This window comes from Bombus bifarius, unplaced genomic scaffold (genome assembly GCF_011952205.1).
Source record: "Bombus bifarius isolate JDL3187 unplaced genomic scaffold, Bbif_JDL3187 scf7180000008178, whole genome shotgun sequence".
In the NCBI taxonomy this organism is placed as follows: Eukaryota; Metazoa; Arthropoda; class Insecta; order Hymenoptera; family Apidae; genus Bombus; species Bombus bifarius.
Genome location: NW_022884495.1, coordinates 1 through 71,163, shown reverse-complemented (window position 1 = coordinate 71,163; position 71,163 = coordinate 1). Strand labels below are relative to the sequence as shown.

The 71,163-nt window shown below is 54.3% G+C and overlaps 1 protein-coding gene and 1 long non-coding RNA gene across 11 annotated transcripts; both read right to left on the bottom strand.

The window, feature by feature from the left end:
- Positions 1–38,534: 38,534 nt before the first annotated feature.
- Positions 38,535–63,290, bottom strand: LOC117209540. 9 transcript variants are annotated; one of them, XM_033451682.1, is made up of 3 exons: positions 55,937–56,230; positions 50,690–50,884; positions 38,535–39,054 (listed from the first exon to the last, which is right to left on the bottom strand). In XM_033451682.1, the coding sequence occupies exons 1-3, from the start codon at positions 55,993–55,995 to the stop codon at positions 38,979–38,981; spliced, it is 330 nt and encodes a 109-aa protein (XP_033307573.1). In that variant the 5' UTR covers positions 55,996–56,230; the 3' UTR covers positions 38,535–38,978. The 9 variants fall into 9 exon arrangements, 4 of the variants coding, with proteins under 4 accessions (XP_033307573.1, XP_033307572.1, XP_033307570.1 ...); XR_004487936.1 differs by lacking the exons at positions 38,535–39,054; positions 55,937–56,230 and adding exons at positions 48,678–48,861; positions 63,272–63,290; XR_004487933.1 differs by lacking the exons at positions 38,535–39,054; positions 55,937–56,230 and adding exons at positions 48,678–48,861; positions 63,160–63,265.
- Positions 63,291–67,974: 4,684 nt separating this feature from the next.
- LOC117209542 lies at positions 67,975–71,114 on the bottom strand. 2 transcript variants are annotated; one of them, XR_004487940.1, is made up of 2 exons: positions 68,340–71,114; positions 67,975–68,308 (listed from the first exon to the last, which is right to left on the bottom strand). It is a non-coding gene; the product is annotated as an uncharacterized LOC117209542 (long non-coding RNA). The 2 variants fall into 2 exon arrangements; XR_004487939.1 differs by having other exon boundaries at positions 68,348–68,369.
- Between the last annotated feature and the right edge of the window lie 49 nt (positions 71,115–71,163).

Sequence of the window (71,163 nt, the reverse complement as noted above, 5' to 3'; positions counted from 1 at the left end):
CACAAAAATAATCACTTTACCGTATCCGACGTTTCTCACGAGAACCGAAATGACGGGACTCGGTCGTATACCGTGGTAATTACAGACCCGTTAATCGACGGTAATAGAAGCTTATAGCGAATTCGTATGAATTTACGAGGAACAGCGATGCTCGCGGCACGACGAGCATGGGCGAAAGCGAACAACACGAAGCGGCGAAGAAGAAGACGGTTTATGGTAGAGAGGGTAGGGAGGAAGCCGGGCAGAGGCGCGCGTCGTCACGGATTACCCAGGATGCGCGTGTCTTCCCTTGCCAGCTCTTGTCCATCCCGATGGAAATCGCCCAAGGAAAAAACACGTACCGTCGGTTACATAAAGCTTCGTGCGACCGGTCTGTTGCTTACGCCATGTACCTGGCAATGAGATACCCTGGATTTGTTCCGAGATCGACCGATAGGGAACCGCCGCTTCCTCCGACACGATTAAGAAAACATCTCGTCGAACGTACGAATAGAGTGCGTGAGAACGAGCGGATCGCGCGTTACTCGCCGGTGTCACGCGCCTATCGCCAACAAATTTTGCCAAAGCGTTCGAGAACGCGCGCGCCAGAGAAATCGTCGCAGTGGCGCTAGTCGCGAGGCAGTGTGTCGGCCTTGCGGTCGCGTCGCGTTCGAATTAGCGCGTTAGCGGGTCAAGTGTCTCGGCAAGTAGAAGTTAATTAAGAGCAGCGCATGGAGCAAAGACGAAAGATCGACGACGCGACCTCGGGTCGTGCACGTTGCTCGAACCGCGTTACGACGTAATTGTATCGCCGAGGAAATAACAGCATTTCGTGACGCCGCTGCCACTCCGCGGTATCCGTCGCACGTTACAAATCGCACTGGATACGTGCAAATTGTACGCGCGCGATCGTAAAGCGATCGTTTCGCCAGCGAGCTTGTACCCGCAATTCGCTGTTCGTTCCACTTGGGGGGGGGGGTGGACGGGAATCTGACGGGAAACGGTTAAGTCGACAACGACGCTGAAAAGTATAAAAGGATTTGAAACGCGGCGAGAGAGAAGGGTGGAATTCGTTCTATAGGTCGCGCGATTGGTGGCGAGCGGTTCGAAAGCGCTGACGCGCGCGAAATCCGCCCTTTGACGACCGAAGACGTCGCGGGTCATCGAGTACGATTGAACTTCGAAGCTTTTCGTACTCCCGGCAGAGCGTCTAATAACGCGGAGCACGCAAGTAGCCCGGCGGGAGAACCGAGCGGTAGAGGGTGTTGTGTTCCGATCCCATCGAAACGTCGTAACCGGTTACGCTCGATTTCCTAGGGGATCGAGTCGCGCGTTGCCCGAAATTTGAATGGACGCCCGGTACGATCGCAAGGTCGAGTCCTTTGCCGGTCGAAGGAAAATCTGCCACGCGGGGAAGACTCTATGTACGCTGCGAACCAGTTCTCATTTGTTAAGCCCTCTTATCGAGCGACGAAGCAGCGGGGAACTAACGCGGGGTTTCTTCCCTCCGTAGCCGCTGAACGTATTCGGGAAGAGAGTTAAGGAGAGTAGCGGAGGCGACGAGGGAGTGGAGCGTGAAGAACGCGAACCGAGTAAAGCGCTCGGCTGCAATTTTTCTCGCTACATACGTGACGAGAGTGGAAACGACTGGAGAGAGGAGGAGCGACGGTAGAAGAGCACAGAACCGGAGGGAAAATGGTCGCCAGCGAATTTCCGTGGGCACCGCGACGACGGGATCGCGTTCGGACTAGCGAACTCGCGTGCCAATTCCTTCGGCCGCCGTCGTTGTTTAATCACGCTGTCCCGGCGAGCGAAACGACGCGAAACGTAGCGGAAAAAAAGATTCGCTGGAATCTCGGACGAACGGCGTAATCTTGGCGAGGATGGGAAAGGGCAGGATTGGCGCGCGAGGAGACGTCGGAAGTAAATCAGACGCTATCGGAATTCGCGTTAGATCGGTTAGCTTGATTCGCATTGACACGTATCGTGCCTCTGGGGCAGAAAATATGATTGCTTCGTCTCCGTTGTCTAGATGGGTAAGCATCGGGGAGGACGAGACTGGGATTAATGCCACCCTCGGGGATTCACGTGGCTTTTCCACCTTCGCCGCGTTCGCTCTCGTACCCGCGCGTCTCGTCTTCGCAGTTTTATGCCTCGTAGCTTTAAGACTCGCGCGCACGCCTCTTACGAAGATTAGTCCTCCTTCCTGCGAATTAAATTGCCCTCGGTTCTTACCGTTTCCTCTCTTCGGCTCTTGGACTCGACAGGGGCGAAGGGTGGAGGCGGGGGAGGGGACGTAAGCCGCGACGCGTTTCTCCGCAATCGACGTTTCCGTACGAGCGTATGGTATCGTCGATGCCGGACGATCGATCGATCTTGGGAAAATAACGATAAATCGATAGCAACATGGACTATCCGTAGATCGATGCGAGCACGATTTACACGAGCGTAGCCCCGCGGGGTTTGCTTTCGGCTAATCTGTTGGCAAAACAACGTCGGGACCCCGATGGAAGAAACACGTGCGATTTATATAAAAGTTGGACCGATCGATCGGACGCGTCAGGCCGGAATAAGAGCGACGGAAAGTTATCAGGATCGATAAAAAGTCTGGCAATAAGCTATCGATACGGCGGCAACGTCGTTTTATTGTGTCACGTGCGAAGCCATGCCAAGCAGCCCCTCCGCGTCTATATATCAGTCGCGTCAGAGGGGAGACGTCGATATCCCTCGATCAATCATTAATAAGGCCTGAAACCCCAAATACATAAGGCGGAGCATCCCGTCTCTGTCGCTCTTGGCCACGGTGCCGGCTCGTCGCGCGCTCTCCGGCGCAACCCACGAGAAAAATGTATCGGCAACTGTTTCGTGCTGCCGCGAATTGATGGAATTTTATATCTTTCCAGCGTGATTTCTTATCCCCGTTTCCACGGACCGTCACGTTTTCGGTTTTCCTCGGCACTTGCTTTACCGGAGAGTGACTTTCCGCTCGCGCGATTTATGACGACGAGCATCGCGACACGATTTTGAACTTATCGTCGAACAACGCTATTCCCCGAAGATTCGTCTCTTTTATAAAAATAAGTCGATCGCTTTATTACGTTTCTCCGTTTCTCTTTCCTCCGCCCTCGTTCTCTCTCTCTCTCTCTCACTCTCTCTCTCTCTCTCTCTCTCTCTCTCTCTCTCTCGGAGCAAAGTAGGTTCCAACGACAAAGGTTTTAATCGGAGCAATTTCTCGTACGGGAGCGGCTTTGATTTTGCAAATTTTTGTGTAACCGCGCGCGTTTCGTGCGCTACCCCTGTCGCGACATGTCGTTTCCACCGAAATCCCCGAGGGAAACGCGGGGTTGGTTAGGATCCAGGAACGTGTAGATATAGAGTTGCGGTTTAAAACTCGTCGTTTCTCCCTTCCCTGTCTCTTCTCGATCGGCGACGACCCCATCAGGAACTCGGGATTCAGCAGGCTGATCAGCAGAAACGCGCACAGCCCTTGCCTTCACTTGCACTCACGAGAGCTACCCTCGAGTACGAGTCGATGTCTTTACAGTCGATGACTACCCCTCTTGTTCCGCGAACGGGAAAGGAAGGAAGGAAGGGAGAGAACGATGACAGCGGAAACTAGAATTCGCCTTCTCGCACTGCTACGTATCGCCGTCGTTCTCGACGTATCTCGTCGCGGCTCGACGATGCGGAAGGACGATTATCGTCTCGCAGGGTCAAGGCGAACAAACAACAAAAATATATAGGAAACAAGAAGCAAAAAAGTACGGGCTTCCGGTTTGGGAATTTTTCCAACGAACGGAACGAGTCGCTGGCGGTGAATTATATCGTTCGATTACCTCCGGCGCCTGTTCCTCGGTCAAAGCGATCGATTCGAGGTATCTTCGCAACGCTAAGCTCTTTCAAGGTAAACTTTCTCCTCGCGCCACTTTTGCTCGTTCCGACGATTCGCTGCGTCCTGGCCATTCGTCTTTCGATTAAAAGCAATTACACGGTCGTTCGGAAGGATGGTAAAATATCGGTGGAAGGGATCTCGATCGCGGCGAGCGCGGCGAGAAGAATGATGCGCATCACGGAAGCAAAGTCCCGCCTGATAGGCACGACTATAAACTTCCCAAAGGAAGACAAACGCGCGGCCGATGCTGCGAGGTCGAACGTTGCATCATTGATGCGGTCTATTCCCCAAACGGCGGTGCTACATCCGGCGCTAAGGTTGTGGTTTATCTGGCAATAACCGTGAAATATCTACACCGGCGACGCGCCGTGTCGTGGCTGATTGGCGCGAGTCGTTGCATCGCGGTAAATCTCTTCTTCTCGGCCGACCCTGCTTCGTCGTCTCGGCACGGGTCGATGTCTCGCGTATCTTTGCTCTCGCCAAACCGTTTCAAACGTTTCGGCGCTAGAAAATCGCGTTCGAATCGCGTGGTCTCCACCGCGCGGAGTAAATTGCCAGGGAACCACGAGGTATACGAACGACGAGGGGCATAAATCGAAGCGGCGTCGATCGAAGGATCGCGAGAGACAACGCGATACGACCGTACACCGCGAAGGAACCGTCCTCCTTCTTGTCCGAACTCACGAAGGTAGCCGAAGAAAGAAAGAAGCCGGAGATCGTGGCGGCCCTATAAGGGCCAGACAGCGGCTATAAGGCCCTTGGGCGGTAACAATGCGGCTTGGGCTCGGCTTCGCGGTGTCTCGTAAATATAAATGATGCCGCGACGCGGTTATAGCCGTGCTACCGTGTGCGGCCCTCCGCGCGGATACGCGTACGCGCATAAAACGCACGGTGCGTGGACGAGCTGATCTCTCGCTTTCCGTCTTTCCCGTCTTCCTTTCTCCTCTTTCCACCTTTTCCCGCCTTTCCCGCGCCTCTTCGATTCTCTCTGCCACCGCCACGGATCGCCGCTTGAAAACTTCTCGATCGTTGTCCGACCGCGAAGGGTAATGGACGAGTCGTGCACGTGAACGGCAACTCGTGGGCGACTCACCGTGATGGAAGTCACGAGGTCAGGTCGGAAGACGGGTCGTTATCACTCGAAAGCGGGGAATAAAGGCACGGAGAGAAGGAGAGACCTCGGGCAGCCAGCGAAGTGCGGCCGATCGGTTCTTTGCCGCGCTTCGAGGAAGAAACTCGATGGAAAAGGGCGAACGAGACGAGACGAGACGAGACGAGACGAGACCGGACGAGGGTAGAGGCGAAAGAGCGAGCGAGCGAGGGCGGGAGCGGAGGTGGTCGAGGGGCAGCGGCAGGAGGAGAAGCGCGACGGAGGTGGAAGTTAAAAGTGGCGTTAGAATGCAGTTGTAGGTAAAGAGGAAAAGGGATGGAGGGCCGGCGGGAGGGAGATAAGGTGGAAGGTGCTGGAAGGCGGAGAAGAAAGATCGAGGACGAGGGCGAAGGGAAAAGAGGGCGGGGTCGGTCCATTAGGCGGTATCGGGACCATCGCACGGTAGCACCAACGCTCTCTGCATCTCAATGCTTTCGCCCCTAGCCGAACGCGAGAGACGAGGGCCGAACGTAACCGATTTTTCGGTCCTCGCCTCCGCTCGTCGCGCCTTCCACCGCGAAGCGTCGTTCCGCGCTCGGTGATCGGTGCGCAGTTTACCGCGTCTCTCGCCTCGAAGAATCGACGTCCGAAAGAAAAAGCTGGCCACGTCCTGCGCCCGGCCCTGCAGCTGCCCAACACCGGTAGCCTACGGCGGCGTTCTTCTCTGATCCGGCCCGATGCATCCTCCACCAGCGGCATCCTCCTCTCGCGCCGACCTGCTCCCTCGTCCTGGTGCGATCAACCGCAAAGATCCTCCTTTCTTCTCCTCCCTTCTCCTCTCCCTTCGACTTTCTTGCGATTTCGGTCCGCTCCATTTCGATCCAGCGACTTTGTCGGAGAAACGAAATCCACGCACGCCTGTCTCTCGCTGCCTCGACCGAGGGACAACAAGGGGAGAAACCGCGCGCGTAGCTACCGTAACCGTTCGCGGCCTTTCACGATCCACGACCGCTATCGGACGGTCGCGTACCAGCTACGATATCTCAATCTGAAAAATCCATTAGCGGCGTATCCGCTCGTGCCGAACGAGCTACGATCGCGGCAGAGTCGACGCGTCGATTCCGCTAATAGCCAGCTTAATCGGATTATAAGGAATCAAATTAGGGGAGGGGGTGGCAGCGGCGGCGATCGTACTTGTTTTCGATCCAGTCGGACACGCTCGTCCGTCGTTGAGGGACGAACGATGCAAAGCCCCGCCGCGGTGCTCTCCCTCGCCGTAAAAACCGATACCGTGTAACCCGCTGTATCGTTTCATCGGATTCCGAAACGCCTGCAAACGTTAATTCGCTGGTGCAACGCTTTCTTCGGTCTCGGACCGTGTTCGTAATACGAGCTGTCCTACGCGTTCGTCTATTTACGATCTCCGCTATGGGCTATATACAGCGGTACTCTCTCGTCTTGAGTTTAGCGTCTCTCGAGCGTCGTCGTCTTACGTTTGACCTATCGTTCGCCCACGACGGTTCTTCCACGGTGCTGTTACTCGTCCCGAAACGGTATCTTTCTTCGAACTGATCGCATCGTTGTCGACGTTAACGCGCTGATACCTGTTACATCGGACGCTCTAAATAAAGTACCCTTTATGGCCAGTTTAGCTGCCTCGATCGGGTATCGATTAACGTCGATAAATTCTGCATATTTCTCAACTCGATCCGTTCGCACGCTATTTCCAGACCGAACGTATCACTCATTTTTATCGGGTTACAACGGTTCGCTATCATTCCGTACCTTTTTCTCTGTACGCCGAAGTATTTTCGCTCGATAAATAAATAAATAAATAAATAAATAAATAAACAAGCGATCGAAGTTGTGGAGATTCTTGCCTGAGCGACGCTATTTGCCCGTTCGCTATCGATTCGTCATCGTCATTTTTGATTCGGCAAAATTTCTGTCGTCGTTCGTCGAGAGACGAGCAGAAGTCGGGCCGAGGTAAGCGAAACCGAGTCGACGACGCCGACGAACACGACGACTAGATTTTCCTGTCAATAAATCAAGCCTGCAGCGGTGCGCCAGGCAATCTCGACGTTCCTACCGCTTCGCCACTCTCTTCTTCCTCGTCTCGAACGACTGGCGTACGTCGTTGCACGTCTGGTTCCTACGTCGCTGCTCGGTAACAACCAGAAAAACAGAAACTCCATCGTGGAACGCGTAATCTCGACGCGTGCAACTCCACGGTTACCCCTCCTCGCGCCAACCGACTGAATCTCGAGCAGAGTTTGCTTTCGCCGGGTTATCGAGCGATCGAGACGGATCGTGGCGATCGCAAGAAGCGACGACCCCCTGACGGAAAAAGCGTAACCACCAACGACGGTCCCGATGTTTCTCCTCTTAACCGAGCGAATCGTTGCTCGTGGAAAGTGGGTTTCGACGGTCGGAGCGCGCGTCGGAGTTCCGCGGAATCGTTAACGGGCGAAAGTTCGATCGTTCGCCGGAAAGACGAGGAATTTCTACTTGCGATTTATATTATAGGCGCGCGTTCGAGGAAACCGACAACGATCCCTGTCGAGGAAAGATGAATAAGCGCGTTGCGCGGTTTGGCTGACGTACGAACGGGTTTCCCGCGTGAATTCCAGAACGGATAATCGATGGGCATCCGCGGACGATCGGACGGCCAATCGAGACGAATGTACGGAGAGATAAAGCGGGACAGCGTGGCCGTTTAATTTGAGCTTCTGACGCGTTCCTGGCATTAAGTATGATGTTGCGTTGAGTTCAATTAAAATGGAAATCGGCGATGGCATCCGCTCCTCGTTGCTCTTGCTGTCCCGTCTTCGTTTTTGCCCCTCGACCACCTCGAATCCCACACGTACGAAACAGTCGGTTGTTTTCGCTCGTAGCGTCTCATCCTTGCACAGGCCGCTGCTCCCTCCTGCGCTTTTCGTTGCGGGCATCGTCGTCAGAGACCCTATCGACTCGTTCGTTCTCCTCTTGCTCGTCCTCCTGTTCCGTCTCGGCCGGCCGAGCAGCCGCGGACTCCGAGCTTACCATTCGTGTGTCCCGATCTGAAAATAGTTCGGTGCTCGTCGGGGCCCCTAATGAACCCGAGATTAGAAGTCAGCCCCGGGTTCGAACGGTAGATACTGGGCGCAATTAACACTGAAATATCATCGGTGTGGGTCCGTTAGGGACGGTACACGGTGTGTCTCAGGTGGGGCTTCCAAGGAGAAAGAGGGATCGGAGCTCGAGACAAGGGACCAAAGGACCGGCCAATTTTATGGACTCCTAAATTAGCCGATCCCCGCTCGCCGATTCGCGCCAACTCCCCGTCAAGCTACTCGTTACGCGGGAACTTGCATCCTGCGGGCGAGCACTGCGACGATCGACTCGGATCGCCTCCCCCTCCCTCTTTCTCTCTCTCTCTCTCTCTCTCTCTCTCTCTCATTCTCCCTCCCTCTCGATCTATCTATCTATCTCTCCATCTAACGACGTGTTTTCTCGCGAGTTTCGAATTAATTTCCAACGTGACGATAAAAGACACTGCGTCGATTCGAAATTAATCCCGATAGGAGGCCGAACGAGAACGACAGTCGCGCGTCATCGTCGAACGGCGACGAGTCGATCGTACGACGCGACGAATCGTATAAACGGCGAGCGCGAGTTTATCCGCGAAAATCGCGAGTCGAACGAGAGACGAGGATCGTTAAGCGGGATGATGGAGGGGTGGGGAGGGCGGGGAGGGACGAGTCCAACGGAGGCTCGCTCCGGATCGAGGCGTGCCGCGCCGGTTGCCACCGTGCGTGGTCGAGACTGCTCACGGTGGTAGAGACTTAATAAGACATCGTGACTCGGCGTAACGTCAGGCCCTAAGTGATCGGTTAATTGTACATTAAACCGTACATAATAGAATTATCGACGAAGGGGAACGGAGGCGAGAAAGAGCGTGGCCGAGAGCCCGGGCGAGATTCCGTTACGAGAGTGAAAATCGAATCCGCGAATCCCTCTCTATTTATAGATACCTCCATCAGCGGATTACACGGTTTGCCCCGTTTCTTTTTTCGTCCGTTTCGAACGCGCGAACGGCTTACGCAATCCACCGATTACCTTCCACTTGCTCGATAAAGTTGTTATTGATTTCGCGGCTCCGCTCGTTTACGATCCACCAACTTGTAACTCGAATTCGTTGCCAATTAAGAAATCGTACGGCGAATTTCGATAGGAGCGCGTCGTATCGCTTTCGTGGTTTCCGCGCCACGTCCATCCGATTTCTGCTTTCCGCGAAACGTCCGTCGAAACGATCCCGCCTGGATAATCGTTCGCCGTTGATCGTTCGATGATCGTTCGACGTGGTAATTAGCAGGTACGCGAGGCCGAGGGTAACGAACGTCGTTGCTGACGCGGTCTCGTGAATCGTGAGCAACTAATATTAATCTTATATTCCCGTAGCGCGGGTTCGAGTAGCGAGTACGCTCGATACCCGGTAACCCTAACGCAATCAGTCACGGCACGTTACGATGATTTCATTCGCGTCTGGCGCTATTAATTATCGCTCGAGTAGGCCTCAAGCTTCGTACAAACACGGATCTAGCACGTCGAAATAACTAATACCATAGCTGGCTGGCAAAGAAGCTGAAATAATTAATGAAGCGATTCGCGATACCATTTTAGACGAGCGCGTACGAACGACTGCTCCTTTCGATCGCGCGTACGTACCACGGAGATCGCGGTACGCTGCCGTTTAAACAACCAGAATCACAGAGTCATCCTCCGTCTGTTATTACGTCGATCGTCAACTCGTCGTCGTCGTTGTCCCCCTGCGTTTCGACGATAATCGATCGACGTTTCGCCAAATCTCCAGGTATTTGACGCGCGCTACAAACTGGAAACGGAAACCTGAAGCGAAGAGGCGGTAAAGGAGGAAAGGGGGAAAGGGGGAAAGGAAAGGAAACGTCGGTCGTGGAAGAGCTGGAACCGTGGACACGAAGAATCGTGCGGGCCGAGAGAAGCGGGAACGAAACGGCAGGTCAGAAAATAAGAGAAGAGTAGCAGGGGAGGCAGACAGGTTGCGAGAGATTGCGCGATTGGTACCCGGAGCTAAACGCGTTAACCACGAAGAGCTCGTTCGGGAAATATGCGGGCCTTGGTCGTAACCTATGTAGCGAGCGATCCTGCGAGCACGTGCTTCTTCGGTTCGTTTATCAGTGGTGGGTTAATTCGCCGTTTAGAGGCCGTCGGTCGCTTGCATTATAAAGCAAAATGATTCTAGCGATAGGGCTTCGTTAACCATCGTTAATTAAGACATTATCACGTCATAATGATCTCGAGACCGAGCTTTAACGAATGAATGAAACACGCCTCATAAATAATTAATCCACGGATCAAGCTCTAGCCAGTGGCCGTGCGCGCCGGTCACTAAGGAGGCGAAAACAACGCAGGACCGTGCAGTCGTCGCGAGCCCATCGTTCGCGCGAGTACTCGCAAGTAACCGCGAATCGAACTACTCTGCGCGAGTAGAACGAGCACGCGTTTGTTCACCACCCGGGCCTGTTACGTTATTCTCGTTCGCGAGATTCGGAGATCGCCGAGATGGACGAAGGGGCCGGTAACGAACGAGATGGCGATTTCGGTTCGCGTGGTCGACCCATAAAGCGAGAAAGCACGATCCGCGCTCGCTCGGCTAAGAACGAAAGCGCGGCTGACCCGTAACGCTGCGGCGATACCGGCCAACAGCCGACCAACGAGATTATCGCGTACACGAGCCGAGAACTAGAGATCGATTAATAAACGTTGCTCGGTCTTTTTTTGTCGCTTCCGAGAAATTCATTATTAAACCGCGCTTGTATCTCGATGCGCAATTTGCACGTGACGCGGTCACGTAACGCGGAGCGGCGCGCGAGGAGAACTTTATTTATGGTCTGCTATGGCCGTTCGTTAATCAAACCGATTGCAACCGAATCGTTGCGTGTACCAGCTACCGTATTTTCAATTGATCCCATGCCAACAGTTGCACGGCCATCGCCGCGGTCATCGCTTATCGCCTATCGACGATTTCGTCGGAGATTAATCGACCGCGTCGTTCGCCATCGGTGAAGTTTCAGAGTCACGATGCAACGTGTACCTCTTTCTCTCTCTCTCTCTCTCTCTCTCTCTCTCTCTCTCTCTCTCGGCTTCTCTCAGCTATTAAGAGCGGCCAACGACTCGTTGGCAGCGATTTCGCGCGGAAAAGAGCCGGTCTTGCGCGGGGTCGACGCTGTACAGTGCCCGTTGACACTTGCCCCGGGGGCCGCTACCGCGTGTAAAATCGCGCGAGGACAAGAGCCGCTTAATTCAAAACGCGTATCGCGAAAAGTCACGAGCACGTATGTACGTAGGTACGTACGTACGTACGTACGTACGTACGTAGCTATACCGGCTTCCTGCGTCGTACCTGTTCCCCCATGCCGGTTCGCTCCGCCACGCTTAGTTACGTCTAGATATACCGGAAAATCCGGTATGTGACACGACCTGCCCTTCCCGTTTCGTAAAGTACCTTTTTTTCGTTCTGCTCGTCCTTTCAACCGCGAGAAACGCCAACGTAAGCAAACCAGTTTGTCCGCGTAACGTACCGCCGCGACGGTGACGGCGACGAAAGAATCGCGCAAAAATCGTATCGCCGATCGTTTCTTCGATCTGAATTCGAAAGGCCGTGGAGCCGTCCGATCGCGGTTTACCTTGTGCCGTCTTACGCGCGTCTCGAATGCGCGATAGCGTCGCGCGCGCCTATTCCGCGATTTGCGTTTCACCGGATAAACGGACGACGAACGGAGAGACGCGATCGAAAAAAACAGCGCTAGCGTGATAAACACCGAGCGCGAGAAGAGAAGTCGGAAATCGTGTTTCGTTGCCGGATAACAAGATTACGATCCGTGGTAGTCGGCTGGCGAATCAACGACGCGACGACGATCGAAAACGGTCGATGCCGGTGTGCAAATGCGGTTTTTACGGCGCATCGTTTTCCCATTCGTCGGCGCGTCGACGCGTACGAGTCGTCGATCTCGAAAATTTCCGTCGTTGACTTTAGATCGCGCGTCACGATCCCTCCGCGTTTTCTTCTCTTTTCCCGCATTTTTCCTCCTTGTCCATTCTTCTCTTTCTTTTCCTTTTTTTCTCCTCTTCTTTTTTTTTCGAGACACAGGTTGCGCTTGTCTTGCGGCACGATTACCATACGATCTGCATATCCTCCTCTTCTCCTCCCGTCGACCACTTCCCGTAGCTGTAAATAGTCCCGCGCGGCGCTCGCCGATCGCCACGTAAAATTGTGCGAGAACTCGACGGGTCGTATTTAAATATGTAACGCGATCACGGTTTCGCGCGTTCTCTCCTGCCTCGTCGAACGATCTCTCGCCGACTTCTGAAATATCTCTCGCCTTCCAAGAGATATACAACGGCGCTTTCGCGAGCGACGAGCGACGCCCCTCGTTCGACAGAGACGCAACCATTTCAACGGCGAGCAGATAAAGTCGTGGCTATTTAACGGGGCGTTAATGATATTCCGAACGATGCTGTAATAGTTAGTTACGAGTTGGCGATACTCGAAGCTCGAACGTTGCAATTATGTAGCTGCTAACGTTACATCTAGCGCTACCAATTACACGTACAAAGATACGGCTGTTGAAAGTCAAAGGTAGACATTAGCAATACGATAATGCGTAACCCGTTGATGTCTGCGATTCGAAATTACGGCAGGTACGCGCCTCCGTGCAACGATACCGATCGATCCTGGTCACGTATGTCAAGGTTAGATCGCTTGCGCGCTACCAGAAGAAACGGCTGGATTCCGCGCTGGAACGTAACGCGCGTCCCGTTCGACCGCTCGCTCGTCTTTCCGGATTTTCGTCGTTCGACACTGCCGTCGAATTCGACCAAGATTCGACGATTTCGCGCCTCTTTCAAACTTTCTCGTACCTCCCACTTCTACGTCAGACACACCTCCCGATTTGACGAATACTGGTTTACGGTGGCTTCGGGTTGCTGCACGTTCAGCGGCAAAGTGAACGGTGTCGCGCGATATTCGACGTGCGTGTTCGTGTCCGCGATAGGCGAGTTAACGGAGAACACAGGTGTCACGAGGCTCGTACGCACGCGTGTACACACAGAGCACGCCCAACGCTCGCTATGTCACCGAGGCCTCCTTCGAGCTGAACTCGTTTAGACGCGATAAAAGGCCCCCGTTTAAATTTATGCGTTATTTTGCACGCTCTGGTCAAAGGTCATCCGCGTATAGAACCGAGAACGCGCGCATTGTCCACACCGGCATCGCCGTAATTTCCATCCCGTTCTTTCTTCTTGCGACGATCCGATCGTTGGCCCGTTCTCGCCGTTCCAGTACCGACGCCTCGAATTTCGTTTCTCTCGGCGTACCGCTCGCGTCGGTATCCAAAAGAAAAAAAAAAGAAAAAAAAGAAACGATGAAATCGTGCGACGTATCAGCAGAGAGGAAAAACTGTAACCGGTTGGCGATACGCAAAGCGCGTGCAAACGCCGCGACGTCTTTCACATATCTGGAAAAACAACCTTGGTTCCGCGTGATCTTCGATTCGACGTGCCGTACCGTTACCGTCGCCGCTGCGAAACTTTCGTACGTTACGTCGGCCGAATCCTTTCCAATGAAACTGTAACTTACGCAGACGCGTTAACGAAACGCAAGGTCGACGCGTCAACTTCACCTGCTCGAATATTTTCTATCTACCATCCGATCTTCCTCTACGTGGCCAGTTTTTCCTACACCGTGTCGACTAATTAGCCCTCACCCCGAAATATGTATCGGACACGCATATTCCTCGGCACGTTACAACGGTTACACAGGCGTTTTTTTACACGGCTACTCGCTCCCCTCTTCGCTGGTCGAGCGGCACCTGGCGCGACATCGCAGGTTAATTTTCGTCGGGCAGCGTGAAACAGCTTGGACGAACCGAGCGCGACCAACTAAAAGGTCAACGTCGTTCCCCGGAGAAACGACGGTCGCGGCAGGCTATCGCTTCAGATTTTTGATAGTTAACTGCCGCGCGTAGCCAATAATTCCTGTCGTCGTGTTCCGTTGAGAGGAAATTAAGCGAACCTCGATATCGAGCTTGTTCGTCCGCGTCCGATGGTCCAATCAGGGTCAGCGAGATCGGCTTTCTTGCCAGATTTACTGCCTGTGGTAAGATTCCACTAACATTACGCCGTCGTTGGTCGAAAACGTAGCTCGATCGAGCGTCCGCCGTCGGACCAAGTTCGAAATCGAGACTAGCCGCTGTTCGGCTAAAATCGTCGAAGTTTCGAACCCGTGGCCGGGTTTAAACGGCCATCGAATCGAGAACAGAGGGGAGAATTTCCCGACGGAAAGACGGACGAACTTTTAGCCGAGTGTCGAGCGTGGAAAGATCGAAAACGGAGGTTGGCCTGGTTGGCGAACGATCACGTGCCGTCTGGAATCGTTGGGAGCGGTCGCCTAGTTGGAAACCTTTCGAACGGTATCTCGGACGAAATCGACGATACGAACGAACGCGAAGAATCAGCGTGGCAGAACGGCCGCGACTGCTCGATGACGATTATGGTTTTTCCGCGGACGTTCGGAACGAACGGCTGGATCAGGCGGTTGTTGGCAGCCGGACGACCCACACGGCGATCCAGACGAGTTAGTCAGTCGGTCGGTCGGTCGGTCGGTCGGGCGTGTGCGGTCTCATACGGAGAGTCTTACCGTGGTTGGAACGAGCCAAGAGCTGTCAAGGATGGCCGCCATCCATGCGAGCTACGCAGCTCGTGTCGCAACTTCCATCCGACTACATCATCGATGTGCACACCTTGTACTTTAAAAAACTACGTTGCGCGCTCGTCTCTCGTCTAGAACGTTCGAGATAAAAATCGGCGGCTAGCGTCGTTGCTTTTATCGTCAACCTGAATAATTTCTGAATACAGACGCGGCCGCGTTTCCAATCGAACCACGTAACTCCGTTTCTTCGATTGTTTTTCGCTTTGGTCGTAGAATCGAAGTTGCACGATTTTGCGAGACGAAACGTCGCAACGTATTCTCGGACGAAGGTTTTTTCCCTACGGTATGCGCGAGTAGTCAAGGATGTCCAGCACGGTGCAAGTTGTCGCTACGTGTCGCAATGTTCATTCGACGACGTCATCTGTGTCCACGAGAGACACCTTAACGAGCGCTCGTTCAGGTTCGCTCGAACGGCCGGCAAAACTCGTACTTAACGCGCTCGATTGCGTAAATGGGCATAGTACGATCGAACGGAAAGATGCGACGGCGAAGCGAGACGAAAACTCCAGCCAGATACCGTGACTTTTATCGCGTTCGATCGGCGATCGCGACCCAATTGCCGCCACGATTTTCGTGGCACTGGTTGCCCATGGATCTCCCAAGAGATTACGAGCCGGGGTATTCATCGATTCGCAATCGGTCGCCGAAAACGACGTGAAATCACGCGAAACACGACGAGGAGAATGAAGACGAAATGAGAAGAAGAAGAAGAAAAAGAAGAAGAAGAAGATAAGAAGAAGAAGAAGAAGAAGAAGCAGAAGTAAGAGAGAAAAAAAAGAGGGTACCTCGGAATTCGAGCTTACGAAACGTTGATGAGGAAACGTGCCAGGGACGAAAGAGCGAAGGGAAAGACTCGATCTTCGGATTCCGCCGGAGTCTAGAGGGAACGAATGCCTGGAAGGCCGACGACATTTCGAGTCGTCGTTACATCATCGACAGAACCAGATCGTCGTAGATACCAGAGAAAATCAGCCGTGACTAAACTTCGCCGTTCGCCGTTTTACCGGATAAATCGGAACTTTTGCGGTAACGATCGGCCGCGATCGTTTCCTCTTTTCGTAAAAAACGGGGGAAAAAAGGGCGAAGAGAAAGGGAGAAGGGAGACCGCCGAGAGGTTGGTCGACGAGAGAAGAGGAGCGAAGGAGCTAATTACGAATGCATTGGATAATAACGCGGTGTGGCATCTCCTATAAAAGGATCTCGAAACGACTCGTGGTACCGGATGTGCCGCGGCGGTGACGACGACGACCGCGGCTACAACGACGCTCGCTACTTTGCTCGCAGACAAAAATCGCCGCGCTAATTAGAACCGGTAACCCGACGCGACGAGACGCGCGCGTTACGCGAAATGTTAATTTGCGATTCGATTCCCCGGAGGTTAATGATAATTTAGTAGGCGAAACGCGGACGTCGTTTCAGCGGTTTACCGTTACCTAGATTTTACGAGGTTCGTGCGAAACCCAATTCGAAAGAGGGAAAGATCGTGGCATCCGGAAAGGAGAAACTACACGATACGAGGTAGTGTAAGGTAGAGAGTGAAATGACGGGGCAAGGGATAGAGAGACAACGGCGAGGCACGAACGGTGTCCGGCACTCTCGAGATAGTAGCTGTCGATCGTACGTGGAAACCGTCGCCTCGGGGACGGACAGCCTACTTGAATGCAGAATTGCGTCGTACATTGTGTTTGTTTTATTAATGCGGCTCGACCTTGTGGCTTTCGTGCGGCGCACACCGCCGCGCATAAATACCTCCGTCACCCTTTCCTCCGGACGAGTTCATTTAAACCGACCAACCGACCGACCGACCGACCGACCGATCGATCGATCCATAGATAGATCGATCGGGATATCATCGGCGAAAATTGATTCGAGGAATCCGGGCGGTATCGGTTCCGCTCCGTTCCGACCATCGATTACGAGCAATCGCTCGGCTTCCGCGCGAATCCTCCCGTCAACCGTTCGAAACTCGTTCGAGCTTAGATAAACGTATTTCGATAAAAACGCGCAACCACGCTCAACGTCCAACGTGGGAATCGGATAAATTAACCGGTTAACGCTTTACGTAATTTCCTACTCTTTGTTTTTATGTTTCTTCCGCGGCTAAATAATAACGAACGAAACGACGTCCGATCGAGTTCGCACGCGCACCTAATTAATTAATTCGTACGTGTTCCCTCGATTTTCCTCTCGGCCGATACGAGCGCGAGCCTTTACCGCGCTTATAACGAAGTTTTGTAACGAAGCGGTCAACCTAGAACTCGCCGCGACGCGTTAACTCTTGCATAATTTGCACCAACGTCGGCCGAAAGAAACGTTTATTATCGTCGTGGTCGGAGGCAGGATAGAAGGATAGAAGGATAGAAGGATAGAAGGAGAGAAGGAGAGAAAGAGAGAAAGAGAGAGTGGGTGGTGGCACCGGGGACTAATTTCGCGCAAGGCGAATCGTACCGACCGCATCAGCGACAGCATCGTCCGCGACGAAACGCAACGTTAAACGTTCCCTCGTATACACCTCGAGGAAGGTCTCGGAGGTCCGAGCGTTCTCTAAGACCAGTTCTGTCACGGAGCCGCTCCCAACTCTTTAACAGCTCCCCGGCCGAAAGCCTGACCACGAACCAGTGTCGCCTGGCTTCCGTTTACCTCCGCTCTTTATCTCGATCTACGACGATCGCCGATCGAAAATTCAGGTTTCATTTTTCTCCTTCGTTTTTGCCCCCTCCGCCCCGATACGCGATACCGTACCGCTGCCTGTACCGGTTTTAGACACTCCGAGATACCTTCGAATCCGTGACTCTCGCCTCTTTTTTGTCTCCTCTATTTTTCCCGGTTTCTGCGTCCACGCTGGAATAATATGTAGTTCACCTTCTTCGCGGTAAAAGGGACGTTATTGCGACAGACCACGCGGCGGCGGCGGCGGCAGCGGCACCGATTCCACGAGATTTCTTCCTCTTGCGAAACCAAGAATCTGCCACGGCTGACGGACGATCTCGGCCGATTTTGTCCGAGTTGCGATCAATGGCGCGCGTTTATCGCGAAAAATCGGCGATCGCGCTTGCCTATTTTCTAAAGAAATTCTATCGCGGCCAAGTATCGAGAATCCGAGGTTAAAGTGGTAAAAGCCCTGTGCAAGGAGAGAGCGAACCACGAGAGCCCCACTTTGCCGTCTCTCGCGGTGGACGAAACGCCTTAGGTACGTTTAAGCCCCGTTATCTCGATCGTGTGGCACTCGATCGTCCAGCTACTGCCTACTCTCGTCCATACTCGAGCCTCGAGGTCGTGTCAGTCGACGATAATTTACGCTCAGCACGGTGCCCGTCCCAGTGATACGGTGCCGTTCGCGCGAGAAAATGCCTCGATGCCTCCACGTGTCGCTTCGTTTCGCTTCACGCTCGTTCCGCGACACGGTCCTTGAATTAGCGCGACGCCGTGCCGTCTTCACCCCGAAGCGCGTACCTGCGATCGCCTTCGCCGGATGATTTTCCTTCGATATCTCGAAGCTCGTTCCATACGACGCGCAACCGACCTCGTAGGAAATTTCCAACGCCGCGAATCGCTTCGTCGCGGTCTCGTGGAATTTGCGAAAAAGAACAGCGATCGTGGATCGAGCGGTCTCGTTCGAACGGCAAAAGGAAAACGAGCGGCTACTAGGAAAAAAAGCCTCGGTTGTTTGCACATGTACGTGTACCTGTCCTCTCCTATGTACTGCCACGCGACCGAACATCGGTCGTACCGAGCTACGAGAGTGCGCGCGCATCGTTTTTACGAGTATACGTAGCTGCGTATAGCGCATGTATACGTGTCTATATGTATATACATACCATATATATTATACATATATAGATATATATATATATACATATATAATGTACAAACGTTTATAAATGGTCTAGAGTCGCGATCCCGCTCGCCTTCGTCACCGCGGAATTACGCAATAAGTAGAAGTCGTTTGGTTGGCTTCGACTGCTGGTTGGCCGTTTCCACGGAGCTGGACAACCTCGCGAAGACAGAAACGACTCGGTGCTGCGCACAACATCGATATCGCGAGTCGTTTCGCGATTCGTACGACCGCGATTAATACGCGCGGTGCTTCTCGAGTCGATCGTGAGAATCGCTCGATCATTCCAGTTAGACGGAAGTCGCGAAAGAGTCCAAAGTCAGCGACGAAGTCGGCGTTCGATCGTAAGTGCCGTCCAACGTCCACGAAACGATTCGTAACGTTCGGATTACGGGATACGTTAGATACTGGACGTCGGTAGATGGAAGAATCGAGATAGAAATCGCGGCGACGAGTTGCCGCCTAAAATTGGCTATTCGCTACAAGTAGGCCCGGCCACGATATTCCCCGTCTCCGGAGGCGACCTTTCGTTAACAAACATTATCGGTGGGATTTCGAGGCACACACGAGCGTCGTTCTTCCCAAACCGAGTAGTCATAAATCGAACTTTCCCCCGGAGCTGGCGCGCACAGTCGACCTCGTTCGAGACGGCCCGGTGTTCGAAGCGACGCGACGCGCCTCGTCTTCCGCAGGACGAGCAGAGGCGTTAAGGCGCGTACACGTATCCCGAGGCACTTACAGGCTATCGATGTCTTTTGTTTTTAGCACGCCGGGTGACATTTCGACCGACTAGGCCAACCTTGATGGCAACACGTTGAAATTCCGCTTATACCGTTCTTTCGTTCTCGCGTTCCTTCTCTCGCAGAAGGTGGCGCGCGAGACAGCCGCAAATCGTGAATATAAATTCTCCGAGCGTCTTCGAAAAGCTAGCACGCCGAAATAATGAATCGTGACTAAAATTATAGTTCGGCTAGAGCCGTAGATAAGCACGGTCCACGCTATCCATGCTTCAATGTCGGATTTTTTCTGTCGAACGAGGGGAAACCCGTGTTCGTACTTGGACGCGAGGAGCGACGCTAGTGACGGAAATTGCGCCACTCGAAAACAACCGCTTCTGTCACCTCGCTCGACCGATCACTTTTTATCGGACCCGCGACATTTGCATAGAGCCAAGTTGGGGAAAAAAACACGTCGGCTTTCGTCAACGGACGACACACGGTCGGCGTTAAGGCTGGCGATCGATTTCTCCGGTCTCGCATTAAGATTTCGAAGCGAACCGGCCGCGTCTCGCCGAGGAAGTCACGAAGCCTTTTCCTTATCGGTCGCGATGCACCGTGACTCGGCTGAACTTGAGGCAAGGTCGCGCGAATCGCGGCTAACGAGACGCAACGCTCACGCGCTGCGATTTCGCAACGCGTAACCTCTAAGTTGGAATGCGTTTAACGCTCGACGCCTACGGGACGCCTGTACAGCCGCGCCAAGAGCCTTGACGAACGGCGAGTCGTTGCAACACGACGATCCTTTGAATCTCGGCTGACTGCCGACTTACAGACGCCCGTTCTCTGCCCGTTCGCAAAATCCGACGTACCCTGGAAAAATTCTCAGGTGATTTTGGCGTAGGACCCGCAGCATGGCAATGAAATACTCCCGCGGTGTTTAACGGCGTATTTATCGACGATTCTCGCTATCGACTCGTTTCGTACGACTCTCGATTCTCACTAACTCGGTTACGACTCAACCGTTTTCCCGGTCCGATTCGTTCCCTTCGTCGCCCCTCGATATCACCGCTACGCACGCGTTCGTCCTTTCAAGTATTCGGCGGAAGAACCGTAGGAATATATCGATGACGCGTTAGGTCTGTCGTCACTTACGCTTCGGCGATGTTACTTGAAACAGTTGGAAAGTTTTGTCGTCGAGTGCCGCTACGATTCTTTCTTCGTCCGAAAGAGACTTTGCGCGTCCGTCCCGTTGCTACTAAGAAGCAACGGGCTCGACTACGCTTCCGCACTTTTTTCAGATACTTGAAAAACGATCTCCGCTTGGAAGTTTGCGCGAAGTATCGTCGATCGACGACACCGGGTTGATTGGAAGTTACGAGACGAGATCGCCGATCGTTATCTCGATTCCGTTAATTGCCAATCGAGAGAGTAGCGCCGGCCCGATAGAGCGTAACGCGGATCGCCGGTATCGAGAAACGTGGAAACGCGGTGCCGCGCTCCAGGCCAGGAAAAACGAACGCGACCGAGCAGAGGTTCGTTCGTCTGGCCGATTTCGCAACAAAGGGACGCGAGCGTGCATCCACCCCCGTGTTGGGTCGTGGCGAAACGGATCGAAAAGAATCATGGTAGCCGATAGTCGGCGGGAGAATCCCGATAAAGGGTGGTTGGCGGATATAATAGATGACGGCGGGTCCTCGCAGTCGAAACGTCGATGGTTTCGGGTACGGGGGCCCTTATCCGAAGGTATCGGGCCCTAGTTAAGCGGCCGCTGGAGCACTAGATCAACGACAAGTTTCGGCTTTTTGGCTTTCATGTGTCCGATTGGGGGCCCCCATCGGGGGCTTATAAGAGGCCGCGGTTACGAGCCGACGAAGCCTCTGCCTCCTAACTCCTAACAAATAGAAGACGCATGCACGATCGCTTCCCTCGTTTCTTCTCTCTCCGTCGTCTCTCTTCCGTCCCCGAGGCACCGATATAACCTCCGCCTGTTCCCCTTTCCTTCCTACTAGCTGGACCAAGTTGCTGGACCGTTCCCGAAATTCGTTTCTCCGCTTGTTCCGAGAGGGCCGAGAGCTGGATAGAAGAGGAGAAAATCGAGCAAAAGCCGCCGCTGGTCTCTCGATAGGACCCTCTGCTCGAATCGGGGACCGGAGGAAGCGGCACACCGGCGGGGCCAGCCCTGCTTCCTCCCTCTGTTCCAGCCACCGCGCCGGTCACCAGGATAAAACGGTGCGGAAGGAATTTGGCGGAGGGCTGTAAATATTATAAAGTGACGCTACGCAGAATGCGGCAGCTCAAAGATGCGACTCGGGAGGAGGACAATGCCAGCGAGCGACGGGAGCCCGAGGGGGCCACCAGAACCCACACCAACCCTCCGACGTGAATTACGTTCCGCAGAAAATAACTCGCGCCACCGTTCGCGATGGGGAGTCCTTGGGCCTCCACCCTCCGCCCACCCTTTCTCGTCTCGTCCTCGTGATTTCTACGCGATCCGTCGACGACGTCTCTCCGTTCCGCTCATCCTGCTCTCCGACCGGACACCGTCTTTCTTTTTCTTCTTTCTTTTTTTTCCTTTTTCCGTAATCTTCGGGCGTGTAGCGCGGTCGCGACGCTTGGACGTATCGTTGCGTGCGTTTCACGAGGATTTCGTAATCGGCGATACGATGCGACGCCATCGGAACAACGATGTACACACCGATATGTCGGTTCGATGATGCTGCTGCCGTCGGTCACCGGTTGTACAAGGTTAACGTCTTCGATACTAGGAAACGCGACGACGTTCTCTCGGTCTTGTCGGCAAGAGACCGAGAGAAGCGTGGACCGGAGCTGATGCACGCGTGCTGCCTCGTGGATATGGCAGACCGACCATAACTTATTCACGCGTATGGCTATGGTACCTGACACGTAACACTGTTCCGAGGTCGAGGGCCTCTCTCTCTCTCTCTCTCTCTCTCTCTCTTTCTCTCTCCTTTACTCTCTCCCTCTCTCCCTCGCCGTGCCGCCTCGTGGCGACGTAAGCGTAGAAACGCACCGTACAGATCCCTCCGAAGCACCAACTTACGAGTTACGTATGCACGCGTCACCGACTACACCGCCGATCGGAGCTATTATCCGTGTCTCCTGGTGGTAAGTGAAAGGCACGGTAGTTCCACTGCTGCGCGCGAAATCATAATCCTCCGATTACCTGTACACGCCGTTAGAATAATAACCTTAATAGATTGGAGTTACGCTACCGCGATGACAACAACTCGACTTAATCGTTGGCTACTTCGAGGCTCGATTATCCGCTGCGCGTACGCGTGCACGAGTCGGGCAAACGTGTCTGACGCGGTGCCCGTAGAAGAACCGACGACGACACGGTGTGCAGGGCGAGAAACCAAGTAGATGCAGCACTGTCGAAGAAGACGCGTCCGAAGGGAGATCGGTCAAGGGTAAAAGCGAGGGTCTGCCGGACCGTGGGCCCCCGCGGGGCACGTTTAGCTCGTAGCACGCTCAAACGGGCCCGAAGGAGTAGGTGCAGACCTCTGAAGGTGCAGCGCACAAAAGGGTGGGATGTGCCGTGCGCAGACGAAAAAAAGGAAATTAAACGAGTCGGCTTTTAACATTGCCGAGAATAGCTGAACACGGCACCGACGCCACGGGATAACGTGAAACGCTCGCCTTCGAATTTACTCGAAATTACAGGATTTCGCACGCTCGCTCGTGCTCGCTTCGCGACGATTCGTGCACGATCCTCCAGGAGAAACTTCCTTCCAGCCGTCAAGTGTAACCGCTGCCAACGGTCTCCGGTTCGGTAGCCACGTTCGCGGCAACGTTACGCGGATACGCGTTGAAGACGATTCGGAAGCGCGCGCACGGTAGGCAACAGCGATGCCGAGGAACGACGATGCCTGTCGTACAAACCGCAAAACCGCAACCACCGTAAACGCAAGCACGCGCCTGTCGGGGCCACGTGGAAATCTCGGCTCGTTCGTAACCCCTTCCGAGCGAACGACCATTTCCAATTTTCGATCGCCGATGGTTAGCCGCCGATCGACCCGAGACCCGCGGCGTTCGAAATTGCCATCTCGGAAAAATTGCCTTTCGCTCGTTGGCTTCGCTTCGCGTTTCGCGCTCTTGCAGCTGTAACTTGCGAACGGCGTAATTCGTAAATCGAACGGCCACGCGAAAGTGAAATCGAAGATGCGAGATCGAACTAGTTGCAGGCTCTCTTTGGGGATCTGCTGTTTCTGTGGTAGAGGCGGAGATCGCAGGAGAAAGCAGCGAAGACGGAGATAGAAGGAGAGGAGCGGGATGCGCGAAGGGTTCGGAGAGGCAAGAGAAAAGGGGAAGGAAAGGAAGGGAAAGGAAAGGCAGGAAAGAGAAGAGAGTTAGGTGGTTGTAGAAGGGCGAGGAGGGGAGGGTCGGGAGAGGGAAGACAGGTGATGCTGGGCCCGAGGCTGGGCACGGGGAGAACGCAGACGCACGTTTTACGCATCCTACTCAGGCACGCACACAGTAACGCGACGCACGGGACGCACACGATTCCAACACACAACCGCAGAAGGCATTTTAACACACGGCATTCCTGTTGTCGGGCTGCCCCGGGATGGTTCAGCTGGCAACGTGGCTGGTGTTAAAGTCTGCTTCACAAGAGAGCCGCGCGGTGCCTCGTGGCGACCGAGCGTTATCGTTACGGGGAATTCGATGCAACGCGATATTCGCATCGGTTTACACACGGCTAACGGAGTACGATCGCGTCCCACGGCGTAGAAACGCGTTGGACGCGGCGCAGCTCGCGCGGACGAGCCATTCGCGAATCTTTCGCGTTGCTTTCACGGCGCGCGATCGCTGGTCGCGCGCGCCGATCGAACTTTCCGTCATCTCGCGATGACGCGATCGCCGATCGCGACGATACGATGGAAAACCGGTGAATCGTCGACGAGAGAGAGAGAGAGAGAGAGACGATCGAGAGATCGCGTTAGGACGAAGACGTGGAGCGTTTAGTTTCGAATTCGAGACAGCGCTCGGCGTTTAACGCTTTCGTGTAGGGACACGGTGGAACGTCGTCGGTGCGGCAGCGGTGGTGGTGTGGCATCGGCAAACACAATACCCGTGCATTTACATGTGCATACAAACAACGCGGCGGGAATTATACTTACGGGAATGCAGGTTGTACGTACGACACACGGAGACGGGGGTGGAAAGGAGATGGAAAAGGTGGAGGAGAAGGCGACGGAGGAGCGAGAACTCGGTATGGGAGGGCCCGTTGCCGCAGCCTGACAAATACACAATAATATACATGCTCGACCCGTATCTCGCCTCGTACCTTTCGCTTCCAATGGACAATTTCGCATCGACGAAAGTGGATGCCGTATAACTACTCCCGATTACGTGATAAGTAGTCTCGGAGAGGTCGAGAACGGAACACGGGCCGCCGGTTGTATTTAAAGGTCAGAAATCTAGCGGTAAATCATCGGGAAGAGAACTTTTGAAACTCGAAATGCCGATCGTGCCGCTCGAGACGCGATAAAAACCGAGCGACGCGACGTTTCTTCGATCCCCATGACCGGCCACGAACAGGTTAACACCTCGTTTGGGGAATTTCTCCACGCGCGTTAATTTGGCAGAAACGTTCCTCGAGCGGATCGAGCTAGGAACCGATGCAGCGTCGATCGGTCGCGCAGCGAAAGCAGGTGAATTCGGACGCGAATCGTTCTGAAAGTTAAATCGAGGAGGGGGGCGAGGGGGCGATCCACGGGGGCGAAACGAATCGCGAACGAGCCGCGGTTTATCATCGACGTCGTCCTCTCGATCGATATCGAGGGGCGATTTAACGACGCGCGGCGATCGATCGGACCGTGACGAGCCGCCGAGCCGAGACGTCCCGTGAATAACGAAGATCGCGAGCAGAGACGGCCCTTCCATATCAAACTCATTAAACGACCGGATTCGCCTTCTTCCTCGCTCCCGTCTATTCGCGGCTCCTTTGCACGCGATTCTTCCACCGAGCTGTCCACGCACGCACGCGCGCAACGTTACACGAATGCGTACAGCCTCGCGGCAGGGAGAGAAAGACACTGCGAGATCAATTACTCTATCGCTATTGAATAATAATACAATGCGCAACCTCTCGATCGATCGGCGTGTGCGTGCATACGTTTCGCGTCCACGCAAGCTTCCCTTCTCCGTCCATTCTCTCCCTCCTCCAGAAATCTCTCTCTTTCTCCCTCTCTCATCTGACGAGCCGTTCGCTCTATCCAACGGTGCACGGGCCCCTCTTTCTCCTTCTTTTGGTCCGGCAACCACTCTGCCTGGTCGCGTTACAGCGTATAAAGTTGCCATCGCGCGTTCGTCCGTGTTCATTCATAGGGGTCCAGTGAATGGCGCGTCGGTAGGCTTGTAGTAAACGCATCGTGGTATACACGGTTGCGTTTGCGTTTGCGCTCCAGAGAGAAAGAGAGAGAAAGAGAGAGAGAACGCCTTCCCGTGGTTTCTTCGATATCTTTCAGCTTTCCACGACGATCGTTCGTCGATCCGTCTTCTCCTCGCGTTCGAGGCGCTTTCCTCGCCTCCGCGGACCGTTCAGACTCGAGAGAAAATAACGCGACGAACGCGTGTACGCACGGATTTTCCTTCTCGCCGTGGTTTTCCATCGGCCTTCGTTACCAGCGAACGCGCGTATCTCCGCGCTAGCGTATCTACCCGCTGCGAAGCGTTGCTTTCTCGCTCTGTCTCGTCCGCAGCCAACGATCGCGAACAAATCCACGGGATGCTGGGTCATCGGCTTCGCCGACGTGTCACGGCGAAGGAGGCAGTTTTGCGAGCAAAAACCGAGCCGGTCTCCGCCGACGTCGGTGTTCCTTCGTGGCGGTTCGAGGGACGCGCGTGACCCGATGCATCGCGATCCGTTTCGTTGCGTGCTGCTTCCGAGTATTCGGGGACGAGTTGGTTGAAAAGGTCGCTACAGACGGACCCCACGATCCCCGAATCTCGGAAGGTCGGAGCCGCAGGCTCGATCGGCTCGTTAGAAGGTCTCGTTCCGAAAACTCCCTACCGAAAACTCGTTGCAACGAGATAGGAAGTTGATAGACACGGTGTGGCGCGTGCCCGATCACGCGACGATAGAAACAAAATCGCCGTGAAGGAAACCGTGGATTCTCGAAAAGACTGGAGGCGTTACTCCGAGAAACGACGATGTTTCGCCGCAGATAATTGTAGCCTATCGGAGTTTGTTGTCGGTTCCCGGTAACGCTTCGTCGATTCGCCGCAAACGTCGAAGCCGGATGGCTTGAGGATCTACGCGCCGGTCACGGCGACCGACGACGGAGAAAAACACCGGAACGAAAATAACCGCACGACGTAGATCGCCACCCTGATTATGGTTATTAGGAACGTTACCGGCGCTCGTCTAAACGATAATTGGAATTATCTGCGGACCAAGAAATTACGACGACGCCCGGGGTAGGATCGTTCGGCGGACGACCTAACGAAAACTGCGCGCCGATGGCCTACTTTCGAGGCCGACCCGGCGGCATCTTGCGACGCCGAAGTTTCCAACCCTTTGCAGCTGCAACGCGATCGCTGCAAACGAACGAGGGATAAGAATCACGACCGGTAAGGCACCTCGGCAGGGACGGTGGACTCGAAAGGGGGCCCACCCTTTCTCCTCGTCTTTTTGGGACTGTTTCCGCGACGAAATCCCTTACCGACGAGAGGCAACAGATGGAGAGGCCAGGCGAACGGGGATGCTGCCGTTTTCTCTCAAACCCTTCTCTATCCGACTCAAGGTTACCGATGTCGAAGGGCAGCCGTCGACTTTTGCTCCGATTCCTGCGCTCGTAGATGTCGCTATGACGTGGGTTTCGCGGAAACGAGCGAGGACCCGTTTCTCCGATGAAAATCGGCCAGCGAATCGCGGCCGTAAGTCGGGCATCGGATTAGTTCGGGCGAAGCAACGCGACGACAGGCGATACCGAGCGACGATCGTGTTGGCCAGCAAGGAGTCTATAATAGAGAGTGGGTCAAGGCCTCGAGAAAGGTCGAACGATGGAAACTGCCAGCTCGTAGCTGCGAAACGATTCGAGTTTCGAGAGGGACGACGACGGGAAGCTCTTCTCCGTTTCCATGCGTCTCTGATGCAACCGGGACTGACCCAGTCTCGTTTTCAGGCCTCGGCGTAGCGCACGCCCGCGCTGACCTCGCCCTTGCCAAGTAGAAACACCATAATAAAACTCCTCGTAAGACAGTGGGACCTCGCCTCCTCAGATTACCGAGATAACTTTAGCGTGGTCGTGGCTAACCGCCCGTCATTCATCAACCCCCACGAGAACGGACCGTCGCTCTCTCTCTCTCTCTCTCTCTCTCTTCGTTTGCCTCGGGCTAGACGCGCCTCTTTCTCCGCCGAGCGCCACTCTCCGGTGCTTTCCGCTCGGAATCGCGCGGTATCTCTTTCGGGTTCGTGACTACCTTCGAGCTGGCTACGTACTTACACGCACGTACGTCGCGCAGATAACGGGCCCGACCGAGATAATTCTTCTTCCACCGGCCGGCATGAATGAACCTCGAGTCCGCCCCTTTGCCTCCCCCTCGTCTACCGTAACACGAGATCCGTACGAGGATCGATAAGAGGCGAACACCGAAGGACGATCTTTTCAGGCATAATCGAGCGCGGGCTCTCTCGCGCGTTGCCTCCGGATTCGGCCGATCCGATCGAACACATCGCGCGTCTCGCGTCTACGAAAGGTTTCACGAGCTAGTCGTAAACGAGACCGAGAGAGATCTGGCACCGACTTATCCCGGTTTTACGAAAGCGTCGAGCCTCGGATTCGGTTCGCGCCGTTGTTACCCGTACGATCTCGACGTCGTAAAATCTATTCCGCGACGAAGACTTCCGGGCTACCGAGTACTTTGCGGCGCGATCGGGCAGCGAGGGTGAAAGCGGAACGGAGAAAGACCGCGAGAGAAAGGCGGGCCAAGCAATCCCAGATCGACCAATTACCTTCAATATTGTGACGCGGATTAGCGTCACGCGGCTCCGGGATTTGCATCGTATTTGCATAATTTTCGTTGCATGCCGGCGCTCTCTCGAGTAATCTTTCGAGCAACAGCGACGTGGTCGTCGATGCCGCGATTCGAGAACTCGGCGAACGAGTCGTCGTTACGGAATACGCACGGCGCGTGGATAATCGCGCGCCATCCAAGAAAACGGGAAGAGGAAAGTGGAAGGTAGTAGAGTCCCGAGGTAGCGAAACGATCGAACCGAGCGAAAGTCGGTCGAAGGGTTGGGGCCGAGCTGAGCCGAGAGTCGAGTCACCTATCCGGCAGAAAACAAACCGTGGAAGCGTCTGAATGCGGCGAAGGGCTCGAAAGCGTGGTCCTTATAGGAGTCGTGCGGCCCACGCGCACCTTCTCGCCGGTTTTCTCGATGGCCCGGCGAGTGCCGTCGCTGTCGGCTCGGCTCGCACAACTGGTTTTTTAAACGCAGCCAACAACGATGCCTATACGCGCCGTGCCGCTCCTCTCTTCGCTCACGTCCCGTCTCTCTTTCGCCGTCGGTGTCTCCCGTCTCGTTTCTTTTTTACTGTTCTTTATAATCGCCAGTCGCCAGTACTCCGGGGACCGGGGACCGGGTCCCGAAAGGCTGGCCTCTCTCGCCTCTAGCCGCGAGCATTCCCCGCTGCTATTTCGGCTCCGTCGCCCTACACACCTCGCCGCCAAAATCCTGCTAAACTCGATTCTCGACCTTCTTTCGACCAACTTTTCACCACGACCGTGCTCCACCAGCGAACCATTTCTTCCATTCTTCACTCCGCTTTTCTGCCCCCAATCTAACCCCCTCTATCGAGTCGACGAAACGGCACGGAACGGTCGCGTCGGTGGTACCGACAGCCTGACCTTGATTCGAGAGGGTCGCGACGCTCCTTCGCGACGCGCACGAACGCGGGCTTCTCTATGCCGAAATTCTCGGTATTCGGAGCGAGACGAGTCCCCTCCGGTGCGAAGATGGGACCGGCGCGTCGTCGCACCGGCGAAATAGTCGAGCGGTTCTTGGTGTCCGCCGAGAGGAGCAAACGAACTACGGAATACTTGGAAGCTAGAACGAATCTCGCAGGTAATGGCGAGCGTCGACTCAACTTTATCCTCCTCGGCCAACGTATCTCTTCTCCTCTCTGTCTGTTTCTGCCTCTATCTCTCTCTCTCTCTCTCTCTCTCTCTCTCTGTGCTTCTCTTCTTTTAGTTTCGCTGCCTCTACAAATACGTCTCTCGGTTCGCCGTGGCGGCGAGCGTTCGCGCTTACCTTTGCTCACTGATCGCGCAGTGTGTACAATGCGCGCGAGAGAACAGCTCAGAACTACGCAGGAACCAGAGGTCGACGACGGTACGCAACGGTCTTCTTTGTTTTCTTCCACGTCGCTTTATTTTCTGTCCGTTTCGATCGCAAATTTTCCGTCGCGTCAAACCGTTTCCGATCGATCGCATCGCGATTATTACGGCGATTACTACCGCGATTACTACCGCGACTACTACCGCGACTACTACCGCGATTACTATCGAGATAGCCGTGCTATCGGTCACCATGATCGCGCTTGTCCAATCAAAGAGACGTATTTTAAGCGTTACGACGTCGATGCCTATTAATTCCTTTACGAGCTCGTAAAACGATAATAGCTGTCGACCAAGTGCACCATTGGCCGTCTCTACGGTGCAGGAATTCGAAAAACAGCGGGACAACGCATCGGCAGAATTTCTTTCTCGCGCTTCGCATCGCCGACGATTCAGCGGTATTCCTGCGCGTATCTCGGCGAGGAACACCGGTCGACATAATAAATCAATCGGACGACGGCTGTGTTTCTCAAGACAAAATGTTTTCGCGCTTAAGTAATATCCTGTTTTGCTTTTAAGCTCGATTTTATCGCGTCGCAATGGGATAATGTCGATACTTGCACAAACAGGTGACATTCCTGCCTGCGTTTTTTTCTAAGTCGTTAACTCGTATATCTAATGCCACGCCAGTGCGTCCGGTTATAAGCACCGGTCACCGAGTGTCGCGAACACGGCTTCTTGAAATAAATCCTTCGGAAATCCTAGCTGGTATTTCGAAACACCGGTGGACTCCGCCGTTCGCTCGTTCCACTTTGCTCGTTTAGCGAAGAAAAAAATCTCGTTGGACGCGATACGCTTATTTCCCGCGTTTCTCGCCGTACCGTTTCCTCCACGAAAACCTGGTTTTGGCTGCGCCGATCGCGCGCAAGGCTGTTCGCGCGGATAACACGAGGTTAACACGGGGGTTAAGCTGGAGACGGGAAACCAAAGGGGCAATTAGCCCGCGTCTATTCGATTATTGTAATTTACTTCTCAAACACAAACAGCAGCGAACCTCGTCTCTGGATTCTACGCGGCGCACACGCGTCCCGTTTGGAAAATTCGCGAACGCGGTCCGCGAAACCTTCTCCCCCGATTCCACCTTGTCTGCCGTTTGCTTCCCTTTCGCCGTCGTTCCGTGTGTTTACACGCGTCCGAACGAACGCGCACGGAGTTCGATGAATAGCGTTCGTTTAACGCCACCGAAGGTCGCGGCGAAACGAGTTTACACCGACGAAACACTCGGACCAACTCGCGGCGGCAAAAGGATGCGACGCTGACCGAGTACCATCGGCGATGTTCGGCGAATGCTTGCGGAACGAATCGTCGCCGTTTCGCAACGAGGACCAAGGACGCGAACGAGAAAAAACCGTTGATGCCTTTTCGACAGAGGCAGAAGGGTTGGTTCGGTTGGTTGGCGCATTCATCGGATCGAAGAATGATCGATATGCATAGGTTGACGGGGCAGCGCGAACGGGTCGCGTTTTCGGTTGGACCCTCGTTTGAATAACAGTGGAAGGAAATTTCCCTAAACGGTTGCGCAGGGTCGGCTTGGCTCCAGTTGCGTGTCATAATAAAAGAAACGCGTTAACTCGGCCCGCAGCCATCGCCGGATACGCTTACCTCTTCGGTCGAGTCGCGGTGTCGCTCGTCGTCCCAGCCACCACCACTTGCCGATCGAGAGAAGAGCGCACGGTGTTTGCCTGTCGATCGTAATGCTCCTTCTGCTACCTGCTCCCCATTGACGTGGCACGGGGTGCGACCAGCTCTGGGTTCGATTCGAATTTCCAACCGACCCCTTTCCGGCCCTTCGATCGAAAGGAAATTTGCATTTTCGCGTACCGCTCACGAAATCGATTCGGCCGATTTCGTTGCAACGATCGGCACGAACGGGTCGTTGGAACGCGACACTGGCATCGAATCGATTCCGTGGCAAGTCGTTAGAAAAACGCTAGTAGGCATCGTCGCGCGCCACGATTTTCATCGAGGAGAAATGGAACGATCGGATGTCTGTCGCTTACGGGGAATCGAGCCTATCTCCCATTGACAGGCCTGTAATGGCAAAAGGGAGAGAGACGCCTTTGGAACAGGTCGCGCGCACCTGGAGGAAGTCGTGGTTTTTCAGGTGAACGTATACGCTCGGTGCAACCTGAATCGTCCTTTTTTCTGTCCCTCCGGTGCACGGTCTCGCGTGTCGCGAGAGGCCCGCTTTCCACCGAAAAAGCAGTCGCGTCGCGTTCGCTCGCGACTCGAACGCGACGAACGAGGTGCTGCCTCTGCGAACCGTGTACTTTGCCATAGACCGTCGGAATTTCCAGTCGACGTTCCTAACTGAATTTCTAGTAGACGAACGCGCACCGTTGCGCCGCGAGAAACTGCAAAGTCCACAGAAGCCACGCGAACGCCTGGCAGCTGGAAACCGCGACGACGAATCTAATCGTAAACGCACACACGCACTCGCGCCCCTTCGCGAACAATTTATTAGATAGTCCCGGATAACTAGCAACGCTAATAAAAGGCCGGCTTGGGGAAGCTGAAACGCGATAAGAGAGTCCAGGCTTCGACTCGGTTTCCGGGTCTACTCGACTTTAGAGTGCCGCGCGGACGACTATCCTCCCACGCTCTCGACCGCGCGGCGTTTCGTCTTTGCTGGCCGAAAGAGAAAGATACGCTCTCCGATTCCTTGCAACTGGTTCAGCCGCGCGCGAAAGAAACCACCGCTGATTGCGTAGTTCTGCTTCAGTAATTGGCAAACATCGTTCCTCGCCGCCGACTACGTCGACGAAGCGACCGTTGAAAGTGACGGCGAATGATCGATCGATCGATCGATAGATCGGTCCGGCAACGCGACATTTTCCGTGTCGTTCGACGTAATTAACCGGTGGCGGCGACGCTCGCGAACGAGTTACCGTGGAAAAACGGGAAAGGCGTTCGTTCGCGTGAGAAAAGCGCGTCGGAGTGCAGGCGAAAAGAACGAGAAAGAGGAAAGAAGAGAGAAAGGAGCGGTCGGTGGACGAGGCGGTGGTAAAAGTGGTTGGATTTACGCGTCCATCGAGCGTGGTACGCACGACGTTACGTTCCGCTCGTTGTCGCTCGAAAACCGTTGAGCAACGCCTCCACGGCGACCCGTAAATCGCGGTGTTTCGTTCGAGCGCGGATCTCTTTACGATACGCATCGACTGACGACGGCAGCCACGAAAACGACCGATCAAGTGGAACGCGTTCTACTTAGCTTGCACGCGTGCGTCCGAAAATCTTTTCCTCCTCGAAATCCCCGGCCGGTTTCGCGCGTAAATCAAACGAACCGTCGGTCGAGCGTTCTTTACGCGGTGGCTGTCGTTGTCGTTCGCGTCGTTTGACGATAAGCTGACAGGCTTTTTCCATCGCGCGCGATAAATATCGACTACGAGGAGGTACGGCAGAGTGATGCAACTTTAATGGAACGAAAAAGGAATCTCGTGGGGTCATTGTGCCAAGGACGGAGAAAAGGGCCGACGAGCTCGTGCGCGTAGATGGACGGTCAGGGAGAGAGAGAGAGAGAGAGAGAGAGAGAGAGCGAGAGAGTGAGAGGGGAAAAGAGCGTGAACGAGGGACAAGGAGAGTCGGTCATCGGTTTACCACATTTTGTCGAAGCTTCCCTAGGCCACCTGTCCGCCTCTTTTCTCGTTCACGTATACTACCGACGGCACGAGACGAGCGTTCCAAGGATATTATTCGATGTACGATGAATCGGGCGAATTGGAGCGGGAAGAAAGAAAGAGAGGAGAGAAGGAGTTGCATCCTCTCGGGCTCGTGTCGTAGGTTGGACGTTTCGATGGACGCGTGCGAAGTATCGCCTACGATTCCCTGCATCGTCCATTCAGGCTGCATGCGCACGGGTAAGCGGTGGTAACAGGTTCACGTGGATTAGCATAATCGTCATAAAGCATGCAGCCTCGATGAATTATTTATCTGTCGGAAGAGTCGGTGTGTACGACGGAGATACGGGGAGAGAGAAAAAGTCGAAAAGGAGAAGGAACACGTACGGGGTAGCGTTATAGCGGCTCATCGGTTCTTCCTTCTTCGTCTCGTTTCTCCACGGTCGCTGTTCTTCGCTTCTTCCACGGGCTGCTATGGATGCTGGTCCGGCTCGCGAGATACGAGACAGAACGAAACGGAAGGCGACGCGAGCCAGGCGAGATAGTGCGAGCCGAAAAGAGAGAGAGAGAGGGAGAGAGAGCGAAAGGAAGAAAGTGGGGATCTTCCATTCTCTTCCTCGTTTCGACGAGGCGCGAGCCGGCCTCGACATTTGCATATTACGCCTGGCGTTAGGTAGCCAGTCCCGGCGATGCGTTGCATTAATTTCCGATTCCGCGACAAGGGGGATGACCTTAACCCACCGTAGGACCAGACGCGTCTGATCGCCGTGCCGCGGAAACATCGCCACGCGCTGCCTCGATCGCTCCTCGCGCTTCCGGCAAACGATTTTTTTTCGCGATACCGTGGCACGATCGACCGCGGCAACTGGAAACAAGACGTAACGTAACGGAACGTAACGTAACGCGACGCCGAGTCGAAAACGAACGCATCGAACAATCGACGGATCGGAGAAAGTCCGTTGGAAAGCGTGAAACGGTCGCTCGGAATAACGCGACGTTAACGGTTTCTCGTGAGAGTGGTCGACCGATCGAACCCCTTGTAAACGACTGCGGATCGTTCGGAAGATGCAAACGCATCGGTGCCGTGGTGTTCTCGCCGTCGATGATTCCCCCTCTCCCGCCGACATCGGTTCGATAGGCAAAGTAGCGATGGTCGGGAACAAGAGGAGCGGAAGTCGAGAGGAGACACCGTGAGAATCTTTGCGAGAGTCTTCGCTGGTGGCAGACCGTGTTGCTTTTATTATAAATCTCCGATGATCGGTAGGAGGAGGAAGGGGGTTTACGAGGTAGCTTGGCTGTTTGAATAGGAAGAGCCCAGGTAATATGCCCATTTGAATATACCTGGTTCAGCCTCTTCCTCTACCCCTCTGTCTCTCGGCTTCTCGTTGCCAGTGGCAGTGGCCCGGTCGTTGCATAATTTAAAATTCAAGGGTTGCTGCTCTGCCGGGAAAGAGAAACTGTGCGTGGAAGAAGGCAACGCGGACGGCCGTAGAAAAGGGGTGTACGGGTGGAGAGGGTACGGGCCAGCGCGCAACCCTTCTCCTACCGATCTGGAACAATAAACACCGTGGAAAGGGTGACCCCGTGCTATCGGACGGATATATCCTCCGCTCAGGTACGCGCGATTTTGCATAGATCTCCATACGTTACGTATCCCTTTTCTCTCTTCGACCGACGTTTAAAGGTCCAGGTATACGTTCGAACGGTGTCATCCCTATGGGAAAGTGTATGCAAACCATTGTGACCCCCGCGTTCGTTCCTGCTCAACCGGGGAGAAGGGGGTGAGCGAGGGGTTGGGAAGATCACACCCCTGAGATAGACGATCGTCTCCGTGGCATCGTCGTCGAACCGTGTGCGAACCGAAATCCTTTCCTTCCGTCTTTCCTTCTTTCCTTCCTTCCTTCCTTCCTTTCTCTCGCCCGCACCCCTTCGCAAACCCTTCTGCCATTCGACGCTCTCTCTTTTTCCTCTCCTTCTCGACGAGACAATCGTGCATACGTAAATAGCTTTCGTCTCGAACGCACGGTGTATTCTCGCGTCGATGCTGCTGCTGCTGCTGCTGCTGCTGCTGCTGCCTCCTCGAATCGGGATCAATCGGCGCGAAAACGTAACGGACAGAGGGGACGACAGAGAGAAAACGAGAGACGAAGAAAGAAGAAGCAGCAGAAGAAGAAAGCTTCCTATTGTTGGTGGAAGAAGTAACCGCCGAAGGAACGACAACGATATCTTTTCCTAACCCAGATCCGATCGAAGCCGTCTCCACTTTCCCCCAACCCCCACCCCCCGTCAACCGCCTCGGCCGTTCGATTCGTTCGAGGCGTTTGTCTCGCACCCGTTGACGGAAACGTCGAAACGGAGAAAAAACAGAAGGAGAGTCATCGAGAATGATAATTCGCGGCGCTACGCGGTCCATCGAGCACGAACGGCCAGGTCGGCACGAGCCAGGCAGGTGCAGTCGAGGCGCACGGCCGACGTCCTTTGCACCTGATGAAATTAAAATAAACGCAGTCATCTCATTTTCATCCTCATTAGTATACGACGAACAAGTGGGTTAACGGCTTCCTACGAGCAGGAGAGACTCGGGCCCCAGACCTTCTCCCCGCTCCCCCCACCCTCTGCCGTTCAGTCCTCTCTTTCTCTCGTCTCATTCACGGGGTAAGGGAATCCCGCATAACATTAAAACCTCTAAGGCCGTCGAGCAGAGTCGGTCCTGCGTGGCTGAGTGCGCGCGCGTCTTCTCTCTTTTCATCTTTCCATCTCATCGCGGTACCAGACCGTTTCTTCGAGGTTTCCTCGAAGGTAGCGCGCGTGTACGCGACACGCGTCTCGGTTTCCTCGGCTAATCGCCGACCGCGCCGGGTCGAGGCTTTTGTTTCGAAGCCGGCAAAAAGCGTTGCGTGTTGCTCGAAATCCCTTCTCTCCATCGACTGGCTACGTCGAACCTCTGACGGTCGCGTGCCAACTAACCACCTATGAAACAGCCCGTGCCGAGCAAACCTATGCTAATGTATGCCGCGTATGCACCGTTCGTCCTTCCTTCCCTTCTCGCTCTCCGACTCGCGTTTCTTTTTCCTTCTCGCCGCCGCCACCGCCGCCGCCGCCGCCGCTGCCGCCACCCTTCCACGCCTCCCTCTTTTTCGCACCTTCGCACACGTGCAACGCGCTCTCGTGCCAAGAAGCCGCGGACGCTTTTCCATCTATCCGTTCGAGTCCAAGGCCGTGGCGATTCGACGAAAAGTAGCGCGCACCACCGCGGAAAATTCGCCGTCCATCGATCTGTCTAGCGACAACCGTGGATATTGCGCCGGTTGCCGCAATCCCCACTGACCACCTGCTATAGCGTAACCGCAAGTTGCATATCGCGATTTCGTTGGATCGCGTGCGTCCGCTTTTACCGAAGAAACGCTTTCTAATTAGCGGCCGAATCGTTGCGCAATTGCGTTACGATCGAGACCGTTGCGTTGTGTCGCGTCGCGTCGTTCAAAGTCGTTCGCCGATATATGTAGGTCAAACGCGTTGCCGAACACGGGCACACGTCCGCCACGTGTTGGTGTATTCTATTAAAACGATAGGAAAATGATAAAGCGGGTGATTAATGGTACCTCGTGGAAGGTGAAGGATTAATGGCGACTATAACCGCGACTACCAGATCGGCGGACGTATAATGCTAATGCGAATTGACCGATGAATACGAAAGCCCGTTACACGCTGCTGCTCGCACAGAGCCTGGTAACTTCATTAACCGTGACAAAACGAGACGCGCGGTTTCATAGAAGAATGCGAGTTGACGTCTTACTGAGCTCGCGATACGCCGCGGCGGCAAAACCCAAGCCACGCCACGCCACGCCACGCCACATCGCCATCGAACGATGTAACGTATGCGCGTGTTTGTCGTTAGGCGCGCTTAATAAATTTCCTGCTAGCGACGCGATTTATGCGTCCTCCAGCGAAAATTGTTTCGCGCGCGTTCACCGTTCGGCTATACGTCATTTTCGCGATTCCACTTGCCATTACCGCGGATCCCCCTTTTTCCGCTCTGTCCCGTCAGATTTCTTCTTCGTTTTACTGGTTTCCGCCACTTATCGCACGCTGTCCGCTGTCCGCTGTCCGTTGCGCGTCTATCGGACGTTGCACGGTTGACGCGCGGTTCGTCGAAAAATTCCTCCTCGACGTACGACAACGGCGAGCCGTTATGTACGCTAAAAGCAGAAAACTTGTCAACGCGCGTGTTCGTTCGGGTAAGGCGACCATGTGGGTGCGACTGCAACTGCGAAGTTAGGTCAGCTAGGTGGAATTCTGACGCGTATGGGTCAGAAGGCGCGACACTCCTTTCCAACTAACGGAGTTTACGCTGCTGGAAAAGTCGCGTCGTTCGCCGGCAAGCAGATATTCGGCGGAAATTTTAATCGACACGGCACACCCCGTGACTCGACCGAACTCGGTCTCGCGTCGCATTACGAAAGGAAGGGGGACCCCCGTTATTAAAAACCGAATCGATCGAGTCGTTGTTGATGCATTTCGCTCTCTACTTACCTCCGTGGTAAGCCGTGGCGCGGCTCGATCGGCCCGTCATGAATTTTAACGAAATCTCTTTATTACTTCCCGATATCGGAACGAAAGTCCGGCCGGTTTATTAAATGAAAACAATTACGATCGGGGCTATCCGCGATTCCGATTTTAACGAGCGATTCTTTGTACGTGGGAAATTGAATTTGTTTGTTCCGGGAGGTGGCGACGTCGTTGGAGAAAAAAATCCAGCCACCACTAGCCAGCGGGCCTTTGCCAGGTCTAATGAAATTATTGGAACGCTACGCGTTTCCGTTCTTCCCGTTTCCCACCACCGAGCTATAATCGTTCGCTCCGATCGTCCCTTGATAGACGAAATTAATCGAAACGCGTTCACTCCGCAAACGCTTCGATTCGACGACGAACGAGCGAGCGATTCAGCGACCTCGTCGTACATCGAACTCGATCTCGAAAACGAGCTGCCGATTTTTACACGGTGACGTACCAAGGCGTCGTCGACGTCTTTCCACGGTTTGACGGGGCGTGAAACGTCGCGCGGATAACGAGGCTGGAACATCGAGCATTCTGCCAGGACTCCGGACTCTGACAACCAGTATTTACGATCCGAGGTTAATCCGTTCGAGAGGCAAAGTCGACGGTGAATCGATCTTTGGTCGATCCATCGTTTGTTCGAAAAATGACGGGTCGGTTGGTCGTTGTAATTGAAAGATAAAACAAACACGAAGCAACGTTGTTACAAGTATATATTTGAAAGAAACAATTTTACACAGACACCTTACAGTACACGTTGTTTTCCATACAATCGCTGTTACGATAAACGTGGCGAAAATAAAATGACGCGCGAGAGTGAAGGGTCGAAAGGGTGAAAAGGACGCGTCGCATCGATCAGCCGATCGCCGCGAAATCTCGTATCGCGATTCGTCGTGGTCGTTTGGACCGTGTTCTGAACAGGCGGCGCGGTTGCGCGACGTTTGCGCAAAAAATTATATTAAATTATCACTCGACAAATTAAACAAATTTCACCGCTGCGTGTACGCTTCATTCCACGCGGACGTACGAGCAAATATTACGTCGATAAACATAGCCGCTTCTGAAAGGATTCGCTGTGTCTCGTAACGTCGCCTAAGGTCGCTCTTCAGCCTCCGCTAACTCTCTCTATCTCTCTCTCTATCTCTCTCTCTCTCTCTCTCTCTCTTTTCCTTCGTTCCTCTCCCTGCGGTCCATCGCCGGGACTCCAGATGTCCTGCGAACAGAAAATTATCGGATCTAAGCAACGCGACCGTATCCTTATCGCGCCGTACTTTCCGACTTTCCGTATCCGCGAGAAGATTTAGCGCTGCGGCGAACGATACGAGCGTCTTGACACCTTCCAAACAGACGTTGCGCAACTCGTTAAAGACCAAAGTGTGTAAGTACGTAGCGCGACGCGGTGACATTGCGTCGGTAATGAAAGATCGCGAACGCGACGAGGTCGGAGAAAGCCGGTCGAAATAGACGTCGAACGATCGTCGACCGAAAGAAAATGTCCAAACAGCCAACGACGAGGATTACTTTTTCGCCGATAGAAGGAATTCCTGTTCGGCGATCTTTCGACTCGGCGGTGTGCGCGAATGCGTGTACGAGCTACGAGGTTGCGAATACGAACGTCGCATAGGCGACGATCGACGTGAGTCGGCCTCTATAAATAGTCGACCGCTGTGCTGCGAAAAATCACTGTTTTTACGATAATTACCGTCACTTAGTGGCCCTGCTCCTTTCATCGCGTCTCACCGTACGTCCACGCGCGTTGCCGCCTATCCGGTTCCCTGCATCGCGTTCTCCAACGTCGGCCAACATACGCCTCTATCGTAGCTACTCTATCCGCTCTCTGCAATTAACGCGCCCGACCTTTTGTTCCGCTCGCTGGATACCGGCAGCGACATACCGGCGTATAAAAGTCGAAACGCTAGATACGACGAGTCTTATCGCCAACCGACTTACGCTTTCGACTTACTTACTCGATCTGATACGGAGACGTCGCGGACGGAGATTCGCGAATCGGTCGGTCGATAGGCGAACACCGACGTGTGTGGGCACGCGTGCTCGGATCGCAAAGGTCGAACGATATAGCGGCATTCGGCAACCGCTTCTGCGGCTGTTGGTCCTCGTTGCTGCACGAGGTCTCGCGGCCGGTTAGACCGGGGCCTCACTCCCCCTCGATTCTTCCTTCCCGTCTTCCATCTCGGTCCCTGACCCTCTCCTCTGTCTTTACCCAATTGCGTCTCTCTGCCCCTCGACGTCCAGGGCCCCGTCTCCGTTTCTTTCTCCTTCCGTCGTGGTGGTTCAAATAAGTCAAGCCGCTTTTATTCTCGGTCTCTCGGATATTCTTTATAGCGGCGGTGGCATCCCTAGGCCCTCGGCCCTCCCTCCTCGATACGTATGCCGTACGTTATGAAGCGCAGGCAGCAGCACACGGCGCAAACTACAAGAAGCGAACGGGTACGGGCGGCCCTCGTGTTCGGTCCCTTACTTATTCGACAGTTTACACGCCGTGCGTTTTCGTGGCCCCCGGCGCACTTCCAATTATACGAGCTCGCGTCTCTCTTCCCTCGCCAATATTCGTATATCGACGAACACCGCCGTTTCGGGGACACGCGGCGCGTATCTAGCCTCGTTCCGGCGATGGATGCCAATCGGTCGTCTAATCTTCGAGAAAAATCGCGGTGAACTTGATTGCGCGAAAAACAGCTAGGAACGACTGGGCCCGAGCACAAAAAGGGCAGCGGCGGTGTTCGTTCCGTGGTGGTGGCAAACGCGTCGGGACGGTAGGTTGACGGGTCTCAGGTAAGCGGTCCTGACGCGAGTCTCGTGAAATAGCGGTTAATAATATGCGCGTCGAGTTTATGTCGCCGGTAGATTCATACGTCATGGCTTTATTGTGACGCCTCGCTAAGGTCCGGGGATCCTCGTGAGACGGCGTTTGCATAAAAATACGCCGGGTGATTGAGTACTTTAGAAAATTTAAAGGCTATAGATTACGAACCGCGCGAGGGAAACAATGCTTTGTCACGGACGTCGAGCTGGCTTCCTTCGACGCCAGCAGCAGGGGTGACCACCGGGAGGAGCGTTGCGAGAAATTTTCGAGACGATTTCCGGGGTGGCGTGATTTCACCGTCGATTTCCGGCCGGACCGCTTCTCCGACGTCACCTTTGTAATTTATCGAGCTCGGAGTGCCTCTAATATTCTCGTTTCGGCTATCGACCGCCTTAATCTCGATACTTCCAATTATGTCCGGCGAAGATGTCCTCGATACCCTGGAGAAAAGCCAGGATAGGCGAACCTCGAGAGCGAAAGACGGCGAGCGATCGAAAAGGAAGAACGAACGAAAGAAGAACGAAAGAAAAGAGGAGGAGGAGGAGGAGGAGGAGGACGGGGAGAAACGTAAAAAGAAAGAAAGAAAGAAAGGCAGGAAGAGATAGAGGAGGTTCCACCCGCGGTGAGATCCGGACGAATAGATGATTATCGGGCATATAGGAAATTGAAAGGGTGTCTAAGGAGGTGTCTAGCGAACAGTTCGCGGGGGCGGTTTTCTCGGCAGGGTGGCACTCGACTTATGGGGTCTTAAGGGTATTCGGACACCCACACGGAAAGATGCTCCTCGCCGATAGCCGCTGCCTACCTCGGATAATAGGTTCCATGGGTTTTCGAAGCACGCAGAAGCCACCTTCGTCTGTTGGATCGTCTTAGCTCCTGCCTCCCCCCCCCCTCGCTCTCTCTTTCTCTCTCTCTATCCCTCTCTGTCTCTCTCTTTTTTAGTTAGTCTCTCGAGCCGCGTTCGAACCGAGGCGAGTCGAACCGAGCCGGGCCGAGCCACGCCGTACCGATCCGGCCGATCCAGTCGATCCGACCCGATCTTCCTTCTCTCTTTTCGTCTCGCACGCACCGTCAGGTGCACACCTCTCTGCGTTCTCCGATCGCTATCTGCCAAATCACTATCAATCACTCGCCGATCCAGACACCGGCCGCCGCTCAATGAACCAACCTTCGAACCGATCCCCGCTAAGCCACCTTTCCTCTCGCGATAAATAAATCGGACTAGCGACTTTAACGAGCCGTCTCTCTTCCTTTCTCTTTTCTTCCGGGGGACAAGCTCGATTCAAGGAGAATGGTAGTGGAGGATCAAACGCGCGCAAATAAAAAGGATCACGACTTGCTCGATAACCGTCGAAATTTTGTTTGCTCGCTCGGCGTTGCCTGTACGCCCAGCTCGGGACTGGTTCGGCCGCTCCGCGAACTCTCGTTAAGCTTCACCGTGAAATTTGGCAAGTTGCTCGCTGCTCGTGGATCATCGATCATGCCGCTGATGGGCCTTGAAACAACGCGCGACCATATCGCTGACACGGAAGCCTCCGGCTAACCAGACCGAGCTCGTCAAATCGCAATTAGACGGACGATTTAAAAGAAATTTTTCATCGGGCCGACTCGCCGCGATTCTCGTTCGGCGGCGAGGCGAGGCGAGGCGAGGCAAGGCGAGACGAGCGATCGAGGACGCGGCTGCTCGATTCGGGAGCGAGCCGCTGTCAGCGTGCTACGTAGCACGAGAGATCGTTGTAGCGGGCAACCGGTGCGCAATGGCCCGAGACCGGGCCTTTATTATCGTCGCGCCGATACTATCGCCACGCGATTTATAAACCATCTAAGTATAAGCGCCGCGCGACAGGAGCAAACCCTTGCCAATAGCACGCTTACCGTTAGGCGAACCATACGCTGGACAAATGCGCGTGTCTTGCCCCCTCTCGATTAAATCGTTCGATCGTTTGACATCCCGCTGAAAAAACCGTTCTATTCTCGGACATTGCATCGACCTACGTTGTACGCGCGATTCCGACTAAACGGTGCGTCAACTTTCCTTCGAATCGTTGCCGTTCCTTCGCTGGGCGTGTGTCGCTCGAGAACAGTCGTAACGCTCGAGAACAGGGTTGGCAGTTTTACGCGAGGGATAGCTGCTCCAGCCGAATTCCGCCGACTCCGCGTAACCGCCGAACGAGCGTTCGAAGCGTCGCCGGTCTCCCCTAGGACTCTCCTCTTCGCCGACGAGGGCCGAAGCTGTGGCGGATTAGTCGCGAGACACTGGAACTCGCGGTGGTATCTCAGTCGACTGGCTCGAGGCGAATCTTACGTCGACGATAGACCGTCCAACGACGAGATGCGAATTTTCTCGTCACCTCGAGCGAAAGTTGAAAGTAAATGGACGTGTGGTCGGTTTGGCAAGGCGATCGTCGTCTACACATCGTATAACCCTCGAGATAGGATTACGGGTTAAAGAAACGCGCAAGATCGGAGGAAAAGATGTGTGGCAAGAGACCAACGTTATTTCCTAAAACCAAAGTCTCCGATCGAACGACGATAATCGTACGCGCGACTTGAAAACAGTCCCTCCCCTTTCTCCTGCGTCTTCTCTCCTGATATGGGCGCTCGTATCTGTTCGTTCGGTTACCAAACTGGACATAAATTAATCCCGTCAAACGTCCTCGTTCGTTAACCGGCCCGGGTCCCGACAGTCCCCGTACTTCTCTCCACGCTCCATGCCGCTAAGCAAGGTTAATCTTAACTTACAGGTATGGGACTTGCGTAAGCCTGTCTTGTTCTGCCATCCGACCGCTTCTCTTCGACCTTTCTGTTTCTCTCGAGTCTTCGATTCGACCGATCGCTTCGACCTTTTTGCTCGCGCACGCTCGACGACGACGACGACGACGACGACGACGACGACGATGTCGCGACTCGCGCTTAGACAATCACGCGACAAAAGCGGCATAAGCAGGCGAAAACGCGCCGGTCGGGGGAAGCGTTCCCGATATTCAAACCCGGCCAAACTTTCCCGTCGAACGAGGCGACATATCGAGACGCTAAGCCAAGGTTTAAGACTCGACTTAAATCCGATGCGAAAGTGATGCAACCGGTCGCAGCTGCTCGATTACCGTTTTACCCAAAGTACGTCTAAGGATACCGCGCGTTACCGGTTCCACGGGACGAGCCTTATCGGGCGATCAATCGTGATCGCCTTCGATCGATCGATCGTTGGATCGCGTCGCCGAACGACTGTTCCCGCTAATGACTGTGCGGATCCTTTCGAAAAAAACCTACCTCCCGGCTCGGGGATTTGCGACTAACGAACGCCAGACAGTTGGAACGCGACGCAGCCAAATGCGTTTCACTTTTTTCCACGCTTACCAGTTGCCGTGTATTCCATGCTGTCGCGAATCTGCGATTCGAAGGTCGAACGTCTCCGTGTGACGAACCGCGAAACTCGAATCGTTAACCGCATCCACAACCATCCTTTCGTTTCGTTTCGTTTCGTTTCGTTTCGTCTCGAGCCATCGAACGAGATTCGTCGCATATCGCGAATACGAGGGATCTCGCATCCCCTGTGCCATCCTGCTGTCTCTGAGTTACCGCGCGCCCACTATAAAACGATACTGCTCCGTGGCCGCCAGAGGAGGCATATTGCCGTTAACGTTGAATTAATCGGACCCGCGAAAGAGGGTTAGATTTCCGAGGGACGCGAGCCACTCGACGCGTCCCTGTCGTGTCCGCTCGGTCGAACCTCGGCGTCCACTATTTTGGCATTCGGTGAATCGTCGAGGAAATCTCACCGAGGTCGAGTAGTAGCTTCGCGTCTCTGCGACTGCCGAGAAAAAGGGAGCGAAATATCGGACGAGTCGGTTGGCTCAGGCACTTTCATCCCTTCGTGATCGCTGTGCCGGCGGATTCGAGCTATTCCGCCAACTCCCCGAGGTTTCGCTACGGCGGGGTGTCTCGCGATTTATGCAAAATGGAACGCAGCTCCCTCGGGAGCTAGCCGGCAACGCCGTTCGACCCTCTACGCTCTACGCTATAACGCGTGCGAGGTTTGTAGCGCGGCAGGCCCCTCGTTGCCAACGCCTCCCTCCCTCCGATTTCTTTCTGCGCGTCGGTACTCGAGAAAGCTCGATCGGCCCCGGATGGGGCCCCCCTTCGCCTCGCTATTCGCATACAACATCCTTCGACAATCTCGAACCAGCTGCACCGAGACGCCGGCTTTCACGGAACGCGTTTTCCTCTTCGCTCGTCTTCGGCCACCGAACCTCTCCGGGGCAAGTACGTACGAACGGCAATTACGCGTTTCGGCGTCGATCGTCATCGACAGGGGCGAGCTGGAGAAATTCGAAGGGACGCGATTCGGAATTCACGCAACGTTCGCGGCGATGGAAGATCGCGCAACGTTCGAAGGGTGTCGGAATAAATAGGCACTTAGGAGCCGGATGATCGAGGGACCGTGGATCATTTAATTTAATTACTTGCCGGGGGTTAATAGCAGAGATAAAGATGGCTATGCTCGTGCTGGATATTATAGAGCGTGGCCGAGAAACGCGTTCCACGCTCCACCCCAAATATAAATCGTCCCTGTGCCGCGCGGTGCTCGCGACAAATACGACGAGGGACACCCTTCCGAAATCTCACGTTTGCAAAAACTGTCGTTCTACTTAATTTCCAGCGCCGCTTTACCTCGTTGCCGCGCGAATATCGGCCATCGCGCGACCACGATTCACGCGTTGCACGAGGAAGAGCAGTCTCGTCGCGCGAGAACTCGCTGGAAGCTCGCGGCGGAGAAACGCGTGACGTAGCGACGCGGTGTCTCGAGCATCAGGGTGGATGTAATTTCATAAACCGCAACTGTTGCCGCTATTCGGTTCGAAAGGGGGCACACGACTAACTGTTACGAGCTCGACCTTCTGCTCTTAATCGAGGATTCTTCTTTCCCCTCTGTTCGACGTCCGGATTTTCCAATTTCCCAAACAGTTGGCGCGCGTCGCTCCTCTTTCCGCGTTCGTGACGAAGGAACGAAGGATCGTTGGAGTTGTCGGTGGAAAGGCCCGGCGCGAGCAAAAACTTTGGCCGAAAGTATTCGTAAGCAAACAACCGGTCGTAGGTCTCGGCGCGTGCTACGAGGCTTCGACGCCTCTCCTTGGCTCTCGGTTCGGTCGCGCGTTCGGTAATTTCGATGGGCGGGCATATTAACGATATTCCGATGATACGTTGGGTCGTCGAGACGTCGGGGGAGACGGAGGGCGGTCCGGGGCGCGGGGGCCGGCAGGGGGGATGGTTCGAGCCGCGGATGTCTCCGGCATTGTATGCAGATGAAGAAGGCAGGGCGACAATGACTCGGGATGTCGGGGCCGAGGACCCGTTCGTTTTGAACCGAAAGAAACTCATCCGGCAGGAAAGGGGGTCCTCCTTTGGCTCGTGCTTGCCACCACCGTGCCCTTCTCGCCTCCGCTCCTCCTCGCCTCGCCTGCCCTCCGTCCATCCAGACACGCTCTTACGTACTACGTATCCATACATTAACATGTCATCATCGCGTGGAAACCGAGCCGATCGGGCCTGCCCTCCTGCTTCTCCACCTTCTTCTTCTATTCCTTTTCCTTCTGGTACCGTGGTCGTGATCGTGTACGCGCGACGAGCGACGCCCCCTGCGAGCACACGCGCGCTCATCCAACTTCTAACGAAGGTTCGCGTAGGCGTCGATCTTCGAACGCGTTTCGAGGTTTCGCGAGGAACCTCGTAACCGCGTGTTCGCGAACCAAGCTCGGCCGAAGGATCGAAAAGTCGAAGGAAAGCTACGGGATACGGTGGACGAGACGAGTTCGGTATCGCGCGCGAGGGGAATTCGAAGCACGGCGAGCTGGTCGGTCGATATGACTCGGAGGGTTGTCTGGCAGATACACGTAGACGTGTGCGAAGGTAGCGCGGGCCGACGACGACGCGGTGGCAGGCGAAAGGTAGAGACGGGACAGGGGCGTCGATGTTGGTGTAGGAAGAGCTGGATTGGTAAACCGGTCACGTAGTGCTCGGCGATGAATGGACCCGGCGAGTCGAGGCCAGAGTCGGGAATTGGCTACTGGGCATACCTCGACCACCTACCCCACTGCGTCAGCTTTAGCCACCCCACGGCAACGTAAAATTACAAAGAGGTGCTCAAACTCGGGGTTTCTCGCGCGAGCCGATCGTCACGCGAAATTGCCTCGTCGAACGGCCGAACGAGTTTCGTCGCCTACCCGGATGCTCCTTTAACCGTCGTCTTTGGAATCCACCGAGCTCGCACTCTCCCTCTCGCCCGCTAACCGTTTTCCCTCGTGTCCGTGAATTGGACACGCGAGAAGGAGGGTACGCGGCCGCGTTTGTTAAAACGACGATCGACCGACCGACGAAAGGATAACCGACGTCGCGCGTACGCGCAATCAGGATTCCATTTGCGAAATTCTCGAGGGTCCGTCTGCTCGTTGTCAGACGGTCGAAACGATCCTTGGACGCGGAGCAACCGCAACGCGCACCCCCTTATGCAATCCGAGCCGTGCCTCTGATCTGCCATAAAGTCATTTCGTAACCCATCCCGAGGGTTAAGTACCCTCGAGTCCCAAATCCCGAGTTAAGCGAGAACCCGGCGTGTTTCGAGCTTCGCGACGCGATCGTTCGTCGTGCGGTTTCTTCGCAACTTTTCTGTCAACCGTGCGGGTTCGCTTTCGAGCGGAGAATCGAACTCGATAATCCGCCATGGGCGGAAAGCTGCGACAGCGGTGGAAGAAGCGCGAAACGAACAAAAGCGAGGGAAGGGTGACAGTTGGGCCGAGATTAAAAAATAAAAGCTCGTTGTAAATCAAACGGCTTGTCAACGAGCGCGGCGGCTGTGCCGGAGAAGGTATCTCGCGCGCGCCGGAGGAACGAGGCGGACGCCAGGCGAAAACCCTTTCGTTAATTGCGCATCGCAGATGCCGACCTTTGCAGCCGCTCTTTACGAGCTATTCTTTCCCTCGGTACGCGCGCCGAACGACCCTAGAAAAAATACGAAATGATCGAGCTTCTTCGTGCGGAGCGTAAGTCCGCGTCGTAAGCTCCGAAAGTGGCTCTCTTTCCGTCGATTACGACTGCCACGTCGCCTCGTAATCGTAACGCGTTTGCGTCTCGTCGCCCAGTGACCGATATTCGTAACAAATGGGACAAGAACGGACAAGAGAATTAATTAAAATGAATCTTATAATTCGCGAATTAATTTCCAAGTCGAATCGTTTAAAGAACAGAAAATCTGGCCTTAAGCGTTGCATCAACGATGGATGAATTATTTAGATGGCAGGTGCAAATTATGCGACGAGCCTTTTTCCGTCGCATACGTAGTACTTTGTTGGTATGGTGGTCGAGTTGCTCAGTTCTGTGGACTAGATAGCCGTAAACATGCTTGTCGAGAAAAATTTAAATTACAGTTCTGCTATTTTTCGAAGAGCGATGTATCGAGTGTCCACAGAGTAAATGCGGAAGAATTTGAAAAATGTACTTACGATACGGCAGAATTACACGTAGAACGTTATGCGTGGTATTTCGTGATCTCAAACTGTACGTAAAGTATTGTAATCGACGATGGGAAAAATTGTAAGATCGTTCTTATTTCCCTATCGAACTGACTCTCGAAGCAAGGCACGAGGATATTGAAAGATTTCGAGAAAATAAGACGAAAAGGAATGGAAATACGAAAGAACTGTTTCATAATATATTGACGTGAGATTTTTCATTGAAAATAGGCATCGTGATCTACGATGACGTTAAATGATTACTTGACAAAAATGACGGACCCTACTACAAGGAATAAGAGAATATTCTATTATTTATCAATAAAACAAACTTTCAAGTAATACTGGTTTTTTAGCAATTTTTTACGATAATCGATCACTGTCCGTCTCGTGCATACTTTAAAGACTCAAGACGATTAATTGCAAGACCGGCAGCTGGCCGAGAACGCGTAGACTAACCGTACGTTCGCGCACTCGCATCCTGGATGGTTAAACGAACAAAAGACATTTTACATAAAATAATGTATTTATTGTAATACCCCACTTCGCTACAGCGATTAACATTGATTTAACACAACTTATACCGTAATTCTATATAATTATGCATTTCCACACTGACACGATGCGCCTGGCTGCGACAGGACTCTGGAACGATCGCTTGCAGCAGCACGCTACGAGACAAATCTGTAAGCTGCAACATCACAAGCAAAATCCTCTTAATGTCATCATCCGCAAACATTTTTCCGAAATTTGGCCGTCGTCGCTCGCGTCCAAGGATACGGGGCTTCCAGGTAGACGATACACGAATAGTAGGTAAAGAACAAGCGCGTGCAGGGCACGGAGTTGGCCAGCTACGAGTCTGAGATCGCCTTCCGGGGGTCCCGAACGGTCCCCGGGTATCTTTAAGCAGAGATCTCTTCTTCCCAGCGAAAGCAGGCGAGGAGGAAAGGGACGGAGGAGCAGGCCAGGGAAACGTTATTAATTGGCTACACGATAAAACAGTGTTAGTCCCCATTCGCTGTCCTTCGCCGGACCCCCCCTGGCTACTTCTGAAGATATGGGGCCACGCGACTTGGAGGCAAGGATACGCACACGCGTGTCCACGTATCCGCGCCTCCGCCGCGTATCTTCGTGTCGGAGGTCCCGGGTGTGGCAGACGTTCGAGGAAGAAGAACGTCGGCCACTTTTGGGCATCGGTGTGGCGCGTTTTCCTCCGTCCGATCGAAATTTCGCGAGATACCGACGTACCTCGACGACGAGACATCCGACGAGAAGACAAACGGTTCGCGTGGATAAAACGCGATCGGCGCTCGGTAAAAGGATCTTTGCTACGATTCGACGCGATCGATTCTTACCGCGTCGTTGCTTGTCGTAGATCGCGAGAATTTCTCCGACGTCGAGAGAATATTTTAATTTATAGGTCGCTAATTAAGTGGTAGAGAGTGGAGTGGCGCGCGAGGTAATTAAATTTGGCGCAGAACGAGCGAGAGGAGGAAAGAAACGCGAAAATACGAAAGGATTCCTCGGTTCGCTACCACCCCTGCCAGCTCTGTTTCTCTATTCTCTCTCTCTCTCTCTCTCTCTCTCTTTCTCTCTTTCCCGGTTCCTGTCCGCATGGTCGGCGCGCGTTCGTTTTTTGCTCGTTTCTCGGTTACAACGCAAATGCCTTGGACTTGCTTCCTCCGGTCTCCCCTGATTCTCCGGTTCGCTCCTTCTCGATTTCTCTACTACCTGAGGATCGGCGGATCCTTTGCGTCGCTCGTTACACAGTCTCCGGTGTCGATGGGGTATATATATCGCGTGTGTTTCGCGTTTCATACCCCTATCGTTTATACGTCGCAGTTTCTTCTCCCTCCCTCCCCCCCCTCCCGTCTGTTCGTTTTTTTACAATCGTTGTGCGTGCATGTCGACCGTTGTTGCCGTTTGCCATCGTTGTTGTTGATGTTGATGCTGATGCTGATGTTGTTGTCGTCGTCGTCGTTGTTGTTGTTGCCGTTGCTGTTGTCCCCTCCCATGGACAAGGGAGCGAGCGTATGAGCGCTATAGGCCATAAGGGCTAACAAGGCGATTACTCATGCCTCCCATAAGAAGAAGTTACAAGCGGGTTCGAAGGTTTATTGCGGCAAATGGCGAAATTTGTACCTTGCTAACGATCGACCGTCTTTTTTGCTCCTCTGCATCGCGGCCCCCCTCGCGGCCGACCTGTCCTCTCCGCGTACACCCACCCCCATCCCTGTGCCGGATCCGCTATACACGGACTCGTTCTAGTCGACTCGACGGTAATAATTAACGAATCGCAACGGGTTGATCCACGATCCCGCGACTGCCGATTACCCTTCGCCTTCCAATCGTAAATTCCCCCGCGGCGCGGCTCCGAGAACGCTCGCTTTCGTCCGCATCCCCCGTGTACGACCTTCTTCGCGTCCACGATCCCGCTTCCTTTTTCCGCGATACGGTCATTCTCGAAAAGCCGATGGCCGACCGAACCGCGCATAGAATAAGAGAAACAGCTGTCTTACCTCGAATCCGAAGAGAATGAGGGCGGTCCGAGGGTCTGGATCGCGGGCAATCGGCGGACCGCTCGTTCCGCACGTTCCAAGCGCCGCGAGGACCGTCGAAAATCGAATCCCGAATGGACGACCGCGATGATACTCGGTCCACAGGAGGGATCCACGGGACGATCGACGATCGACGACGATCCACGAGGCAGGAAACTGCAATTTGGTAAAGTGGTGCCTTAGCTTGGGCTCCGTGGGCTGTCGGTGTTGTGGCTTGTCGAGGTTGAAGTCGCGGGGCCACTTTCGGCCCGTGCTCCCTCCCCCCGCCCCCCCTCTTCCCGCACGAATGCAGCCCACCCCTTTCCCGACCGGTCACCCTTCGGCATGCCCATCCTGCCGACGATCTCTCTCTCTCTCTCTCTCACTTTCTCTCTCTCTCTCTCCCTCTCTCTCTCTCCTTCTCTCTGGACTGGCCCACGGCAGCCCGAGAACTCCGCCGAGCTCTAATTAGATTTTAAGTGAGAAATTGAGCCTGCCGGCAATTTTAAGGAAGCCGAACGCGCCGCCTTGATTAATATCATTATGCGTGTTCACTCGTTACATAGTTGGGCCTCGATGGAATTCCCGGATCCGGAGAACCTCGGCCACAAAAATTTCCAACCAACCACGGACCAACTCGCGCCGCGTCTCCTCGATGACGCGATACGGATTAACGAATCAGTTGCGCGCATTTTTTCCTTCAATTTATTCGCATCCGAGGGGATCTCAGGGTCGTACGCGATTGTATTTCTCTGGAGATACGTGGTTCGATAAGAGGCCGCGTTTAATGCCGCGCTAACGACGTTTCTTGCCGTGACTGATGATTTCTATCGTATCACTATCGAACGGTAACGAGTAGCGCCGTGCGCCCCTCCCCCGCGAAATTACGGAAAGAGTCAGCCGCTCTGATCCGTCTTGACTCGATTACCAGTTTTCCCCGAAGCAGCCGCTGCAACCACACGGTCACGGCCCTCCCACCGTCGCGACACAACCGACGTGCAATTAACGTAATCCGATCGATTACACGTTAGGTTTCCCGTGGTTGGATAATAGCCGCGATCGGAATTATTAGGACATTAGCGACGCTAAGTGGCCGACCCGATAATGAACGCTCGCCTGCATTAATCTGCATCCGTGCTGCGCGAGAAAGACGTTCGAGAGCGTAACTGCCAGCTCATTTTCATAATAATATTCCGGAACTTTCGATCGCGTTCGAACAATCTCGAGGACGTTATGCAAACGGACAAACGAACGGAACGCGAGCGCAAGCGACGAACGAACGAACGCAAGACGCGAGATAAAAGCGAGCCGAAACCGCATTTCACGGTGTCGTTCGGAATTTTCGCGCGTTAGCTGCCCGCAGCGTAAACAAGGACCCGTTCTCCGGTCCTTGCCGACTCGGGAAATCGGCACTCCGCAATTCGCTCGTATTTCCGTTACGGGCCACGGGAGCTATTAATCTTCGCGGTCGAGGGAAACGCGACGATATTAATTTAAATGGCCGCGACGAAGAACCCGTCGTAAATAAAAGAATCAGCAGCGCCTCTACCACCGGAGGATGAAAAATCTACTCTCCCACAGCCCAGAGCGATCGGAGCAGGCGGCTCGACTCGTTCGAGTCGACGACGAGTGTCGCCGGTTGGACGACGTTAATCGACGAGCGAATTCGTCAACCCTCCGAGCGAACGTAATCCTCGTCCGCGTGCGTGAACGAGTGCGTGCGTGCGTGCGTGCGTGCGTGCGTACGTGCGAGCTGCCGTTAGAGACAAAACCGAGGCGACGCGATGCAAAGCGACGGTTAGGATGGCCGGTAGCGTGTCTAGCGACTTCTCCTCTGCGGGCAACGGTCATCCTGGACCGTTCAAGGAGGATGAACTCGATTCGAAAACTGGATTCCAATGCGGCCTGAAAGAGGCCGAGGCCGAGCTAAAAACCGGCGCGATTCCCTTCCGGAGGGAAACATAATAGCCAGCTAGAAACTAGAACGGTGACGGTCGTGCGAGCGCAGCAGAGCCAGCGAAACGAGGTACGAGAAAAGGAAGAAGAGGCGCGGCGAGGGATTCCGCGACGGAAAGTAAACGCGATAAAGCAGCGCAGCCGAGCTTGGCGTGCAGACGTGCAAGCAGGGGGCCGTCTGGTCGCGAAATCTCGAATCGATAACAAGACAAATTACGCGGCTACTGCTATAATTAAAGTTGCAGTAGATGCGGTATCCAGCGGCGGTAGGCAACGGACCGGCGATATCTTGGATCGCGCAGAATCCGAGAGCCGTGTATCCGCGTCCGTGGTCGCGTCGTGTCGCGTCGCGTCTCGTTGTCGCGATCGCTGGACGAGCAACGAACGGTGCATCCACTCGTCCACTCGGCCTGTCTTTCGACCGTTTGGCTTTTTCCGAGAACGGATCGGCGGATAGTGGGTACGCGACGGTCGTATCGGTGTCGCGAAGCTGGTTCACGGGCCTGGTATCGAGCGATCGGCGAGGCAGCCGGCCGGTGGAGAGCGAGCAGCGAAAAGAGGCGGAGAACGATCGCGACGAGGCGCGTTCTCGTCCGATGATAAATGATACGCTGAAACGTAGTAGGTAGCACCGAGGAACGAGTCCGCCGATACGGCGCGAAACTTCCTCCCCGCTGGGGTAACAGCCAGCCGGGGAAACGGCCAAAGAAACGAAGACGGAGGAAAGAGCGATCGCGCGGGAGAAAAAAGCCGAGCGAGAGAGCAGAACTGGCCAAAGAGTGGTCCTCGTCCGGTCTTGTGCGTCGCAGTAGCGACCGGTGACCAGCAGCAACGGCAGCAACAACAAGCAGCGCGGACCAGTGGCCAGTGAGAATCCTCCGAGCACTCTCGCGAGTCCCGAAGGCTAGAACTCCTAGGGAATTCAAGCAAAACCGGTCCAGTCGGATCCGGAGCACCCGCTGGTCAGTCCAGGCTGCCTACTATCCACTCTACTACCTGGTCTCTAGCTTCTCTGTCGCTCTCGCGAGAGAACACGTCTCTACTCTCTAGGAGAACCTTCCTTCTCTCTGTGTCCGATCTCTTCTCGAAAAATTCTCGGCCGCGAAACTGCGTAAATACACGGGTCGATTCTTGTACGGGCGCGCGATCCACACACCGAACCAGAGATTTCGTCGCGGAGAATCGATCGAGAGAGGCCAGAAGCGAGTCAGCCGCGCGCGGCCGCGAGCGGACTCCGCTTCGAATCGAAGGTCTCTCTACGCTCCGCCGTCCTGTATCGAACGGCATGCGGTAACAACGTCGCGAGATATTATCTACGCGAGGAGAAAAAGTCGAGCGTCGTGGACGACGATGACGCGATCAGGATGGAACGTCGTCGTCGTCGTCGTCGTCGTTGTCGTTGTTGTCGTCGTCGTCGTAGCAGCTAGCGTTGTTGGGTCACGCCTATGACGAGTCACCGCGCGAACCACCTAAGGACACCTGCCCTGTCTCTTTCTCTCTCTCTCTCTTTCTCTCTCACTTTTTCTCGCTCTTGATTCGTCTTACTCGAGAGACCGGTACGAACCGGTGGCTGTCGACGCGGCGACAAAGACTACGCGGCCACCGGGTTTCGCGTTGACCCACGACCCTTCCAACATCGATCCACCTCGTCGATCCGTCACCATTAAATTCTATCACGGAAAGGTGTGTAGCGTGGCGCGCACGTGGAGCCCCTGGTTTCGGTGCGACCGTTCGCTCCCGTTGTCATCTCCCATTGTTGGTTTCTCGCATCCCGCGGCTCTCTCTCTCTCTCTCTCTCTCTCTCGGAAATCCTACACCGAGCATCGTTCTTTCCAGCGTAAACGCAGCGGAAATCGTATACGCTCGGTTTTACGATAATCGCGAGCGCGACGTCGCTGTAAAACTTTACCGATGCCCGGTCTCGAGAACGGTCGTTACGCGTATCGCTTTACAGCGACGCTCCGTTTCGCGACAAGCGATCGCGCGTTATCGCTTCCCGTTAGCGGAGAAACGCGTACAGCGCACGCGGATCCCGACCCGGCCAACCATTCCATTCGCCTCTCGTTCGCGTCGACGTTTATCACGGTGTCTTAATAACTTCGCCGACTTTACGGCGTTGATCACGGCCCGCGAATCGATAACTGGCACGTATCCAGTTCGCCGTGCGAAAACGGCATCCTGGTGCTCTGCGATCGTCGCAACGATCGTCGACGGTTCGCCGTCGTCGAGGAAGAGCCCGAGAACAGGATAAACGGCGGGATCGTTCGGCGGCACGTACCGCGCTTCGATACGACCGAGATCCGAAAAGGATCGTGCCCAACGAACATGCTCGAAGGATTACGTATCCCTCGGAGCTCACCTTCGGCATTCTGGACCCGACTTCTTCCTACTCTCGTCCGTGGGCTTCGTCACCGGCACAGACAGCCGAGACTCGTGCGTGAAAGTTCACGTGCCGTTTCTAAACGCGCCACGAAGCCTCGTTCCTTCTCTCGTCCCGCGTCTCGACCGCGCCCTATCAACCTTTCCTGTTCGATCTTCGCTACGAAGGGTTCTCGAGCCTCGGTCCTCGATTTTGCGCGTTCGACGACCAAGGTCGACCAAGGCGCGAAAAGCAGATTTCCCGTTTCGGATAGAAACGGCACTCGATCGTTGATCGATGGCGGAAGAGGGCCAGAGAAACGGAGAAAAAGCCAACGAGGGGAACGAAGGGAGGGGAGGGGAGAAAGAGAGAAAGAGAGAGAGAGAGAGAGAGAGCAAACAGCAGAGAAAAAGAAGGACGCGTATCGGGATCGGATAGTTGGGTTGGCTAGCGTGTTCGCCGGTTTTCCAGTTTCGTCCGCCAGCCGGATTACATTCCCGAGATCTTAACGAGACGTAATTACACGGCGAAAGGTACGAAGCGACAGATGCCTTCGGAATATAGCTACTAACACGATAATTGCCGCTATTACGGTCTGAAACGTCGCATTTAACGGCTAAACGCCGTTCGCCTGCTAATCGTCCGGAGAAGCCCCATTGATCGATTGGAATTGATATCCCGCTTTGTACGAATCCTTCGTCTCTCTCTCTCTCTCTCTCTCTCTCTCTTTGCACCCGCTTCCAGCTCAAATCTCGTCGTACGTCGTCGTTCGAGCTTTTCTCCGTACTTTCGTTTTTGCTCGTTCATCGAAAACGCGTACGTCGCGCGTACGTCGGCTGCAGCGACACTCCGCTTCGTCGTCGTCCCGTGAAAGATGCCGCCTGAACGAGACGACGCGCGGGAAACGCGTTTACCTGGCCGTTGGCTGAGTGTAATCCTGTAAGCGCCCCTTATTACGCTTCGCGCGGCCCATTGTCGTTTCATCTTAACTTCTACGGATTATAAACTGTTTCCTGCCGGGCATTAACGTTTTTGTTGCGAGTTTTCCATCCAGCTCCTGTCGGCTTGGCTGTCGCGAGTCCGGTCTCCCGCTGCGCGTGGCCTCGCTCCCGTTTCGCAGATCGCGCACGAAACCCTCGACTGTCGCTCGCTGGAAACGATCGCGTCGACGAACGTGAACGTTCACGCGTCCTTCCGTTCGGAAACGCCGGGATTCGCGTTTGCAACGTCATCCGCGGCCGTCGCAGCCTCCTACGCGTCGCAGTTCCGCACCGCTTCGCGTTTCGCTCGCCAGGTAGCCGAAGCAATTTCGAGAATAATAAATAATCGCGCGGCTGCTAAGGCTTATCGCGCGACACCGCGAAAAAAATACTGCCAACTGGCGTATCTTTCGCTTTGGAGCATGGCTGGCCGATGCACGGATAAACGCGGATCCATAATTCCTCTTTCTCTTTTCCCAACGCGCGTACCATCCGTAATTAATGAACACCGTGTAGAATAGGGAGAATTATTGCTCGCTTACGGGCGCGCGCGAGTTCTTTTATGAAAGGGCCCGAGATTGAAATCGTGCCCACGGATGCGCCGCTCCCGCGGAATTTATGCTCGGTCCATAAAACGGAGAAAGGAATGCGTCACTGGACACATGTCGCGCCACCGGTCTTCCGATTCGACGCAACAATGTCGCCTCGTATTTATCACCGATGCGAGCCGTGGAATAAATTGTCGTCGCTTTTAACATCGTTCCGCCGGTGCTCGTGTCTCTGCGCAAAGTTTTCAAGATATCGCATTGTCCGGGCGAAACTTTTACTCGACGCTGGCGATCTACCATTGCACCGAGAACAGTCGCAGCTCCGTGCGTATCAAAAATCGAGAAACCATCGACGTGACAAATTTTATAATCGCGACGAACACGGCAATTTAAACGCGTGATTAACGCTGTGTGTGTGTGTGTGTGTGTGTGTGTTTGAAACGGTTAACTCTACAATACCTAGTCGCGGATAGCGTGTAACGATGCATGTTCTCGCCGCGTACCGATGGTAAAGTTCAAGGCAAACTTCCAATAACTCGAACAAAGACGTTCAGCGGAAAAAAAACGTGTGACGCAATAAAGCTCGATGCGAAAAAAGAAGAGTGAAAAAAGCGGGATTGCGAACCCGGCCGAACGTTTATGCGACAAACATGGCCATAATAACGACGACGCGATGACTCGACGGACAGGAAAGCGAACGGAAAACGCGAAAATCGCGCGAACACAGCGTCTCTTTTTCGAGAGCTGTAACACGAGCTGCGAACAAAAGCGAAAAACCAGCAGCGGAGACGCTGCGCTCTGGAATCTCTTGCTCTCGTTTCTCTCCCTGTTCCGCCTTCCTGCAAACACCGCGTCTCTTTTCTCGCCTACCGTAGCCACCGCTAATACGACCGGACAACAATGCGGACCCGTCCGCATTGCACGCGTCCGACCGCTAATTCCACGCGTTTCTTTTTTTCGCCCCCAGTCCGTGTTGCTCTTACCGAGTCACACCCTGCCCTCGCCTCCTCGCTTCTGTCTCTACGCGCCTAGCTTCCCTTCTCTTCTCATCCCCGCCCCATCTTTTTCCCGTTCTTCGAGGCGCTCACCCTTCGACACAAGATCTCGACCAACCGTCCCAGTGGCCGAGCCTGGAATTGGATTTCAGGAAGGACTTTTTGCCACCTCCGTCCCATCTGCTTGGCACGCTTCCGTGTGTCGCGTTTACCAAATACGACGAGAGCTACGGCTCGAGAAAGGAAGTGGAAAAAACGAGATTCGTCTTCGATCGTACACCGCCTGGATGAAAATCCCACGCGGCTGATCGGAATGGAAGGCTGATCCGTGTCTCGAATCGACGAGCCTAAATCGTACCGACGCCACGGAGACGCGCGAATCGCACGGCACGTTCTCCGCCATCGAACGCCGATTTCAGCGAACGTAACTCGATTTTCGGACAACTTTCCATCGGTGACGAGACCGGCACGAAACGGTCTCCGGCGGATCCAGCCGCCGAATTACGTTCGATGGACGATAGGGTAGAAACGGTCGTACCGGTTTCTCGACAGCGGTTTCCACGATCACCGGTACCGCAGGACGGTCGATCGTACGCTCTTTTTCCCCGCGAATTCCACGGCCGAGGAACGACAATCGTCCCCCGATAACGATCTAATTCGGGTTTGTCGTTGGTCCGAACGCCATCGGCTCGAGTTCTCGGTGACGAACCCGGTAGCCAGGGCGATTGCCGAGCGGATCGATCGCTGCTGCGACGAAGAAAGCGCGAGGAGGTCTCGTTGGGAAGGCGTGGAGCATCGGTTGGAATATCGGGAAAGGCGGTAATCGGTGAAACGTTCGGGAAACCGTTGCTCGATCGAGCAATTAAAGAGGGGACGCGCGACATGGATAGGATCCCGACGGGGCCAGAACCGACGTCCTCTGAATACGTAACGCGGCGGCGGGAAGAGAGAGCGTATCGTCGCATCGAGCGTGTCGGTACACTAAATGCAGGCTATCGAGCTGGAGTTTCCCGCAGGTAAATATTTCGTCGGCGTGGCGTGGTTCGACTGACGGGGAGAACGGTCGTTAAATTTGTCAGCGGGCCCGTGGCCGGAATTCGTGCTCCGCAATCCCTTCGGGCCGGTATCGAACCGGCTTCGCTCCGCTTCACGGCGCTCTAGTTTATCGCGCCACCCGATACATTCGCTAGCTCGATAGCGCCGCTCCGCGCTTCCGACTCTTCGTCCCTCGCTCCCCGAAATTTGCATCGCATTTACATCCGATTGCGGCGCAACGCGGGCTGAAAGTGGCCCGAGAGATTCTACTCTCTCTCTCTCTCTCCCATTTCTGCCCTTCGAGGGTCAGGGACGCCACGGTCGCGTCTATGAATCGACCGTTGCCATTTCGGCTAACTGGCTAGCTCGGTGGATCGCGTTCGCGAAGAGACGGCACGATGATCGCGAATCGCGGAGACACGACGATTAGACGACCGACACGGAAGCGGTAGAATTCGACGAAACGTCGAGTGGTACCGTCGACTCACCGCCTACTCGACGATCGAGCATTCCTCTGGATTTCCGAATGAGCGCTCAAGGTAAACCGAGAAGAGTCAGGGTCATAGGTGCTGTTACGTCGGAATTGAACATTATTTTCAGCGAGTGCCGGCCACTTAACTTGGGCGACCGCGTGTGTGCGCGTACGTGCGTGTCATAGGTCCTATTATCGCGGTCACTCGGTGCCGGACGGACCGACTGTACGAGTCTGCCAGCTAAAGTTCGCGCCGCAACCGTTCGACCCATTTCGTCTTCCACCGGATAAGCCTAGAACGAGCTTCGCGACGAAAATCGCGTCGGCCGCTTTCTTGTCTCTCGGCTCGTAGAGTCGGTCGATCGGCCGGAATCGCGCGACAACGGCAGGACTCTTTAAACGAACCGGCTAGCAGTCCCTTCGATCGAATCGAATTCCGATTAACTCGGTTCGCGGTTTCCGATTTCTCGTTAGCGAGAACCCTCGAGCACCCTCGTTCCTTCTCGACCTTTGCTCGCGCGATAGAATTTCCTTCCGCGTCTGCTCCAACGAGTTCGTCGACGATGGGCCCGTATCGAAGGACGCGCTTCCGCGAAACGACGTGACGGGCAAGATCGCGCGCGATGTTACGTTTCCACGTGGCCACGAAGAACGTGGAAGTGGGCGACCGCTGCGAAACAGCGACCGCTGACTGATTCCACCTGCCAGATTTCCGGACCAGATTTAACCGCGATCGACGCGTACGTACATCGAGTAACTGGATCTTACGAGCGACGAATGCGTCCGAACGTCGAGAAGCTGGCAAAACGACACGCACGGCATACGAGACGCGGATTCGACCAAGGAACAAACTCGCGATTTCTATCGCCTCGTATCGATTCGTATCGCTTCCTATCGCCGAGTCGACACCTTCTCCTTGACATTTTCCCTCGACACCTACGGACAGGCGAGGTTGGTTCGCGGAATCCGGTCGCCGAGCGACGGACGCGAGGACGAGCCACAGAGTCGAACGAAGTGACGGCGAGCAACGAGGTAGATATAGTCGTGGGGTTGATAGCGGCGCGAGGAACCGCGTTCGACGGCGGTCGATCAATGGACAGCGAAGAAGGAAGAAACGGAGGATGCGGCGAGGCGAAAGTACGAAAAGAGCGCGCGTCGGCTCGATCGGGGCATCGATAAAATTGAGAATGCACGCGGTCTCCCGGTTTTAATGAATGAACGTCTCGTGGATGCGGTAAGGGGCAGGCAGCAGTGGGGAGGGGTGCGGACGGAGAAGAACGAGCCACTGGAAGGGGGAGGGGGGACGTTGGTACGCGGAGAAACAACACTGGAACGCGGCGCGCACGCCTCTGCCATAGAGGAGAGTTAACAGGCGTTTGTATAACGGCGGGACGTAGCCGGAACGGATAGCTCGCCGCGTCCGTACAGATCTACATAATGTTTATTATGCTAACCTAGGCCAACGCGCTTGCATCAACAAGTGTTATATTATCATTCAAATAAAATGTTTTAATCTGCATACGTTTTATCGGCCTCCCGCGGTCATGCGGAATGTGCCAACGGCACGAGACACGCGTTCCATGCGGACCAGACACGCGCTCGCCCGACTTCTCCCTCCCTCCAACCCTCCGGACTAGGCCAGCAGCCTTTCGTCCTTTTAAACTTTTCGCATACCGGCGTCCTTCCCCGATCTTCGACGCGTCGCGCCATTATAAATCCATCCGGGATCCGCTCGTTTCCGATCGAGAGTCGACCCGGTACAGCTGCAAATTTCTCCTCTGCCCGAAAGCTCGATCGAATTACTCGTCGGCGACTGCACCGTGGATTCGATTGTCTGCAAATGTTGCTCGCGCGCGGCAACGCCACCGATAAATATACTCGTCGATCCAATTACCGTCGACGAGCACTCTGTCCGTCTGTTCGGAAAACACCTCGAAACCTCGCCGTCGGGTCGTGCACGGCTAGACCTTCAAAGCCGATTGCGTCAAAAAAAAAAAAAAAAGAAAAGAAAGAAAGAAAAAGAGCGTGACGCGCGATAAAACGCTAGGGGAGGGTGCTGGGTCGGGCAGGAAGCTTTCGCACGAAACGCCGTAATCCGATGGTTAATATCGGTCTCGAGGGTCGGCTTGGCTCTGTTTGCCGGGCACAAAGCGGCACACGCACGAAACGATCGCCTCGACGACAGAGTGGAAATGCACGTAGCACGAGCACGTTGCGTCACGTAAGCGGAAAAGGGCCGTGGACCCGTGGAAAAAAGTCACCGATCGAGCCGCGCGTACCAACTGAAAGCGTGACGGCACGAATTCCAGTCAACGCCGATCCGTGTGACGTACAATGGAATTAAGCGTTCGCGTTCTTGTCGCCGACAGCCAGACCCTGCGAGGAAACGACACGGTCGACGAGAAACGTAAAAAACTGTAAAAGCTCGAGAAACACGTCGAATCGACGGTCGAACGACACCCGAAAAATCCAGCAAGCGAAACGATCGTCGATTCGCGAAAAGGACGAACGAAGGCGTGTTATTACGAACGAATCGACGAATACGGGAATTTCCAGCGAAGCGTTTCGCCTCCTTCTTAAACATCCATCCGGTTAGGCAAAGAGTCGTGGCGGTCGTTCGATCGTTCGTCGGGCAAACCTAAACACAGACGTCGATTCGCGCGAATCGAGGCGAAGAGCGAAGAAGAGGAACGAAGATCGGTCGAATTTCTTTCCCATTGGCACGAGTATCCTATCCTGGGATGGGATATTTCCGCGACACCTGTGTTTTCGTTATTTAGCAATGCAAATAGATCACCGGTGACGCATTATCATAATTAAACTCAATACTTGTAACTTGTCACGTCATTAGCAAAATTCATCCAACCGGTAGGGTACGGTTTATTCGGCTGTCCGTAGAGCCGCTAGACAAAGTGGAAGCGCCAAGGGAGGGAGACCCGATTCGATATTTTCTACGGCTGATGCAAAAATACTCGTCGAAGCAACGAGAGCTGCGCAGAAAACACAGTCCTCCGGAAACTGATTGGTCGACGGCGAGAATTCAAGCGTCAAAGATCGGCTGAGCGATAAATCTTCGCGAGTGCACGCGAGCAAAAACGGCACCTATCGAACGAGAGGGAAGAAGAACGAAGGAGAGAAAAACGAAGAAACTGGCCTTGAAAGCGCAACGTAGCACCCCACGCGTCATAGGCGGCCGTAACGTAACGTACTAACGGTGCCAGAGTGTCAGAGGGCACCGATCGTCGGGTTTCCCGTGAAAAAGTTTCCACGCGATCGACTGGTCGCGCGAGCGGGTCGAGCGAGCAATTACGCGGGCGTCGCGCGTCGCGCGGCTTCGCGGTTGCATATGTTTTTGGCTTAGTCAGTAGATCGGTGGTGGACGTTTGCCCTCAATTAACTTCATAAGTGAGTAAGAAGGCGTGCGGCCAGCCGACCGACCGCCACGCCGGTTCGCCCGTATTTTACGCGTACTCGCGTGAATTCGACGCGATTGAGATCCCGAATTGAGATGCCGAACGACTGGAAAACGAACGGAATATCGTAGCAGCGAGATCCGTCGTCGCGAAGCTTCGCTCTGTCGCGGATCGGCGACCAAACGAACGGAAATTTTCCTGGAGAACCGGGCAGGTCGTTCGACGCCGAGACCGCGGCGAGCGTTGGCAGATCCCGTCACGATCATCCGCTACCTAAACGAGCGACGTACGAGCGGTTTTCGATCGGCGTTGTCCTACGGCCTCGATCGGCTCTCGCGTAGCCGGCCGCACGCGTGTTCGCTGGCGCACACGGACGACGGGGCCGCTGTTTCGACGCGTATAAAAACGGCGTCGTCCGTAGAATCAGCGAGGCACTCTCGCGAGTCACGCCTACGCGCGTGTTTGCCGCTCGCGAGCAACGAATACAAGGGAGAGAAAGCGAGCGCAGCGGAGGTGCGACGAAGAAAGGCGAAAGACAAGGGGGAAACGAGGTAAGGCGAGGCGAAGAGAAGCGCGTTTACGTGTGGCTAAACGTGTACTCGTGCGCACGGAGAACGAAGCTGTACGCGCGAGTCGTACAGGTGTACGTTTCGCGAATGCGCGCGTAGGCTCGTTTACTTAGCCAATGCCATACCTGAGTTATTTATCTGTCTTTTGCCCGGCAGCGCCAACCGAGAATGCCTCTATATACGAGCCAACACTCCTAGCGAGCTATGCGCGTGGGTCCGGAGTTGTTCAAGGCCTACCTGCTTGCTTTGCTTCGACGCGCGATCGCTTCTCTGCCTCTCTCTTTCTCTCTTTCCCTCCGTCCCTGCTGTTCTAGCCGCTACGCAATATCGTGACACGCGTCGTGAGAAAAACCGTCGGAAAGCCGGAGAGGCGAAACGAGAGACTGTCCCCGAGTGTCGAAACCCGGTTGTGGCGATTGTCGGATGGCGGAGATGGACGAGGGAACCGCGCGAAATCGATGTTCGCGTTGAAAATCGGAACGCGAGGTCCAAACGGATCCGAAACGGGTCGGAAAAACGCGCGAGACGCGATCGAACCGACGACGAGTCGAGCCGCGTCCTCGCTGGACGAGGAAGATGGTGGATCGCGGAGGGGAGAAGAGACGGAGAGGAGTGAAACGCGTTGGGCGTCGATCGGAGGCCACGAGAGGAAATCGTAGCCGGTGAAACGTCGGTCGCGAGAGGTGTGGGTATACCTAAAGGATGGACGAGGCTCGTACGTGGCTCGACGAGCTGTCCGTAGCCGGATTGTCAAGTGACGTCAGCGCACCGGAAATGGAATGTAGGTAGCTGTGCTTATTAAGCTTCGCTGCCAGGCCGGAGAGGAAGAGACGAGCCGCGGGTACGAGCGGAGAAAGAGAAAGAGAGACGAAAAGGAAGAGGCGAAGCGAACTAGCACGGCCAACAGCGCGAGAGAAAGAGAGAGAAGGACGAGGTTCAATTGTTTCCTCCGCACACGCGTGCCGCGAGTGCCGCGTGTCGTCGACGTCGCTCGTTCCTTCTCGGCCGTGCACGTTCGACCACGGATGGACGTAAGTACGTATACCTACGTCCGTTCGTGAACGACAGAACAGAAACGGCAGAATCGGCGACACCGATCGCGACGATCGGTACGCGACCACGCCGACCGACCAACACACGACCAACGACGATCGACCGACGGCGACCGCGTCGCCACCGAAGGCGCATCGACGGCCAACAACGACGACCGCCGTACGTTCCTAGTGTGGGCATCGGCTATTAAATCAATGCGCCGCTGTCACGATCTGTTCACGCCTCGCTAATGCGTTCGTGGAATGTCAACGAGTCGAGCGTTGCGCTCGCGGAAACTCTCGAGATCCCGGAGAGTCACTCGCCGATTACGCGACGACGCGTCGTGAATTAAACGCGCTTCTAGTTTCGCGGATACGTTAAGAACGACACGGGACGGACGGCTGGCTGTTTTCCGCCACCGTCGTCGCGAACGAACGAACGCAGCGACGGCCGCGACGACGACGCCCGACTACGGACGAGAAAGATTCGAGGACCTCGTGAAAGGTGTTTCTGTAATTACGGTGTTCCGGTTAAGGTCGCGCGTTACGCGCCGCACGCCTCGAAAGGCTACCAGGTTGCCTCTCTATACTTTTATCTCGACCGACTGTTTAAACCGACGCAACGCCGTGCGCGCTTTGCCAATGCGCGCGAGTCGTGGAATGTCAACCGGCCGATTGGTCTGGCGCCGTAAGTCATCCAGGCGAAAAAACCTGTCAGGAAGGACGCCGAAGCTGTTCGAACGCGGATCGGAAAGCTGGATCGTGCGATGACGACGATTCAACGTCTAATGGCAGTCCCGATCGAACGCGTAATTCGCGAGACGATATTTCCGACGTATCGACGAGCCCTTTTAACGACGAGAGCGTTGGGGGACGAACGGTAACCGCGAATCTGCGGTGTTATACGCAGACGTCACGGTACGCCTATAACGATAATTTCGGTAGGTGTGAACGAAACGACCGTGGCGAGCGAAGGGTTGCGAGCCGCCGACGTGCCGACCGAAGGAGGAACGAGGAGGAAACAAGAACGCTTCCGAGAGCGCATGTCTTGTCGGCTTCGAAGGGGGTAGAAGCCGGCGCCTGCGCTTCGCTCCGCCACTCTTCAATTTCCCTGCCCTCGTCTCGCTCTCGCTCTTTCGAGTCTTTCTTCTTTCCCGCTCCCAGCAGCTCCCATCTTCCATTCTGGTTTCAGTACGCCACACTTTCCGCCTCCCGAAGTCGCGTTCCTCTTCCATCACCGTCCTCCGCCTTGCTTTCTATTTCCCTTCCAGCTGCTTTTTCTCTCTCTCTTTCTCTCTCTCTCTCTCTCTCTCTGTCTCTCTCTCTCTGTCTCCTCGTTCATCGCGATCTCTCGTCGTTCCTTCTTCGGCTCTGTTTATCGTCTTTCTGCCTTCTCCATCGCCTCTCTCTCTCCGTTCCCCTCCGCCGTGCCACGCCGCACCGCTGCTCACCGTGTCTGTACCGTGTCGTTGCGAATCGGCTCCCACCTCACCGACGCCGATGGTTTCACCCCCTTTCCAAGTGGCACTCATTATTCGCGCGTGTCACGCACCGACGAGGTGAAACCATCCGACGACGATTTCCTACTCGACACCTGGTTTCGCGCCTTTTCCACTGCCGCGCGCGTTCCCATCCCTTTTTCTCCTTCTCCGCTCGCCGTCGTCCGATACACACGGATATTACGCAAGCCGATGGATTCGCGGGTTAAAGAAAGACCGACTAATCGCGCTGCGATCTCGTTAGGAGGACGAATTCAAAGATCCTCGACGACGACGACGACGACGACGACGACGACGACAATGACGGCAACGGGGGACCGGTTGGTCGACTCTGTTGGTTATGTCATTCCGCGGCGCAAAAATTCTGTCGCCTCGTTTTGCGCCACAGCGTCTCGAGAGATCCTAGAATCGATAGAGAAGCGCGCTCGCCGGATCGAAACCTGTTCTTAAAATTGATTTAACGGTTGTCCGTTCCAGGCTGGCTCGTCGATTTCCCTCGAAACACGAACCGAACAAAGAATTCCTCACCCGAGGAAAGGAATAATCACCCCTGCGCGGTATCTCGCCGGTTAATCGTACGCTCCTTGCCATGCATAATTAAAGGCAATTCGCGCTTCCACGTAATAATCGGACTCGCGTGGATGCGCTCCGAAGCAGCACGAGCCGAACGTCTCGCCTCGTCTTTCACGCAGAAACCGGAAGCGCGTGTCCGACGGAACGTCCAACCGACTCTCATCGTCCAACCTCTTTTCTCTTTCCCATCGGACCGTCTTACGCGTCTTCATCCGCGGATTTCCCAACGAACCTGTTGCCCGTCACTCGTGACTCGTCGCTCGTATCGACTATCGGTTTCGCCCGAGATCGATCTGTCGTTTCTAGCTCGCGCGCGCGTTCGCTTCGAAGCGTTAGAAGGATCGTTATAGCTCTCGAGCAGAGAGCGTCGGTAAATCTGCCGAACGACCGACTGGTTTGTCTACGCGAGAACGCTGGATTACTACTTGTCGGCGCTATCGACCATCGTCTGTCCGATTATTAATATCACCGTCCGACCGCGCGAACGCCGCTCGAGTAGCTGGAAGATCGTAACGCGACACCTTCTAGCAACGCCTCTCGGACACGGCGCGAGATTTATTCCATGACACGCGGTATAAACTCGCGAATAAAGAGGAGACTCCGTCGCTCGGTTGCGAAACGCGAAATCAAACGGATTCGACCAAACTGCGAAACGATAACCGCACGGAGATTTACGAGACGCTTGATCGGCTTCCGAATCGTGATGATCCGAACGCCCGCGTCAACGACGCCGCGAGTCACGCGCGTTTCCCTAAACCAGCGTACGACGTGGCTCTTTGCGTTTCACTCGACCATATCTTTTCTTATCGACGGCCTCTCGGCGTTCCACGAAGTTTCCAGCGTATCCCGAAATCCCAGCTGTACAAAGTATCGTAGTCGATCGACGCGAATCTAGCGTGACGTTTGCTTTGCCAAAAGACGTTGCGCAACGCAGCGAGCTGCCTCGTCTTTCCATCGCCGATTCCAATCGAGCGTCTCGCTTCCGCGAGCAAAAATTGGACCAGCCAGAATCTACCTCCAATTATTTCGCGGCCGATTGGAATCATGACTACGCGATTGGAAACGCGCTAACTACTCCGTCGTTAGGGACGAGCCGTGCGTGCGACCGTGCAATCTCGTTTCGTCGCGCGGCAATCAAAATTTCGCCGATATAGAAAGTGGAATCTAATCCGACGCGCGATACTCGAGAGAAAGAAACCGAATCGATCTACAGCCGGGTATTTTTCGCCAGGAAAAAACGATCAACGTGGAGACATCGACGATCGTCCACACGCGCGTCCAAGAATCGTCGTACGAGGAGAGGATTCTTTGGGAAACGACGAACGAGAACCGAGCGATCGCACGCTGAAAATCAATTTCTTCGCGTTTCTCTTCGTCCGCGTGTTACGTCGATGGAAGAAACGAAATCACCGATCGAATAGAATCGCCGTTTCGCTGTTCATTCCGCGTCGATCGAACGTGCTTTTCTTCCTTTTTATTTTTTCTGAATATTAATTATCCGCTTGTCGCTTCGCCTATCGGCATGATTAACGGTTACGCGTGCTCGTTTCATTATCCCGGTTAATAATCGTTACGAGAAGGATGCTCGCGAGGCGCTTAGTCGCGCTTCGAAATCAGCTAGCAACCTTTTTCGAAAGTTTCTGATCGATTCGTCCACGTTCTAACGCGCGAGTCGCGCGACTTTGCGAACCATCGAGTAACCACGGATGATCTTTACCGATTACTCGATCACCGATGGCTCAGTGAACGACGCCCTAGCGTTGATCGTCCGCCATCGTGGGTCGTACGCTTTCTTCGGGTAAAATGATTCTTGACAAAAGAAGCATAAGACGTGAAGTACGTTGTTGTATTACTTTCATGTTGTTTATTAATTAAAATTCAGTAGTAATTTAGTTTCTGCCATTCTAACAAAACGTCACCACCATTCGCCAGATCTTTATTTTACGTTAATAATAATTAATGTTTAATTATAATAATATACAGGGAGAAGGAGGAGCTGTTTACAGTTTGCGCGCATTCGTGATCGTTTTTACGTTTCGTTTCGATTCGATTCATCCTATGCGTATTACGCGTGATTTGCGTACGATCTTTACATGCTTTTCGTCGTCGGCCTCTCTACCTTTCTTTCCTCTTCTCTCGTGCTTCTGCCACTCGTTCTCTTTCTCTCCTTTCTCTCGGACACGCATCCGCGCGCACACATACACACACACATACACACACACACACACACACGCTCTTTCACGCTCTCTGTTGCACTTTTCACGCGCGCATCCTTGTGTCCTTGGCATAAAGTTTCACGCATATCGCTGAAAACCAGCCGGAAATCGAAGAGCTCGATCACGCTAACGAGCGACAGTCGCCGAAATTCGGAATCGTCGCGATGGCTGGCGGAAACGGTCGAGACGCGGGTTAGTCTGCGATTTTCTCCGAAGAATAATCTTCGTCGCGTGTCACGCTCTTCGATTCCGTCCGTTTCCCTTTAGCGTCGTGTTAGCAAGACACTTTGTTCTATCGTTTCTTCGCACACATCGTTTCTCTCTATTTACAAAACGGCGATTGAACGCAACGCCTCGCGTATCCTGTCGCAGTTTGTCGTAGCGCGGCGTGTCGAGCCGGAAAACAACGCCGATTCGTTGCACCAATAAAATCGCGTACGTTTAGACACGGTGTCCGTACGATACAACGATCCGTGATCTCTATCCTTTGCCGTCTTCGGTGAAACAAACGATCGAACAACAAGAGGCAAACGCGACCGAACGCGAAAGGATACGCGCCGCTATACAAACAACGATCAACAAAACAACCGTACAAACGATTTCGCTCGACTTTGAAACGCGAAATCGTTGGTCGGGGTGCGTTTTCTTTCGCTTCCGTTCGTCCTCGCGTCAGGCCGCTTCGTATCGAAATCGCGGCCTCGCGATGATAGCCGAGGCCGGACTCGGATAAAGCGCCGACACTCGAGCCAGTTGAGCAAATAATCACAGAAACCGTGTCACCGATAACGCGAGTAATCCCGACACGAAACGTCGACTCCGTGAATTGTCGCCTAATGAAGTCGTATTAATCGCGCGGAGAAATCGAAGAAACGACTCCCGGCTCGAGACAGTCTTCTTCCTTTCTCTCTCTCTCTCTCTCTCTCTCTCACTCACTCTCTCTCTTACTCTCTTACTCTCTCTCTCTTACTCTCTCTCTCTCTCTTTCTCTCTCCGATCGACGATTTTCGTGAGAGAAACCGCCGCCCGGAGAAAAAGCAACGTCTTAACGAGCCCGAAAGATTCGCCCGCCTGTACGAACGTATCATTAGCGGAAACGGGACGACGGATCAGGGAAACTAGCCGCGTCCCAAACGTTAAACGCCTTCTAACGAGCAGCTCGCGCCGTGATCATCGCCGCGATTTGAATCTGTCTCCTATACATACTTCGGCCACTCTGCTTTCGAAACCCGCCGCCCCTAAATAGAGTCGTCGGGACGAGCGCGTTACCTATTCCAGGTTGTTCGTAGTCGGATCCGCCGAACGATTCGTAATAGGTACCGGGACGGTTTAACGGTCGGCTTTATGATTTTTTAAACGTCGTTGGTCGATGTTCCGGTATTAGTAGAAACGTCGATTCGAAGGGTAGATCGGGAAACAAGGTGGAACGAGGACGCACCGGTTGTCCACCGGACGAATTCGAGCCGTTGAGAAATATCGAGGGGGTGGTCCGACCCTTGATCGCGACAAGTCAGACATTCCTGGCACAAATCCTACGTTGTTACGCTGGCCGTTCGACCGGCCGTTATATTTTGTCCTTTTACACGAGCATTCGGAGACGTAGGTGCGTCAATTACGCGGCGAGAAAATTCAACGTATAAAAGATTTTATCGAGTGTTGGATCGTAACGAACGCGTTACGACGATGGGAACACGTTCGAACAAGCCGGCGAAAAGACACGCAGCTTTCGTTCGATACTCGACGAAAACCGGGAAACCAAGAGAGAGAGAGAGAGAGAGACGTATGTACGACCGAGCGAAAACGAAAAACGAGGATCGAACAGACGGCGATTACGTTTTGTAAATACTCTGGCGAATTTTCCGAACGGTTTGCGAAAGCCGATGTCATCGGACGTACGTCTAGTTTCTTCCGCGTATCGCGACAACGACGTCTCAACCTCGAAATGTAACGAGTTCGCGACCGCGACGCCGAGACCCGTCGAACCGTGTGAAAACCACGCGAAACGTCTTCGTCGCAGCAGCTTCTAATGCCGATGAACGAGTCTCTTGGCCGATCGTACGGCGAAAACACCGATTTGCGCGTGACTGAGCCCGCAGTGAAACGAATATCGGTTCGATGGGACGCGCGTCGGATTCACCTCGAACTTTGATCGTTCGAATTAAGAAGGACCGCGAACTAGGCGACTTTTTCGATTACGGAGGCGTTCGTTGCGAGGTACGATCGGAAGCAACGGGGCACCGTTGAAGACGAGCAGGCAAGGATCAGAGAGCACGGGAGAATGACAGAAAGAAGAGAGGAAGAGAAACGAGAAAGTGCGAAAAACGGAATAACGCGAGAAGCAAAAGAGAAGAGAGAGGAAAGAAGAGCGACCGATGCCCGGCGGCGACGAAAAACGCAAAATACTCGCTCTGTGCGATTAGCCTCCGGGCAACAGAATGCTAATGATAACATTAATAATAGCGATGTTAATGATAATAATAATAATCGTAATAATAAAGAATAATAATAAATGACAATAAAGACGACGAATAATATAATAACGATAATAATAAAATCATCCTATTAATGATAAATTATAATGACAGGTCTATTGTCCTTTACAATAGTTCTTTTCCCGCGAAACGATTTTTTCACGATAAAAGTCTCAATAACATAATGTAGCTACAACCTCTCCACATTGCCATATGTTTCTCTCTTATATACATCGACTTTTAGAGCTTCTATATATATATATATATATATATATATATGTGTGTGTGTATGTGTGTTGCGTGTGTACACACACATATATATATTTATTTATTTATTTATTT

What these genes read in the sequence shown, in the direction of transcription:
- LOC117209540 (XM_033451679.1), bottom strand. Translation starts at nt 51,399, where the DNA reads ATGCGCGCAACTGATTCGTTAATCCGTATCGCGTCATCGAGGAGACGC. An exon ending in GCGGCGCGAGTTGGTCCGTG is followed by an intron (nt 50,885 to 51,333) that starts GTTGGTTGGAAA and finishes ACCAAATTGCAG; the next exon opens with TTTCCTGCCTCGTGGATCGT. An exon ending in TCATTCTCTTCGGATTCGAG is followed by an intron (nt 48,862 to 50,689) that starts GTAAGACAGCTG and finishes GTGATGTTGCAG; the next exon opens with CTTACAGATTTGTCTCGTAG.